Source organism: Porites lutea, chromosome 7 (assembly GCF_958299795.1).
Source record: "Porites lutea chromosome 7, jaPorLute2.1, whole genome shotgun sequence".
Lineage (NCBI taxonomy): Eukaryota > Metazoa > Cnidaria > Anthozoa > Scleractinia > Poritidae > Porites > Porites lutea.
In genome coordinates, this window is record NC_133207.1 from 2,862,348 (window position 1) to 2,934,436 (window position 72,089).

Genomic DNA, 72,089 nt, shown 5'->3' on the forward strand with positions numbered 1-72,089 from the left:
AATACCTTGGTTCGTGGATACAATCCGGTGAAAAGGACATGAATATAAGAATTGGACACGCTTGGAGTGCACTCAACAAAATGATGAAAGTGTGGAAATCAAACCTAAAAAATCATCTCAAAATAGGTTTCTTTCGGGCCACAGTTGAAAGTGTACTGCTTTATGGTGCTGAATGCTGGACGATGACTGGAAAGATGATGAATAGACTAGATGGTACGTACACAAGAATGCTCAGAGCAGTTCTTGGAGTTTTCTGGAAGGAGCATAAAACCAACAAAGAACTGTACGGCAATCTTCCTAAGATTACAGATACACTGATGATCAGGAGGCTGCGGTTTATAGGACATTGTTGGAGAAAAAAGGATGAGGTGATAAGTGATTTACTACTCTGGGAACCAAAGCACGGCGCAAGAAAGAGAGGAAGACCAGCATTAACATACATAGACCAGCTGCAAAATGATACTGGTTTGAGCATAGCTGAACTGAAGAACATCATGGAAAACCGGAAGGAATGGATGAAGCTAGTTAATGGAGTTCGAGTTCGCTCGAAATAAGCAAGCAAGCAAGCAAGCAACCCATGGTAGTGGTCCAAAAATGGCCTTTTTTCCAACTTTTTGTTTAGGCAACATAGGCCAGAAAAATGTCTTTTACGATATTCTAGAACAAAAAAATCCCTTTCTAGGCTATAAAAACAAGAAGTTTAAAAAGTGGAAAAATTGACTATTTTCCAAAGGGGTTAACGCATGGTTTTGGTCCAAAAATGGCCATTTTTCCAACTTTTTTTTTAGGCAATATAGGCCTTTAAAATGTCTTTTACGATATTCTAGAACGAAAAAATGGCTTTCTAGGCTATAAAAACAAGAAGTTTAAAGAGTCGAAAAATTGACTATTTTCCAAAGGGGTTAACCCATGGTTTTGGTCCAAAAATGGCCATTTTTCCAACTTTTTTTTCCAGGCAATATAGGGCAGGAAAAGGTCTTTTACGATATTCTAGAACAAATAAATGGCTTTCTAGGCTATAAAAACAAGAAGTTTAAAAAGTCGAAAAATTGACTATTTTCCAAAGGGGTTAACCCATGGTTTTTGTCCAAAAATGGCCATTTTTACAACTTTTTTTTTTAGGCAATATAGGCCTTTAAAATGTCTTTTACGATACTCTACAACGAAAAAACGCCTTTCTAGGCTATAAAAACAAGAAGTTCAAAAAGTCGAAAAATTAACTATTTTCCAAAGGGGTTAACCCATGCTTTTGGTCCAAAAATGGCCATTTTGCCAACTTTTTCTTTTAGGCAATATTGGCCAGGAAAATGTGTTTTACGATAGTGTAGAACGAAAAAACGCCTTTCTCGGCTATAAAAACAAGAAGTTGAAAAAGTCACAAAATTGAGATTTTCCAAGGGGGTTTAACCCTGGTTTTGGTCAAAAAATGACCCGTTTGGCTTTTTGAACTTCTTTTTTTTATAACCTAAAAAGGCGCTTTGTCTTCATTTTGTCCCTAAAATGAAGCGATGGAAATATTGCTAATTTTTGACCAATTACCATGGACTAACCCCTTTGGAAAAATCCCAATTTTTCCACTTTTTTAACTTGGTGTTTTTTATCCTAGAAAGGCGTTGTTTCTTTCCAGAATGTCGTAAAACACATTTTCCGTCCGTACTTTGCCTAAAATAAAAAGATGAAATAATTGCCTATTTTTGATTAAAACCATGGAGTAACCCCTTTCCAAAAACCTCAATTTTTCCACGTTTTTAACTTCTTGTTTTTATAGTCTTAAAAGGTGTTTTTCCTTACTTAAATATCTTGACACACTTTCCTTGCCTATTTTTCGTAAATTAAAAAGATTGAAAAATTGCAATTTTCGACTAAAACTATGGAGTAACCCGTTTTGAAAAATCGGTTTTTTTTAATTTTTGAAGTTGTTGTTTTTAGAGCCTAGAGAGGCGTCTTTCTGTTTCTAATTTATCGATGAACACATTTTTTTTTACCTATTTTCCCTTAAAAAAAAGATGGAGAAATTACTAATTTTTAACCAAAACCATGGACTAACCCCTTTGGGAAAAATTCCATTTTTCGACTTTTTAAACTTATTGTTTTTATAGCCTAGAAAGGTGTTTTTGTTTTTTAGAATTAAGTTAATCACATTTACCTATGCTAATTTGCTAAAATGAAGAGTTGGAAAAATTGCCAATTTTTGACCTAAACCATGGACTAATCTCTTTGGAAAAATCCCAATTTTCCTAATTGTCAAAGTGCTTGTTTTTATAGTCTAGACATTTAAAAGTTTTGACTTTGTTCTATGGCGGTTTTCAAAGTTTATAAAGGCTTGTTGTCTATGAAGAATGTTTTTTTTTGGATCGGCCACAAATACTTTTTCTTGGCCTTTTTTTGACGAAAAGAGTGAATGAAAAAATTTAGAATTTTCGACGAACCCATCGACTAACCCCTTTGATAAAATGCCGAATTTTGCGACTTTCTTAATTGTATGTTTTGATTGCCAATAAAAGCCTTTTTTTTCTTGGTAGTTTTCTTCTTTTTTTTTTTACAAAAAAAGGAGTTGATAACTGTAACTCTTCGGAAAAATATGCAAATTTTGACACTTTCCAAAGGCGATGTTTTTATTGCCAAAAAGGCCATTCTTCTATGAAGAATGTCTCCAAGCACCTTCTTTGTGCTCTTTTGACGAAAAAAACGATGAATTATCTTTTCAATTTTTGACCAAACACATGGTCTAACCCCTTTGGCTTAAAAGAACGTGTGGAGATAAGCTTCCCCCATTTCCCCGATTATACATAATACTTCAACCTTGACAAACAACAGCCACACTTACGTAAAAGTTAACGCAAACTTCTGTCTTTTATTAACTGAGATCATTTTAATTTGCATGCAGTTCACACTAATTCCTGTTGTGGATTAAGATCTAAAAAATTCATTACAATTATTTACAATTAAGTAAAAATAAAATAAACTGTAGACAATGGATTTTTTTTTTCTGCATTTAAAGACTAATACATTTTGAGATAAAACTTCTCTGACAAATTTGGTTTGAACTTAAGAATGTAACTTGCTCTTAAAATCTCAGTGCAATAACAAAGATTGTAGTAAACTGAACATCAATAAAATAAGAGACAAAAATGTAACGCAAATAAGCTATTTATTCCTACACTACTGGCGTTACCATAAATACGTCACGCAAAACATTAAGCAGTCAATATCCGATGGTCCTAAAAATAAAAAGGGACTGCCCAGGATCTCCCATTAAAAAAAAAATGATACCAGGCGAGAGAAGTACTGAAGAATTTTCATTTAAATGGTCACACCACAAGGTGTGACCAAGCCCACCGGCTCAAAAGAAAGAACCACCTGATACAGCGTGAACAATACCATTTCGAAGTAGTGCTCGGTACCTGTCAGTTGAATGGTCACACTTTAGGGGGACGAGGATGAGGTTAGCTTGTAGGAACCATCATTTTAAAATGTCACGATTTAATTCCCTGATTAAATCATAACTGGTAAAAACCTTACCTCATGCAAAATCAAACACAGCTAAAATAAAATTTCCACTTTTGAAATGGAATGAGCGTATTTAGAAAACTAATTTAAGAACATTAAACTTAGGTCTCTGTATTGCCTATCTTAAATAACTAGAAATTCTACCTGCGCAACCCTAAAGATAGTTGCCATTTTTTGTTTGTTTTGTTTTTAACTTTACGAGTTTCCAGACTGAACACTTTGTTACCACATAATATTGAAAAACAAATATTTCTCTTTTCTTATTCCGAACATTTCGTGTGTCAGTATTAGAGAGAAGTTGTAAAAATAGGAAGAGTACTCTACACTGACTTAAAATAAAAATTTTGGAATTAGGTATCACAGCTACTACACCCCGTTTCCTTGCCCTTCGCACAAAACTAAACGTTTAATCAATTTTTCAAAAATTTATTTAATATTCTTCCTCCACCTCAGCAAAGTCTATATAAAAAACGAATAAAATAATAAGAATCAAAGATGTAAGCTGTAAACTAATTAGCTCTACGAATGTTGCTCTTACATAAACAGAGTTTTTTGAAAAAATGTCTGTCAAATCGAAGCCTACCCACGAACACCCTATCCCATGCATTGTTAAATTAGAATCTTCCACCCCATATATTGACTTTTTGCACGTTTAATTCAGTTTAAATGCGCAGTTTTTTAAAATGTAAAGGTTCCCACACAAAGCGACTGCACAAAATCGCGGTAGGTCTTTCAAAACCTGGCTGGCTAAGCCTCGTGAAAAACCACCTGTAACGACATCGAGTACTTACGAAGCTATGACAACTTGGCGAATACTGTGTTTTTAATCAAAGACTGCAAATCAAATTGCAATCGTGTTAGGATGAATCTAAGTGACGATGCGTACGTTGATAATGATTTATGCCCCAGTAAAGACAATTCATTAAAAACAATTACTGTTGGTTTCGACGATTTTGTCTAGTTCACTTCTTTGACGCGACACGTCCAAATTTCGAAATTTATTATACGCATGCGCATATCCCTGGTGATTCCCACATGGTCACTGACACCACAGCTGACTCAAAGCGGGCGATTTTTCGTCTGATTAATCCATCCTAGGGAAGCTACATCCCAAACTATAAGCGTAAAGCGTAAAAGGGAAAATCAAGCAAAACCCTAAGAAAATACATTTCAAATATTAGCTGGGATGGAAGCTGCCCCTGAAGGAACAACGGTGACGATTCCCAGGCTGAACGTGAATTTCCAATCCCAATTTCGTGATTCCTCTAAATGCCTTCGTGACTGTTCATGTCCTTGCGCAAAAGAAATCACATGCAAATCACGTGCCACGGGAAAGGCATTACAGGCAACCCTCAGTTTACATTTTGATTTGTAATTATCATTAACTAGTTCAACCAGAATGAACACAGGTTCGGATCTACAATACTTTGAGAAAAACACGTTCAGCAAGACCACAGCGTACAAGAAGATGGACTCGGTTAAACATGGCTGTCCACGCTTATTCCAGACACGTCATCCAAAACTTCTTGGAAGGACGGTCGAGCGAGCGGGTTGCCTTCCCAACATTTCTCCATTACCTCCAACACGGTGTCCGGGCAGTTGTCGGGCTTGTTAAGACGAAGGTCATTCTTAACGCATTTCAGAACCTCTTCATTGGACCGATCGTGGAAGGGCATCTGACCGAACGTGTAAATCTCCCAAACCAGCACACCGTATGACCAGACATCGCTCTTTTCTGTGAAATCATCGTCAAAGATCGCTTCTGGGGGCATCCAACGCAGGGGAATCAGCACGTTGTTGAAGCGGAAGTACTCGGCATTGTAGAGATCGTAGCTCAAACTCAAGAAACCGATTTTGACTTTGAGGTCCTTGCCAACCATGCAGTTTCTCGCGGCGAGGTCTTTGTGCACAAATTCTTGCGAACTGAGGTAACTCATTCCAGAGGCCAACTGCTCGCAGATGGAGAGTTTTTGACTTGAGTTCAAAGTGCTGCGGCCATTATCGTAACATGAGAGCAGAAACTGCTTCAAGTCGCCCTAAAAAGGAAGAGAAAAAAGATAACGTAAATTGTACGGGAAACAGAACTGTCTTCTGGCAAGATTAGACAAGACTTGCGCATTTTGACACAGAACTCTCTCACCCTTTCCGGGGTATCCATCGCAAACTCTTTGACTCCAAAAAAAAGATAACTCCCTACAGTAAGGGATCTCTCAACCGACTTGCGTTGGTCTTTCTAGCCTACGAATAAACTTTTTCCTCGTCTCTTCGCCACCGGGTACGTTTCGCGAGAGAGACGTCTGCGATTCGGCCTCAAAAATACCATACTGATGACGTGAATCACTGTTTACATAATTAATCTGGTACTCATGGAAACCCACATGTAAATTTGTTCGAGTTTTGTTTATTTTCTCCTGGTCTATTATCGTTAAGTTTTGAGTTCTGCGAATAAGCGGCGGCAATCTCCAGTGCTTCTTGTAACGAAGAATATATTCCCTGAATAATGACTGTTTCTTCTTAGTAGATTCATGACGTTTAGTAAATTTGATCATTGTGACCTTTTGCTTTTTATCTGTCAATCACAAACAACTAAAAGAATAGAACTACGTCGACCAACCAGCGCACGATGACCTGATTTTAGAAAAACCACAGTCATCAGTATGGAATTCTGGGGGTAGAATCGCAAACGTCTCTCCCGCAAAACGTGTTTCGTCCCCAACGGAAAAGAGTCATGCGAGACGAATGCATTCGCAGGCTATGGTTGAATATATACTAAAAAAGCAAGTTAAGAATTACATGTACAAACCTTTTCAGCTGATTCAAATATCATGTAAATTGGTTCCTCTTCCCTGCACATCCCAAGAAGAGCAACAACACTGTCGTGCTGCAGTCCACACAACGCGTCCATTTCTTTCGTGAACTCTTCGCGCACCTGGTCATCACTACTAGCCAACGCCTTAACAACTACCATGGTCTCCTTCTCGCCGTCGCGAATGCCACTGGCTCGTGCCAGGAACGATCGGCCATACCCGCCGTTACCCAGGCTCCTTAGTGCTTCTAAGTCGTGCCTGGGAAACTCCATTTTGTCGTAGCTGGGCTGGGATTTGTAGACCGGGTTCATGGTCATGTCGTTAGGATCTCCGCCTTGGTGTTCGATGTCACCATTGTTTACTGTCATTGAGAAAAAAGGGGGTAGGAGTTACTCCTAAAACGACAGTAGGATGATTACGCAAAGACGTTTTTCAGCAACGCACGGCAACCGGAAGTGGACCCCATCTTATCACTTTTGGGCAAATACGTAATTTTCGCGATCCCATCTTAGTCACTTTCTATTTTTATGAATAGACCCATTTTCCAGATTGAATGAAGCACACATTACTTTACATCTGCAGTACAAACATTCTGGTACGTTTGCTAACCATAAATATGAAGATCTGTCTTACGCCCCAAAATCCGAAAATGTGCGACCCCATTCTAGTGACTCTATTGAAAATGCGACCCCATTATAATCAATCCAGTCGTGAAAATGCGACCCCATCCAGCGGCACATCCCTATTAGCCTCGACCCCCCCCCCCGGTCAAAAACGTATTTGCCTAAGCTCCAGAGTAACTACTTAAACGGGCGTCATCTGAGCTAAGCAGGGCCATGTTTGAAAAGCAACTTAAAATTAGGTGGGAGTTTTTCAAAACGTTCCGTGTGTGTTTTGCTTCATACACTTGTCAATTACCCAAGTATGAGTTGTCTGAGATACCATGCAAAAAAATCCTCTGCTAGAAACGGAATGGTTGCGGAAAATTCCCACCTATTCTTAAGTTGCTTGACGCAGCCAGACCCACCAATAATAAACGAGCAAGAACGAGCATTCTTAAATGGGAAACAAATTGAGCCTTTCTTTTTTTCTTGTCTTCTCTGTCGAGTAGGGAAAATCTTCCCCGTTTAACAAAAATCGTTATGTTTGCTTGGGTTTCGTGAACGACCTTTTGTTAACGCTGACGTTTATAAAAGACACATGGGTAAGAACGGCTAACATGCGCTCATTACAATGCAGGCCCGAACTTGTGGAAAGAGTAAGAAAACTGGTGAGAAAACTCGTAAAAGAGGCCAGTTCGTTGAAGTGGGAAGCCACTCGCTTCAAGGTATTTTGATCACTAATAATCTTGATGATGATGATGATAATAAAAATAACAATAACAATTACAATAATTAGATCTTAAGTTGGAATTCAATTTGTCCTAATATTTTGACTTCTCGCTGCAGTTTTGCTTTCGAGTAGCTAGAAAAAGGCAAGGCATCTCACTCGAAGTTGAACGTACAAAACGAGTAGCAAAAACTTAGCAAATGGGCAAAGATAAACACTTACAGTTCTCGCACTCGGGAGCCATGATTTCTTCTTTCTTGCTCTGTCTTGCTCTTCTTCCTTTGCAGTAGATCATTAAACCGACGACAAGAACGATATACGCTGCTGCACAACCCACAGCAATACCTATAGTTCTTCCCATGGACTCCACAGAGGAAGACTTGCCTTTCCCAGGGTTATTTTTTTCATTATATAAAGCTTCTCCATCTGTACCACGATCTACACGAGAGCGGGCAAACGGTGAGTTAGTTATGTTAGCAAGACAAACATTTCCAAGAGTTTGCAATTCTAATTGGAGTAAAAAACTAAGCCACTTTGTACAGAACAATTAGAGCGGTTTTCACTTGACTGTCGAAAGGGATTGGTTTTGGTTTTGGTTTTGGTTTTACTACGCCCTTTGGTTGGCTAGTGTATTTACTTTGGTTTTGGTTTTACGACAGTCAAGTGAAAACCGCTCTAACAGTATAGTGGGAATGTATAAGGTGCTGTATATGGTGTCTAGGTCTCACTTTTGAGTCTGTGGATAAAAATCCTAAAGTGTTGCGACTCAAATGAAAGCCATTGAACAGTAACTTCATGTGGTACTGACCATTACAATACACTGTACAAGGTGGTTCTAACTTTTGAGTCGGTAGATGAAATCCGTAAACTTTGGGTTACCGTTCAAATTGAAGCCACTGAAAAGTACTTTTCAGTGGTACTATTTATTATTTCATAACATCACAGCTTAACTGACAGACGACCAATAACATCGCGACATAATTGACCAATCAGACCAATAACCAGAGTATAATACCATCAACTGACGTGATACAACTCACTTTGACTCGGAAGATGACTACCGCACAGGTTGTCGAAACGTCAGTCACTGTCAACAACAACAGTCCTATTCAGGACTACGTTCACCCGGACGATCAAACTCAAGCTATTTTTGAAATGAATCCTGGGTTCAAACCTTTCAACCTATTTATTATGCTGTACAAAGTGGTTCTAATTTTTGAGTCTGTGGATGAAATCCTGAATTGTTACCATTCAAATGAAGACTACTGAACCGTACTTTGCTGCGGTACCGTTTATTTTGCTGTACAAGGTTGGCCTTGCATTGGAGTGTCACCATTCAAATGGAGACTACTAAGACGCAGACTGAGAGCATCAGGAGCTGTAGGGCAAGTGCATTACGTGAGCACGCGTGACAATACTTTGTCTCTTCTAACAATGGCCACTTTCAGGAGTGGAAGGCTACGAAGCTTAAGGGAGTTTAAGGGAGTCTAATTCAAAAAATAAATTCTCCTTACCCTGGACCACAAGGCTGAACTTGCTTTGTTTCATTTCAGCATGGTTAGCAGCGATGCAGTAGTAGCGTCCTCGGTCCGACATACGCACTTCCTTAATGTGGAGTGTTCCATTCGGGTGTTGAATGAATCTATTAGGGTCTAGTTTGTCTCCTCCCTCCACGTCTTTACTCCAGCTTATTTTGGGCTTAGGGTCACCTGAAGCATTGCAGTGAAGCCAGATGTGGTCGTCGACATAAGCTGTTGTATTCTTTGGCCGTGTCAAAAATCTAGGATACACTGTTAACAGAGACAGTGACATCAATACTAAATCCTTCCCTATAAACGTTTTAGGTCACCTAAAGTAGTTGGATGTAACTGAGGGAAAGCTAACTGGGAGAAGGCCAGCAGTTGTCCCAGCCCCTCCCCCCCTTCCACCCCAGGTCAGCAGGGTGTGAGCAGGGGGGAACACCTGAGACTCAAGGTGGTTATGGGTAGCTACTTAAAATTCACGTTGGTTTCTTTTTTCAATTATTGTAGATCATTATATTTTGCAACCATAATATTACTACACATTCAAAGCTCAAGACAACTTTTGGATTTGTATCTCAAAGGTAAATAGAGGGTTAGCCCACGAGCACACTCCCCAGGCGAGCGAACGCGCGTCTCCTTTCACGTCCTACTCTTTCAAGACTTCTTGCCAAAATGGAGAGCTTGCTCGCAGGCATATACGAGGGTGTATTCACACTCCATTAAAACTCTTTGTCAAGGCTGCCATAAATTAAAAAATTCAGAATATTTTCTCAGTTTTCAAAGTGCTCTAAATAATTTGTAATTCAAATTTCCTTTGCCCTCCTTTGCGGACCACTCTATAGATGTACATGTATGTTGACTTCAATTTCTTCTCTTAGTGTTTTTCAAGAGATCTGGATTCTTTGGAGGGAATACATCAACTTAAGCTAAATTTTCCCCAATGTGAATTGCTGATCTGTGGAAATCAGCCTCGCTACATGCTTCCATGATCATCATTAATTTGTAGATGAGATCAAAATGTCATAACACTGCTCCCTCATGCACAACTACTATTTTCCTGTTGAGTGCCCTCCCCTACTTGAACTGCTCCACCTTATTTAATATTCAAGTCTGTAGCCATGATCATACTTAAATGAAGTCTACACGAGGACCTATTTGTCTTTTTACCAGCCTCTCCAATCTGGAGACTGTTTATGAAAACACGTTCGCCTCCATTCAAGTTTGAACAGAAGCCATAATCAAAGAAAGTTATACATTCACAAACTGTCTCTGTAAACATAGATGTACTTGTGTGGACGTAACTCAAGCTAAATACTAATCAAGAAGTCACATCTCAATAATCTTACCAAAAACAGTGATGTTAACGTAGCTTGTAAAGCTGCTAAATTCATTTCTACCAGTACACCAGTACGTTCCAGCATCTTCTTTTTCGACGCCGCTGAAAGTCAACACATTACTTGATTGGTTAATGCGTGGATTGTCTTCAATTTGGATTCCACTTTTCTTTAACCATGTGATAGTGATTGGCGGGTATCCTTCAAAGTCACACTCGATCTTCTGAGGCACGTGGAGGTTGGCATTTACAGACATGAATGGAATGCCCTTGAGCTTAACCTTACCTGAAAGCAAAGAAAATGCAGTTTATACCGAGATAAAGCATGTTAGTTTGAATTCAACAGCATAAGCAGCCATTTTACATCAGAGCAGCAGTGGCAATCAGAACATAAAAGAGAAAACAGATTTTATACAATGTACTTTTACGCCAAACCCATGCATCTCCCTCAAATGCATGAATGCAATGCAAAATTTCTCAAGTTACTTTTTACGGAGGATTTTACAGTCAAAGCGGCAAAACCCTGAACATTTGAAATATTTCTGGAATGTTTACTGTGTCATTACCCTAAAACTATGGATCAGGAGGTCCATGGTTCGAACATCACCCATTGCATTGTTTCCTTAGACAAGGAACTTTACTTAAAGGATATTATTTATTCCACCGAAGAACCTGTCCTAAAACAAACTTCACTTACCTTTAACTACGAGTATGGCTTGTGCTTGGTCAGCCCAGCCTCCCGGGTGATCAGCCAAGCATTCGTAAGTACCATTGTCTGAGGGCTTGACCTTTGGAATCACCAGTCTTTTTCCAAGTCCACCATCAACTTCCTCAAAGATATGTTCACTGTCTTCCTGCACCTCTTTACGATCTTTCCACCAGGAGATTTTGGCTGGAGGGACAGACTTCACTGTGCAGTTTAAGACAGCCTTCTTGTCTTCCTTTAATGTCTGGTCATCAGGTTTCTGAGTAATTTGGGGTTGTTCTAGACAGCAGCAAATGAGAACATACATGTACTTTGCATGCAGTCAAAACTGTAAAATGTATTCTGTTGTGTTTATGTACCCATTAGTGCATGTGTGAACAGTGATTAAAACCCTCACTAACTCGAACTCCCGAGAGATAAGACAAGTTTGTCTAACAAGAGGTTTAATTCAGAGGGGTTAAAATTAATTCACTAAAAACTGAGCCAAGGGAATTAAGTTTTCGGATCAATAAACATGCCTAAACTTTTGAAACTTTCCATTGCAGCACATTGGAATCAATTGGTAGTAACAATATTGATCGCATAATGCATGAATATAAACATTTTGTTAATCTGAAAAATTTACCAAAATATCTGTGATAAAATAGCTCTTACAGTTCTACTAAAACATTACGAAGCTTTCTAAACAAGGTTAAAAGAAGGAAGGTTAAGAATGTGACAAAATTTTACACATGCAGCTGTATGTTGTTGTCTGAAGTAAAATTTTCCAATTTGGAAATATCAGAGAGCGTTTCTTTTGAAGAAACGCTGTACCTTAGACCCGAAAAAATACACTGTACTGATTATGTTCAACGATTAAACGTAGTATAAATAAGTAGCATTATCAAGCTTACCAGACACAACTATCTGAATAGTCTTGGATTTGGTTACATAACCATTTGTTGCCACACAGGTAAAGTTTCCAGTATCAGTTAGTTTTGTTCTGTTTTTCTCAAGCGTACAACAGCCCTGCTTGATGAATTTTTTTGTTGGGAGTGCCTGGCCACCTTTAAGCCAATTGATGGACGGAACAGGTGATCCTTTAGGCTTCTTACACAGCACTTCTGTTTTGTCATTTTTTAGGATGTAGAGAGTAGATGTAGGGAATGTCACATCATCTAAATCTGCATGTTTAAAGATAAGTTTTGTTACTTAAAGTGTTCAGAATACACATGAAAGGAATGTGAAACATTTGTTGCCAGATTTTCCTACATTATCATGAAAGGAAACCAGAATAGTGATATTAAATGCCAGTTCTCGATAACGACGAAAAACCATAGGCCCCCTCTCACAACTCTTTCACTGTTCTGATTCGTGTGGGACATAAAAGTAACCACACTGCTGTTTATAAAGAGTAGGGGGTGTAAACCCCGGTGGTATGGTACAACCTTTCACGGGCTGGGTGGGTAATGAAGGGGTTGATATCAATTGGGATGCAAGTCCTGTTTCATCCCCTGTCACTGTGTTGAGTCGCTATGGTTAATTCAATAAAGTATTAATTAAAAGTGATGTAAAAAATTCTAAAATTCTAGTACTTATTACCACATAAACTTTCATAAGGTAAACATGGCTAAATAAAAGTAAGGCTACATGAAAGTCAAACTCGTGACATTGCTCCCACGTTGTTCGAGATCAACAAGGGTGTTCAAATAGCTTCACATGTAAGAAAAAGCTTCTCTGTCTCGGTCTGGCCGTTATGCTCCAGGTACTACGGCCTATAGTCTATCAGGAAAAGTGACTGTTACAGCCCATGAAAATGGGCTTAAGAACTTTGCTGTTGCCTTGTCAACAGTAGGCAAAACAAAGACAAAAGAAATGATAATAAATTTATTATTATTATTGTTATCTTTTTAATTTTTGATACTGATCACTATTGATGTGGGTTACTTACAAGCTAGCTCTAAAGTGCTATCCTTGGCGATTTTGTTCACTAAGTTAGTAGCAGTACACTTGTAAGTAATGGCATCTTGGCTGTCAGCATTTTTAATCTCAAGGGACCCATCAGCATTAATACTGTATTTGGAACTGTTCTGCAATGGGTTGACATCACCACCAGCATACCAGTTAATTATGGGTGTTGGATTGCCAATTGTTTTACAGGGAATCTTTGCCGATTTCCCTTCTATAACCCAAGATGTTGCTGGAGGCGGTTGCAGGAACTGAGGATGCTGCCCAACTGGAACAAGACAAGAACATGAATTAAAATTTGATTCAGGGTAAAATACAGATCTGGCCAATTCTGAAATTCCAATAATTTATATGTACTGATCCACTGATGCTAACATCTAGAGATGTAAAATCTGGGAACTGTCTCCTTTGTGGTACACATCACCCTTCTCCCATACCCATATCTGGGAGATTTTTATAAAATGTTTTTCCACGAGAGTTGGCACATACATGTATTACTATATTCACCTAATACAGCCTTACAACATGACCAAATTTCTATGGCTTATTCACTGGTAACAATATTGATAGGATTCAGCTTTACTTTTACATGGTACCATTAATCCTGCTTTTTTCAAAACCCTTCCTTTTTACCTGGTACACTGAACTGTAAAGCAGAGAATGACGGGATGCTTTGTCCTTCTACATTATACATAAATCTTTGGATGAAATCCTATGATGTTACCATTCAAATGTAGCCTATCTGGCAGAACTTTGGCATAGGGCTGTTTTTTTTTTATCAGGATTTTACAAAACGATAACATGAAAAGACGGTGAATTTTAAGCTTGGTGAACAAATGTGAAGATGAAATAATCAGCATGTCATGAGCGTGGGACAAAGAAAAAACTCTGAGTCTCCGACTCAGGAATTTATGTGAATTTTTTCCTTTGACTGCTATTCAGAGTGAGAACAGTAATTTACAAAATAAAAATGGGGATTTTTTGAACATACCAATGACAGAGATGGATAATGGTGAATCTGGCGTTTTGGTAACAGATGATGGTGAAGATGCTGTGCATGTGTAACTCCCGCTATCCTCAGTAGTTGCATTTTTAATGAGGACCTTGTTACGATCCACTGTGATGTGTCCACCTGAATTTAGGGTAGCACCATCTTTTAAAAATGTGTATGTTCCAGATGGGTTCATATAGCACTTGCATCGTATTTGTATATCACTTCCAGTTAGGAATAAACTACTGCCAGATTTAACAATTATCTGTGCTGTTGGACAGACCCCTGTAAAACAAATAATAATAAAACTGCAGGTCCATTTATGGCTCATCAGGGCTTTAACTAACATAATTATGTACTTGAATAAGCACCATGACACTTATAAAATTCTCCATGCCTCAAATGAGACACTTACTCGAGGGAGCAGCTTATTTGAGAGTGGCATTTGGTATTATCATATTCGGTTTTAAAATATAAGAATCAACGTCCTTTGATTTTGATTATATCAGGGCCGTGTAGCTTATTCGGATTTGGGGCAGTGCTTATTAACTTTTCTGTCCCAGATGGGGCCCTTAATCAGGGATGGCCCTTATTTGAAAAAATACATGTATTAAAACTGGCATCAATGCATCTTTTCTGTACTAGAAACCAAATCCTGCAAATTACACTGCCACATTAGTCAGCAGGATAAATCATCACATTGTATTATTGAAATGAAGACCTTGTAAATTTATGACATTCAAATAAGATAAACCTGTGGTAGCAATGGGCATTCAGTCAGTCAATCCTTGACTGAGAAGGGCTCGAAAAAGTTGAATTACAGCAGAAGCAGCTCTAACATTTTGCTTGATCAGGACCACTTCTTACTCATCTTAGTTAATGATTTTGTTAGAGGATGACTTGCCTAGACCTCACACATTGGGCAAGTAAGCTCTAAAAGTAACTTGCGCGATGAAAATAATATTAGCAGACACAACCCACACAATGTCATTAACTGTTCATCTTATGGTGCAAAGATGGTATTTGCAGAACAGCTGTACGTAATTAAGTTTTGACTTTAAAACAGGCTTTTGCCAGATTTATCATAATTATACACAATGACTGCACTAACTGGTGAATTTTCTCAGCTTTAAACAAGAGGATTAAATTTCAGAGACCTTAATCCAAGATTAGTTCTAATCCACTTTTATCCCACCCACCCAGACTAAAAATATCATTATTCAGAGATAAGTTTGCAGAGGAACCAATATGCCTCTATACAAAGCCTAAAAATGATCCAGATAAGAACATACTATACTTCTGTCTGTTTAAACAACAATGTTTACAAGAATTTCACAGAGCAGGATGTGTACATGTATTTTACCTCTAGATTTTCAACTGACTGCTTTGTAACACAATCTCCTCTCAATCTAAATCACAGAAATACTATATTGGAAACATCTGAATTGTAAACTTTTCTTGGCTATTGTTTGCAACTCAACTAATGGGTTTGAATTCTTTCAACACCACGAAATATCCTCACAAATGAGGTAAAAATACATCTTATTTTGTAAACTGTTTTTCTTTTTCTTGACATTTGCGAGAAAATGGAAACATTCTTGAGTGGAAAAACTATTTTGCCATATAACAAAGAATGCTAGAGGTCCTAGGACTATCATTACATAATATTTTATATGTTTCACACATTAGCACCTGGCAATAATATTGCTATTATGGGTAACCTTCATGTATCATACATGATTAAGCCCTAAGAGTGATCAGCATGAAATTTCTCCTTATAATATCAATGCTGTAAAAAACTGAGTGGTCATGAGAATTGAGTACATGATCCTGGAAGATGAATGTAATAATTATTTTACTGATATTTCAACAAATTCTCCCCACTACTTCTATTGAAAAAGTATAGGGACATTAAATGAGCATTTCAATTTTGATATTAGGGTTTCACCTTTTAAACCCCAACATCAACATACATCTTCTCCACACTGTTCTTCATACATTCCTTATGGTACTGCTTGAGAGAATATGCGCTAACATCACAACATTTCATCTTTGGTGATCATTTCATTAATTCCCATTACCTGTCTGTTTGATCAGGCAGTGTTATTGTTGGGAGAAATTAGACGCTGGTCATTATTGGGGCTTAAAGAGTTAAGAGGTTAAGCAGGGGGAAATAGGTGCCAGTGTCGGTGGTTTCACATTATTCTAAAGGCATCAAATAAACTTAAAAAAAGACACACTACACAGCTGTCACACAAAAAAAGTGGCGTGACAGCCTAGCTGTTTCCTCAGCGGCAAGATAATGGCAGAAGATTTCACATGTTGTGCAATGACAGAATAGCCAGACTGCGGCCTCAAAAATCTAGCAAAAATGACATAAATACCACTTGACAGATGACAACTGAGCAAATCTGCTAGAACAACCTAAACTGCCAAAAAACAGGCAAATGCTTTGAAGATAAGAACTTAACATAGAGGTTAGCACGTTTGGAGCAAAGGTTATTTTCTAGACCAAAACAGTGGAATTGAAAATTATACTATTGGCAGAACTTTTTGATGCATACCAAATAGCTATTACATATACATTTTTTTCATGAAGATTTTTACATTTGAATGGTATTTTTTTAGTATTTCATCTTTGTACCTGAACCACGATGCAAATAACTGGTTTTTCTTTAAGTCTTATTTAACTGCGTCAACTTGAGACCTTGATTGAATATACACTGAAACAATCAATTTTACTTTTTTTTCTTCAAAGGACATGTCTTGTCTGTTCACAGAACCTCTATTTTCTCTTCATAGATCATTGCGAGATATCATATTATGTGGTGTTCCAACGTAATCAAGGACGCATTCAGCCTCTCTACTAAAAATTACTGTGCATGAAGAAAAGTGTGACTGGCAGGTAGATTGAATACTACACTGTATCCTGTATTCATTGCAATAATGTTATTTTGTTGATACAACAATTCACTGAGCACACCCAAGGTAGATTATTCTACTCTTTAATTTGGTGTATTAATTTTGTCCAGACATTATGTCCGACCACATTTAAGATTTCGTCAAACATGGGCCAATTCCCAATAACTGCCTGTTATTTGCAGCTTAGCTGTAACCCTCCAATTCACATTATCTCCTATGGTGGCACATTACGAACTTATGTGGTAACAATTTAAATGAAACCTTCCTATAATGTACATTACAGCTGGGGCATGTTTGATAAACAGTATTTCTGAATAAAAATTTACAGAATAAGCTCTGGAAAAATTAATCATTTGCTTGAGGATTCATTGCATTGGAATATCTAGAAATCAATTTGATATAAAAATTCCAATGAATGTAGTGTAAAAATGGTATAAAAAATATCATGGCACAAGAGATTTGTACCTAGAATTTTTCGGTGTTCTTATTCCGGAAAACAATCAATGATATGCGGCCAAAATTTCATATGGCAGTATTTTTTTGTCTTTAATTGAAGACTTATCTAAAATTTTGACGATGGGAATGATTAATCTCTGAGGTGGAAAAAAGTTCAAGAAATTAGAAAAATGAACAAGCTGAAGGTCAAAAAATAATTAAATTTGATAGTTATAAAATCACTGTAAAAATTTGCATTTAACTAAATTTAATGACAGAAAAAATTTTCTTGCACACAAAGAATAAGGATTGCAATGGGGTCGTCACTAAAAGAAAACAATCATTTAAAAAGATCTCACAACTAAATTCAACAACATCAATTTCATTTTACAACTCCGACGATCGAGTGGTGTTGATCATTAGTTCTTGAATACGGTTCTCTTTATCGGAACGCATATTAAAGTCCTTCTAATGAGGATGACTTATCTCACATAATGGAAAAAAAATTCCTTTCACAATAAGTTTTTTTGAGCATGCACTGAAGTCTAAAAGTGTGCCAAGTCTCAGTGACTTCTTTTTGTCATCACATTTTTCTTCAAGCCCTCAAAGCAATCTCCCAAATCAAATAATAATTTATTTACACTGGCAAACCTCCCGGCGCTTTTGAGAGATCTCAAGAACAGCTGTCAAACTGCAAACATGGGAGTTGTTTCTCGCATAATGCATAAAGTCACTAATACAGATAAATTATTCAAAAGTTAAAAGGGACAGTGATTTCGGTTAAAAGAACAAGTAACCCTTTAAGACGTGATGCAGGAAATAAGTTTACAAAATAATAATTATTGACAACTCACTCAAGGAGACAACCAATACAGCTTCAATTGTGAAAATGGTTGATTAGACGGGAACACTCAGACAGCGCGGCATTGTAGATCTTATCTTCAATCAAACATAATAAGCTTTAAAGACGAAGTAGTTTTTGTGGCACTTACAAAAAACCCCCTCAAGAGAGAAAAATATATCAAAGATGCGCAAAAATACCTACTGAAACTACCTCAGCAGAATTCTTTGTATCATTCCAAACGAAAACTTGATCCGAAGAGGAAAAGCTATAAGATTACCATTTTACCGCAAAGTATGTCAAATTTCTGCCCTTGCATTACTACACATCAATCGCATTTAGAGAATTTTCCGTCAACATGACGAACCTTAAACTTTCAATTGGATTTATACCCAAACCAACATTAAAATGTCCATTGTCTGGGCCAAGTGGAAAATATTACATCAACTAGAACTTTAAACAGAAGTGCCAACAAACACCACAAATCGGCACAATGGAGTAAACAACGAATAGAACCACCACTTGCCATCGATCGCGTAACTTCACTCAAATTTGAACAATACCGCAATTCAAAGACAGAGGTCTGAACTTAAAAACGGATATAAGCACACATAATGGACTTGAGGCGGACACATAAAAGCAACTTGTTGATTTCTGTTCGATGTTAAGTACTTTGATACCATGATAAATACACAGGGCGCAAATGAAAGTGTAATTTGCAGCAGCCACAAGAAGATTTTTTTACGGAGCTCTGCAAGACACTGATATCATTAAACTGTTTATTACAGAAACATGCGGAGCTTTAGAATAATTTCACCACGCGTTCTGTCTTCACAACTGTTTTATTCAATGCCCCAGGCAGAGAAATTGAAAACATCCTCGCAGAGATTTCGGAAATGTACAAGGAGATGAAAGCCGCGGGGAAAATTTTAACGCCCTGAAAGACTCTCGTGATTGAAGCTTTGTTAGTCTTGATGTAATCTTACCTTTGACATCTAGCGTTGCTGTATTGCTTTTTCCGAGGATTTTAGTTCTACCTGGCCTCGTGACATAACACTGATAGGTGCCTCGATCGTCGAGCTGTGTGTCCGTTATTTCTAAAGTGCCGTCAGCTGATTTTATAGTAAACCTAGAGTTTGTCTGAATAGTTTTATTGTCGTGGGACCAGTTATACTCTATTTTTTTATTTTTAGTAACAGTCGCTGCGCATCGAAATGTCAAAGTAGCACCCACGTTTACAGTTTGTGAAGATGGCTGTTCATCCCATGTAATAGTCAACTGTGAATCCGTAAGCGATGAACCTAACAATAAAACACAACGTTAAAAATTAAGTTTGCGCTATGCACGTTGCACCAAGTTTTACAAAACCCTTAATGTTGAGGAGAAAGATAAGTTTAAGTTGAATGCAAGTTTCTGAACAGCAGAAGCGACCCTTGCCACTAAGATTTTTTTCTGAAAAATTATAAACACACACTGCACTTTGAAATTAGGATGATTAGAAAAGCGTCCATTTAATTATTTTTTTCCAATCCGATTTGAAAAGAATAAAAATGAAGATAAGAGACAAAGAGAAAGCCGACGAAGTACATTGCTTTCCTCCATATTATGAACGGGCGACAACTAACTGCCCTAATCTTGGAATTCGTTGCCTGCATATCACCTTCAAGAGCTTGTTAAACATATAATTTAAATACCAGCATCCTAGAGTTATTTTTCCACTCAAGAAATGGCAGAATTACTGCCGTGAACGAGACGATTTCCAAATAGCCATGCCCGGATGGAGTTCAATGGCTTTGAGGTATAATTTAGGAAGTATGCTTACCTAACAAGACAAAATAAAGCCAGGCCCAAAAACACGAAAATCGAACAAGGTGCCTCTTAGATTTGAAAAGCAGATCCATTACGTCGTTATCTCGCCAAAGAGAACTTCATACAAAGCATAAACGCTCGACGACACAAATCATTCGCGGCAACAGAAGAAATCTTTGCCGAAATTCGACCGCTTTTTGGGCTTGAACGCTAGATTGACATATATCACGTGGTAGTCATTCTTTATTGTCCCTTGCGGCCGGAAGTGAGACTAAACCAATCACAGCACTGCATTTAGCGACACTCTGGACCTGCAGCGGAAATGTATTTCCACGAGTTTTGTGTGAATCAGACAAAAAAGAGATATTCGCTCTCTTTTGTTCGCCTTTTGTAATCTCCACACCCTCGCATGACTCATACCTTATCCTTACCGCATTTGCTTAAATATTTTCAACTTCTCTAATTAAAAGCGACAATAAGTTAAGCCGCAAACGATTTTACCGACTATATAAGGCCTAATTTGACCCTGGGAGAGAGAATGATTTCGAGTAAAATTATTGCTTGCGGTGAATTTAAATTGCGATAGTCATCCGAATATTTTTGTCTTCTTGATCTCAAGCAAGTTTATTCGTGTCTGGTTATTCGACAACCTCGTCTCCAGAGTTCTCCGAAACATCTGATCTCAGACGTAATTTCCTGTAGAAAACTACTTCTCAATTTTCAAACCAACAAACATTGTATAAGATGTCTTCAGGTTGCCACACGTATATTTTTCATGTATTTTTTTATGAGCCGAAGGAAGTATCATTTCACTCCATTTAAAACAGTGCGGTTTGTTACCCTTAAGATAAGCAAGCACCTATCATTAAAATCCAGTACTGTAAACAAGATTGCAGTAGTATTGTTCGTTGGCGACTGAGAATATTAATAAAAGTGTTTTCGGTTTCCTCTTGACTAATAAGATGATCAACCGCCAACGGCTTCCGCTTTTTTATTTTTCAAATTCTCGAAGTTCTTCCATAGACATAAAGTTCTTCTCAAAATTTCTGTACGGGAAATTATATAGAAAGTTTACGTGTACAAACAGGGAAAGTAAGCTGCGGCTAAATCCGGCGATTGTTGCACATTGCAATGCTCGTGCTCGAGGTCGGAAAGAGGATTACACGAAATCTTCCAAACAACCATGAAGTGCACACGTGAACTAACTCATCCATATATCGACATATCACGTTTTGAGAAAATGCGTATGAAATTCGACATTTGTAGAAAACAATACAATCACTTCTAGTTCAAAGCGATGGTTCGCTTTCTAACGCAGGCAGAACATTTCAGATTTTGACCTCTCATTCTTTAGATGTTTTATGAAACCTTATAGAGGGTCAAGTTTCAATGGAAAGAAAAATCGAAAAGGTCAAATGTTTTCGCAGGATCATGAACAAACCCGAGGCGAGGCGTTACCCAATGCCTACGTCACAGTCACCCCACCACCATTTCCGGCATAACGTCAAGTACCGTAATTTCCCCTTGATATCATATGATGTAAAAACTGGACAAACGAGAATACGTAGTTACAGCCATTTCATAGGTGATCGTTTCAAAAGAAAAGCAACTAAAAGCTGTTTATTTGCTTGATTGCACGTTATCTTTCTTCAGTTTCCTTTGTGCGGTCTTGTTTGCTTGAGTGTATATTGCATTTATCGAAACCCGGTTCCTCATGGACTTGGGCATTGGGCACAAGAACTTGGGAAATGCAAGCAAAACAAGACACAACAAAACGCATCATGCGACCGATGAAAAAACAAACAAACGAACAAGAGCATGCGGAAGTCCTCACTATTTGTTTAAATACTAAGTCCCGTTGCTACTTGTTTTCATGAACCTTGATCTAACAAGCAGCATAGAGAAAAAAAATATATATCACTGATTCTTACGTAACTTCCTTTTGCCGAAAGTCAAGGAAGAACGGACCAGGTCAACCCCGCCCAAATCACTATTAAGGTGAGGAAAAGCGCATAAGCGTTTTTTGAGACAAAGGCGGGAAAGGCTAGGCTCATAATCAGAGGCATATGATGCCTCTGTCATAATTCAATTTTGGAAGCAAGGACCAACGTTACAAAAAAGACAGACCGGATTCCAAGAAAGGATCTAATCCGCTTTAAGTTGAAATGTCGAACAAAAGAAGCAAGCGGGGAAGCAAGGCTGATTTCAGTTACAGTCGGGAATATATATTTTTTGTTACCAATATTTCAGAAGGCACGGCCTTCCTTCTTCAGGATCTTACATAGAATGATAAGGTTAAGCTAAAATGTTTTTTAAAACATTTTATAGCGTGCAAAATGATACTACAATAACACGTGAAAAATTAAATAAGGAAAAAGTGAACGTTAAAAGTATATCAAAACAAAAACAGTTGCATGAAGCAGTGAGGGAAATATCTCTACTTAGACGGTTTTTGTTTTCAGTATGCTTTCAACGTTCACTTTTGTATGATATTACAATAACACGTGAAAATTTAAATAAGGAAAAAGAGAACGTTGAAAGCATACTGAAAAGAAAAATTGTTGATATGCCCATAATGAAAGTTTACAGTGGGGCCGGCTAGGCTAACCTGTGATCAGGGGATCTTTATCAGTTTTTTGTTTGTTTGTTTGTTTCTTCTGTTTTTCGGGTAGAAAAAGGAAACAAGGACCGCCCCAAAGATCGGCCCTTTGCACGAGTTGATCACAAGATCAACTTTCGGTTCAGCTATATAAATGTTTAGCGATTGCAACGACCGCCGAAAATTAGAGGGATTTGTATGGGAAAAACAACTCTTGTCACCCAGTCACGTTTAAATGGTTTTCCATACAAATCCTTGTAAATTCTAAAATTTTTAATACAAAATGTCGTTAAATCTTTTCCTTACGCATGCTCAAATTGCCTGTTATGAATTAAAAGGAGATTTGAGCCCCGTAGTATTTCATGACAGTTTTGAAAATTTCGAAATTTACAAGGATTTGTATGGAAAACCATGCAAGCGTGATAGGCCATTTGCACTAAGAGGTCATGTGGGAGGGTCATGTCTTAAACAAAATAATAGTGATTTGGTTTTTCAAACCCGCACCAGGTAAATGGTCACGTGACCAAAATGTGATTTTTATGAATTACCTCTTTCTGAACACAAATTTTGCACTTAAACTTCAGGGAAAATGTTGAAAAGATGATGTGGTAACGTTTACAGCACATCTGAGCGTAACTATCAAACATTTAACACTAAGTAAAAAGTGGTTTTGGCCGCCATGTTGGAGGGCAAGAGTATGCTCTCCAACATGGCGGCCAATACAAATCATACTACTTTGTTGAAAAATCAAAGTGCCATAAAATATCTCCCTTAAATGCATTTCCTTCCAAATTTCGGGTGTAAGATAATTTTTATGTGCTCTGTCAATTTTTGGCATCAGTGTCGGGAAAGAAATAGGTGATGCTTAACTTTATTATTTTGTGGTTAAATATTATTTGTAGCGCAAAGATTTCGTGACATTAGATTTCACAATAATGTAGACAAAGTCCGAGTATATTTACGATATAAAATGATGTAACTGCATGCATTTTCGTAGGCTAAATAAGGTGAAAGAACGTGCGATTTTGTAATAGTCACTTAATTTAGATACATTACAATGAGAACTTTTACTGTACATGTGATTAATGTAAAAATACTACCTTACGCAATGATAGAAGAAAAACCACTGTATACTTAGAATGTTTAAGTTGACATTTTATCGTTTAGTTACGTTGATAGTTGATCGTTGTGTTACGACCGTTGAATATGTGGGAATTATACATCGCAGTAGATTGTTGGATCGCATTAAATCGCGTTGTTACATCGAAAGATACAGTCCTCTTGATTTGTTTGAACCAGTGGAGCGGGGTTAAAAGAATAGGCCATTTGCACTAAGAGGCATGTGACATCGTTTTTATGAAAATGAAAGTTACATGATTTTGCCTTCGAAAAACGATTAGTGGGTCATATCGTAAACAAAATAATAGTCATTTGGTTTTCCAAACCCGCACCATTTTCTCAAAATGAATAAGTTCGTAAATGGTCACGTGACCAAAATGTGATTTTTAAAATTATGAATTACCTCTCTCTGAACACAAGTTTTGCACTTAAACTTCAAGGAAAATGTTGAAAAGATGATGTGATAACGTTTACAGCACATCTGAGCGTAACTATGAAACGTTGAACAAGATATAAGCAAGACGTAGTTTTGGCCGCCATGTTGGAGGGCAAAAGCATGCCCTCCAACATGGCGGCCAATACAAATCATACTACTTTGCTGAAAAATCAAAGTGCCATAAAATATCTCCCTTAAGTGCGTTTCCTCTCAAATTTCGGGTTTAAGATCATGTTTGTGTGCTCTAACAATTTTTGGCACCAGTAAGATTCCAACTCATTGTTTAAAGGCAGCATTGGTCACGTGACCTCTTAGTGCAAGTGGCAACAATCAGTAAGATTCCAACTCATTGTTTAAAGGAAGCATTGGTCACGTTACCTCTTAGTGCAAGTGGCCTATTGGGTGACGAAAATTTTTTTTCTCATACAAATGCTTTGAACTTTCGGCGGCCGTTGCAATTGCTACTTTTGAGACATGTATACGGCTGAAATTCAAAATTCTTAGGTTAACTCTTTTAGCTTGTGCTAACAAAATTTTTCAAAAGTGAACTGTTTTCGTGTTTACCGAAAGGGACCGTAGCCTGTGTAGCAAGCGGTTCCAATCGAATTATTGAGCGAAAGTTAGAGCGGGGAACCCAATTAGGCCCTCAGTAAGAGAAAGATCCACTTATCAGTCCAGACCCTGAAAGAAGTGTGGGACTGGGCTAGAAATAATGGTGCTGTCGTTTATGAAGTGATTCACCAGTCCTTGTAAGTTTTTTTAACAGTCTAGACGAGATCCAGCACCTAATTATAACCTTGGAGTTCCTTTTTTTGCCTGATGGAAGGGACCAAACGACTCTCCTATTTGAAAGGGCGGGCCAAGTATTTTGGTATCAGTGGTGTGGCCGAAACCAGACAACGAGATTACATAAGTGCAACTGTCCACTTTTTGCACTATTTTTCAAAAACTAGTGTTTAAGAAACTGGAGCCTATCACTTTCGAGAATTTTGTTCTTATTTTGAGAAAAAATCTCGCGCCACCTGTGGTGGTCTAGGCTGTGTCTAAGGCGCAAAAAGGCGATGGTAGGGGAGGGGGAAAAAGCAAAAGGGAAATCCCCCTCCCTTTAATATTTTCCCCTCCTTCTCTACCCATGCGGCAATCAGGTTACACAAGGCCGAACAATTTGAGCCACAGTGCAAATATGGAGACGAAGATGGAAAAAGATAACGACGAAGCCCGATCTTGAAAGAGAAATCTCGGATACGTTTCTGGGAAACTGCCCACCTACCCCTCCCCTAAGCCAACGTTTTGCCCTGAGTGAGAAGCGCGTGAGTAAGTATTAGATAAGGGGAGGGAGATGTCAATGCTTTGGAAGCTGGGAATCGGGTATATATAAAGAGTCTTTTAGAGTAAATGAAGTTGATCACTACTGCTTAGGCTGCCCTGGTTACCTTTAGATATGTAGTTGCCTTGCGTATTATGTTTTTTTTTCGTTGTGCGCCTTGGTTAACCTCTCCGCTTGTACGCCGGTCATCCCATCATAAAATGACCGTTCAGTGGTCTGCTACATTAAGATATACGCGTTAGTCATCAGTCCGCTAAAACTAGGTCAGGGCTTAAATCATTTCCTGATTGTTACGCCATACTGATCTAGAATAATAGCAAAACAGCTGTCTTTGGCTACAATCCCGCTCTGTTTTGAGTTCTTTCGGTGTCGTGTTGATGTCTTGCAAAGTTAGTCTTCAGGTAATTTTCAGTATTCTGCATGCAGCTAGAATTTAATGTCTACTTGTTATTTTTACTGATCAGGTCTTAATAGATCCTACCTTCTGCGGCATATTTGTCTGCGGTCCTTTGCAGTCCTTTGTGGTTAATGTTCGTACTAAATAAAATGGACTCGATTTCCAAAAATACACCACAAGCCTCGAAAAAAATCGAGACTCGAGGAGGACCACACAAAGAGGTCAAAGGTCCCGGGGGGGGGGTACTCCCATACATTACCTATGCGGGTATGTGCCGCCCAACGGGGTCGTAATTTTGAAGCTCCTGGTTTAGAACGGGGTATCCATTTCAGACGCGTTTTCTAGAACGGGGTATAATATTTCGAACGTACGAAAACTCCAGTTTTGTAAGCAGCCATTTGAAATTATTCAAGAACAGATTGCTTTCAAAAATACGGTTCAATGCGTTAACAAGCAAACTGTTATACTCTTGTTGCACCCTAGAACGGAGTATAAAAAATTGGCCCATTTCTAGAACGGGGTATCAATTTTAGGGGAAATTTTTTTTAGAACGGGGTGCCAATTTGGAGTCCCGGGCGGCACATACCCACCCAAGAAATACCCAAGTGTTCCCCCCCCGGGTCAAAGGTATACGAAAGGGGTCCCTTTTGTCAAAAGTGGTATATAAAAGGGTAAGGGGTTGGGGCAAAATCTCGGGTGCGTTTGATGCTGACAACTGTCACAACTTTTAGAACACAACTCTCGGCTCCGAAGTCTCCTAACTCCCTTGTGCTAACAACTCCCACAAATGTCATCTTTTGAATTACTCTCTGGGTGGATAACTTCTTCTCCAATTTTTTCTTCTATGAAAACCAAACTCTGTGAATGATACATGACGATCATATTGACTAATTGATTACCGCTGACTACGCTGAGCTAATTGTTTGAGTACCTGGGGTTCTCCACCACTCAGATGCGCAGATTAATTGCGGCAAGACCGACTAAAATCCTGCGTTCTAAGGTGCTACTGATTAACTTTAGCTCTAGCTTTGGTTTTTTCTCGTGTTTGATGAAAATGGATAGACTAGAAATCACTGGAATGAGAGTTGAGCCTTGTGTGAACTCACGCTTCATTCAGCCTTCCAGAGTTGTCTTCAATCAGGTCAGTACTGTCAAATAAAGATTTCAAAATGCCTTTCGAAAATAATAAACACACTGGATAAACTTCGGAATACCCGGCCAATTATTTGCACCTCGCTAATTAACAATACTGTCCAACTGTGTTATGGGGGTAACGCTTCGCTCTTTGAGGGCCCCTGTTGAGGGCCATTCCAATCTTGTACCAAGAGTCCTCTGGCTTTGGTACGAGATTGGGGCTATTCTATTTATATCCCCCTCCCACAATGGATGACATTTTCTGAGAGGGTCTTCTTAAGTTTTTTTTCTGATGGGGGGGGGGGGGGGGGGGGCTGTGCCAGTACTTTTGACCTTTTTTCTTGGGGGGACTGTGTCAGTACTTTTGACCTTTTTTCTTGGGGGGAAGTGGGGTGGGGTTGGGGACAGGGTTGGGGAGGTGGCTATTAAGTAAATGGCCCTGAAGCATTTCATAAGGTGACAGAGTATTCTGAAGTTGCTTCACAAAAAAATTATTGTCTAAGGTTTTTTTATGGAACAGATTATACAGAAGAGTAGCAAACTTTTTGTAGAGTAATGGGTTGTAAGTGTGGGTGGATGGGATGTAGAAGTGTTTGTCATTTTTAGGGTGTAGGACAACACACCCATATCACACCACCCTGGCAAAATGTTTATTGAGTACTCCTTCCCTTCCCTTCTCAGGCAATTGTTTCTGAAGCCTACATTCTGGCTCAGACCCTTTACTGTAGCACAAAATTATTCGCGTACAAAGTACAGAAGCCATGTGATGCCTTGACCCTGAAGTCAAGCTATAGAAATTTGGCAAAGCTTAGCAAAATACTTTAAAGTTAAGGTTGTGACTTTCACTGTTCAAAGTTTAATATATTACCAATCCCAATTTCTTACAAAAATCCTGTCAGGGGTAGAGAAGACCTTACATAGTATTACTTACCAGTAGTGTTGTTTTTACGATTCCAACTTATAAACACATCTGTAGGACAGTTTTAACATTAATTAAGACTTTCTTTCTATTTTTGACAAAGAATGGTCTTTCCAGAGAATGGGACTATATCAAAGAACATGATGAGTATGTCTTTTGATGAATAATCACATAATATAAGTTTACCTCTTAAACTGTTCATATTATATGCATTATTCTGAAATTACTAGAACCCTTGGAGAGTTGAGGCAAGCTTCATATAACTGGCTAGAGCACTGACAACTAAGGGCCAAAAATGTAAACATTTTAAGAATATATATTTAACAATTAATGAATGAGGCTGAGTATCTTAAAAAGAATTATGGAGACCAAGGAGGTTGTTATCCGTCTAGGCCATAGGCTGAGCCAGATAACACCCTTCGAGATCTCCATAATTCTTCATATGACATGAAAGCTGAATTCAATAATTGTTTTATTATTCATTCAAAATAATTCCTAGTTTACAAACATGGCTAACACATGCTTACCTCCAGCGATCCATCTATGTTAAGTTCATCTACGATAGTGCACGTTTAGGGTTGTTCAGCTCCGCAAATATTCTCCAAATAGCATATGTTGCCCTTTGAGTTGTCTTCTTGCTGTTCTTGCCATGTTTTTAGTTATTTTTTGGCCTAGGTCTTACTCTTGAAACGAGTGAAATGTTCGCCATTTTTCAAGTTCACAACCAAAACAACTCAACCTGGTCCCCAGGTCTTCTTGTTTAACGGTGCATCAACCTGCAAGTACGCTGCATTTTTGATGTCATTTCCTCGCTAAACACAAAATGTTTCCAAATTTGGTCATCAGTAACTGGTTATGGTGAATTAAACGTGTGCTTTTAGCCAATCAGAATTGGGGAAATATTTTGAATGAATAATAAGTTGTACTTAATTTTTTATCTCACCAGGTAATTTTTCTTTTTCTTTTGTTTTCGGATATGTTAATGTATGCTGAAGGTGTTGAAACAAAAGAAAAATGAAATTTACCTGAGATGAAAATCAACTACAACATATACTTAAAAATACTATACCGCCAAACTGGGTCTTCTTTCTTACTCCTTTCTACACTCTCTCAATGACTTAAGGTCAAAATAAGGACAATGTCTAGAAAATCTGGACAATTTCACTGAATTATTTTATTTTGTTAACTATTAGAATGGTCGGGAAAGAAAATGGGACTATCTAAAAGTTCATGATAGGTATGTGAAAGTTTAATAACATGTAAACTGGCAAATGATGGAAAAGTTTAACTTATGAGTCACCCAGTCAAAATCTTCATTACCATGTACACTATTACTAGTCTTGTAGTGCTTGGAATAATATTATACCCAGAGATTCCAAGTGATTACATGATATCCTGCAATAATAAAATGAAATGAGATTCATGTTAGAATACTGGTAATGTTATCAAAGATGTATCTTTAGTTTACTATACGTTTTGTACATGTTACATAGGTGCAATCATATAAATTTCAAGTGCGTTGAAACAACTACTCATTATCATGCAGTACTATCAATAATAATATCATACCAATAAAACACAGCATCACAGATCAACAGTGTATTATATATGCCATAGTGAACCTTGTCTCCAGGGTCTTCTGTTTTCTGAGATAGTGGTGACACTGCTAGACCCTGGGGACAATGTTGTGCCATTGTTACCCCTGTTGAAAAGAAAACACAACTTTTACACGTTAAGATCTCATTCTGTTAATAGTGATTATAAAGGTTTAGCAGTTCCTAGACAATGTTTGCAAGAAAAATTCATGGTGTAAAAAACCTGATGACTGTGTGTTTCCTTCTTACAGCGTGTGTGCACTGCTATTCAACACAACAAGGCAAGCTTTTATACTGGTGAAGCAATTTAGACCAGGTAAGTTGACAATGTGACAGCTGGGTTAGATTACTGCACCTTTCAATAACTCACAAACTGTGACCTTCAGAACCCAACCAATGTTTTTGTTCTTTGCTGCTGTCAATCATCTTAGCCGACCTCTCAGGAAACAGAACTTTTTCTTCAACAAGTTTAGCTTTTTATGGTTTTTGATTTGGGACTGGTGGATTTTGATCAATTTTGTGTTTCTGTGTTTCAGGGTCCATTGCTTGGGATAGTAATATGATTAACAGCAGAAAAAACACAATTGTAAGCTGGCTATTGAATTTCAGAGTTCGTGTGTTATTAAAAAGCACAGTAATTTACAAGTTGCCAAGTAAATAATAAATAAAAAAATGTAAGATGCCCACAATACACCTTGATTAGTCCCCCAAATTTTGTGTAACCAATTACAGTCATGCCAAGAGAAAATGCAAAACCAAAATGCACATAGTTTTGCAAAATTTTGGAAGGTAATGTATTATGGGCAATTTGAAAATGATGAATGGTGGTGTAATCATTTTATTATCATGTTCCCATAGAACAATCTCATTACTATTGCTAACATTCACTAGTTCACTGACTTGTCAGGGGCACCCAATGAGAATATAGTTCAAAACCACTTAAACATAGCATTGTTAAACGTATTTTAGGATTTAAACGGTAGTTATGGGCTTATTTTTATGCCCTAAAAATTTTTTCATCTGTTCAGATTTCCTAGCTGAAAGTCTAATGATCCGGAAATTTTGGGGATCAAAACTTACCTTTTCGAAAATTTCAGCCAGAAAAAAGGCTCACGAAAAAGCTAGGTGACCTTTTTAGGATAAAAATCTGTTAAAAATGGGGAATTATACCAATTTTTAGATGTTTGAAAATCCTAGGAGAAGCAGGCAAGCAAGAAATTTTACAACATATGGTCTGAAAATTCTAGATCTCAAACCATCTTCCAAACAGGTAATTTTCTGGAAATTGACGTTGGGTGCCCCTGACTTGTTGGACCACCTGTTTACATAAAAAAAATACATTGATAATGGCTTGAAATTTATGTAAATGGAAACCTTACGGGTAATTTTGATTTCCCTCCTAGCTGTTTACATGCATGTCAACAGATGTCTCCACAAGAAAACACTGAATGATGGTAGTGCCATTTCCATGACAACTGAAGATGCATCGGTCCCTATTACCGCCCCATTCACAGAAGGAGTAACTTATGAATTATGTGCTGGAATCATTGATAAAAATATGAGCTTACCAAGCCTAATGAAGCTAGAAATTCTTGAGGAATGTGGCTATGATGTCCCTGAAGAGAACTTGCAAGAAGTTGCTTCATTCCGTGGGGGTGTAGGAAGCACTGGTGCATTGCAGACTCTGTTCTTTGCTGAAGTGACAGATGATATGTGTGTGACCAAAGGAGGTGGAAATACTCAGGAAGGGGAAATGATAGATGTGTTTTATTTACCTCTAGACAAAAGCCGCGAATTTCTGTTTGATGCCTCCAAGCATAAACCAGCCGGATTGATGTTTGCATTTATGTGGTATTTCAACAAATTTAAGGTTTAAAAAGACTATTTGTAATAAGAAACTCATGTGTAAACATAATTTTCATGACAATTAGTGTTAACTTAGCCTGAGTATCAGGCATTTCTGGGGGAAAAGGGGAAAGATTGAAGCGAAAAAGAGAGAGAGCAAAATCTCCTCTCCCCCAGCCCCTTAGGAAGGCTTGATACTCAGGCTAGCATTTACTAACAACAACATTACATAATATGGTGACTGTAAACTTCTCAATAGTCTCAAAATTCCATTCAAATTAACAGCAAACTGACTGCAAATATTATTAATTCCCTGAGTGTATCATAAAGCCTGTTATTAGTATTGTTGAACAATGAGACTGACAATGAATTATTAGTATAACATTATGTACAGTTTTATTGCTCCTCTTGATAACAATGACTGTTCTTGAATGTAAATTCTATGGACAAAATTAATTTTTGGCAGCAAATAACAGACGAAAATTGCTAATTCTCACACACAACTGGGAGCCATGTCAAGCCGACTGTGCAGCCCTGACCTTTAGTACATCAGCACGACAAATCATTAGTGTTACAGCCCAAAAAGAGAGCTAAAATGGCTGAAACTGAGCCTAGATACAAGATTAACATACAAGAATAACCTGAACTAAGGCACTACTTGAAATCCTACAAAAACCCATAAAACACATGGAAGATGGGTGGGCGGGGCAGGTCAGGCAATGGCAGAAGGTGACAAAAACAACTGAACTCTGAAACACCATGTGACCTGAAGATCCCCCGCACACCCGAACCCAAACTCCCAGTTGTGTGGCGGAAAAAAGTTTTCTGTTTCTTTGGTTCCTCAGCCAGTGGAAAACAACACTTAAGTTACAGCTCTAGTCAGAAATAATTAGAGAAGGCCTCTAACAAAAATATGATGGTGCTTCATTTATGTTAAAAGATATGTTTTGAGCAGGGTCCTGTTAGTGGTGTGTACAAAAAGTTAAAATAGATGGTTTGTCCTGTTAGAGTCTTCAGGTAAAATACTAACAGAATCTGCTGCTGTACCACATAGAAGGCAAGTCATCATGTACTCCTGTAAAATAAAGAAAACATTACTAATTAGGAGGAAATTTCCATTAAAAAATATCTACCCCACTCCCGTCATTGAGGACCATGACTTACGCAAATTAAGAAAAAAAAGATCAAAGCGAAACGCATTCCCCTCTTCAAAAAATGATGGAAATGGACCATTAACAGACTGGTGCCAGTTGTTCAAACAAATATTATTTATTGCCCTATCCATCAAATAAATTATTTTCCAGCAGATAGCAATAATTTACTTTGAACAACTAAGACCTTGTAGATAGAAGGTCTCCGTACTTTTAACATTAACACATTAGGTAAGACATCAATATACAGCTTATATGTTAATGTAAGTATCCTGATTAAGATCCAGTGAGGCATCTTGTATTTTAATAAAGTTTCTTTTTTGTACTGTAAAATTCAGCAATAAATTCTCCAAGGTTTGTAGTCATTGTAACTGCTCCTCCTGCATAAAGTTCTGTCACTACCATTAGAAAATGGTGATGATGATATAGAGTAGGGCGACTAAGATGACTGGCTTCACTGAGGTGACTAAGCTAACTGGCAAGGTGAGGATGACAAGGATGACTGGGAATGACTGTGATGAATGGGATGACTTAGAATAACTACCCAGGATGAGGATGAGGATGAAGATGACTGAGGATGAGTGGCCTGAATATGATGACTGGGGTGACTGGCATGACAAGGATGACTGGGATGACTAGAATGACTGGAATGACTAAGATAACTAGATGACGAGGATGACTAAGGTGACCGAGATATAACTTGGATGACTGGGAGGACTAAGATGACTGGGATGACCAGGATTACTGGGGAATGACTTAGATATGACTGGTTAGGATAACTTTGATAAGTAAGGATGACTGGATGACTAGCATGACTATCATGACAGGGATGACTGGGTTTACTGGATTGGGATGACTAGGATGACTGGGAATGACTGAGGATGACTGAGATGACAGGGATGGCTGGGGTGACAGGGATGACTAGGATGACTGAGGATGACTGGGATGACTGAGAATGAATGGTATTACTGGGGTGACTGGCATGGCTAGGATGACTGAGGATGACTGAGATGGTAGGGATGGCTGGGGTGACAGGGATGACTAGGATGACTGAGGATGACTGGTATGACTGAGATGACTGGCATGGCTAGGATGAGTGGGATGACTGAGGATGACTGGCATGGCTAAGACGACTAGGATGACTGAGGATGATCGAGGATGACTGGGATGACCGGAATGTCTGGGATGACTAGGATGACTTAGAGGTGGGGTGATCAGGATGACAGGGATGAGTAGAAGGTTTGGGATGACTGGGTTGACTTGGATGACTGAGATGACTATGATGAGTAGGCTGACTAGGACAGCTAAGATGACTGGGATGACTGGGTTGACTGAGATGACTACTAGGTTGACTAGGAAGACTGGGATGACTGGTATGACAGGGATGAATGGGAAGAATGAAATGACTTGGATGACTGTGGGATATAATTTGCTCCTGCTTGGATAACTGGGATAAGTAAGATGACTTTCAATGACTTGGAATACTAATAATATTATTTAATTCTGGAAATACCTGGTATTGTCCCTCAACTCTGAATGTGTATTCATGAGAAGCAACAATGTGATCACAGCTTGGACAGACATCTGCAAAAAAATTGTAAAGCTCCAACAGTTATTATGAAAATAAAATTCAAAATACACATAGAATCAAAATCTACAAGGGTTTTTTAAAATAGATATACACATTTTTTCATCATTTTGTTCACTCGGTCCTTTCTTTCTGTCAGGATCAATAAAAACCCCCCACATCTTCAAATATTGAGAATTGACAGGGAAGGGATAATAGATGACATCTGAATGCACCAAACATGAAGTCATTTGTGCACAAAAACATGCAAAAAAGATGTTGGAATTGCAACATTTGGACCTGATTGGTTTACTTTCCACTGAGCACATTATTGCTTATATTACAATGATATACCGGGGTTTATGAGGAAACATTCAGACTGTGTTAAAAGTTTAAAGCTCAAACAATGCAAAATATTTGAAATTTCATTGACAGAAAGTCAAATCTACAAGAAATAGCAAACTTCGGGAATTATCTGGGAGATTTCAGACTCTAATCTGGAGACCACGAGAAACGGCTCAAAATCAGGAGTCTCCTGGATTATCCAGGAGAGTTGACAGCACTGTTGTGATTTAATATTTTGTATACAAGCTGTATGTCGTATCTAAGTGAAATACAAACATACGCTTGTAAGTTATGAGTTCCTCGCCATCTTCATCCTCCTCAGTTGACTTGTCTGTAATCTTGAGAGGTTCTTTTCTACCACAAGCTATACAGGACGCAAAGTTCATCAGATATGAACCACTCTCCAAACAGATGGTGCCCTAAAATATACAGACATGTACTGGTCTGAACACTAGGTAGTTAACCAGATCAAGAGAAAGCAGTGATTTACCTGCCAAGTGTCATGCCTGAGGTGTGACACTTGATCCAAAACTTCGATCCCACGTCTACTCACACCTGTGTTCCAATTTCTCATTTTTGGTAGACATGTTTGAGGCATTACAACATTAACTGACCAACGAGAGAAAAGAAAAGTCTACATGAGCATGACTGACTTTCTCCGAATTCTCTTAGTTTAGTAGGGAAAGCCATTGGAGAGTTGTGTTCAGGACTATGTGTTCTTGTATTCATGTTAGACGGAACTGTTCAGAACATTTTGCAAGTTTTCAGAATGTCTTCAGTCATCTTTGGATATCAGACCCCTACGAAAAAGTCACACTATGAATTTAAAAAAGTTGGCCGGTACACAGCGATCACCATTTTAACAATCTATTCCTCAAGGCCGAATTGGCTCTGAGTCAATAGCCCATGAGGCTGAAGGCTGAATGGGCTATTGACTCGGAGGCCATGAGGGCAAGAGGAATATTGTTTTAGTAAAATCCAACTAGTTGGTCAAAAATATCGAGACAAAACAACTTTAGCTCTAAGCAAAACGAGATTCAGCTGCCATTGTTTTGGTTTATCAAAGCCGGTGCTTTTCGCTACTAGTGGGCTATAACATATAGCCTAATAGTAGCTCAACCAATCAGAACGCAGCTTTGATAGTAGACCACTAGTTGGATTTTACTAAAAGGCAATATACCAAGGTATATAATAATAAATTGCTGAAATATGGTAAGCACTAGCTGGTTATGAGGGATTAGCTGCGGAATTGAAGCCGATCAGAAACAGCAACATATTTTGAATGAACAAGAATAACACCCAATATAAATTCTGACTGGCTGGAGGTGATGTGCACCCTCCATTTATTCTTAGAACCACTCAGCAATAAGACCACGAGACCAAAAGAAAATTGACAGTCTCTGGGGACTAGAATCAGGGCACCCTTGGAATAGACCTCTTTATTTTCCCAATACGGGTTATTTGATAACACCTAGAGAACTGTTTCAAATTTCATCTTATTCATGTGTATACATATGCATATTAAATATATGAAAAGACAAAGGGTCAATTTCGTTTATTCGGGACCGCTTCATTGGGAAAACAAAGCATACAAGCTATAGAGGTCTATTGAATAAGTATTGATTTGTATCATCAGTCCGAAATCTCCAGTCCCTGCTGAAAACATTCAATGAAGAGAAATAAGTCTTACATTTTTAAAGATAAATATTAAAGATTCAGTGAGCTTAAATCCTAAATATGTTAAGCTTATAATTAATAAGATTTTTGATGGCAGCACGTAGGATCTTTTTTATATAAAACATGTTAAGCAATTTTTAATAAGCAAACCTACGGTAAATTGTTTTTCGGACTATTTACCCTCTGAGGATGTCTTTCTTTCACGCAATCCTGGCACATCTTTTATGCAGGTGCATAACTAACGAATATCCTTGTAAACCCGTGTGAAACCACAGCTATAAGTTTGAGACGTATAGCGTTTCTTACATGAGGAACTCAGTGACAGAACTCTTACTTGGGACAGTATAATGTGGATTACATAACGTACTGAAAAACTTGTCTTTTGCCTTGGAAACTTACAAACCTTCGAAAGAATTTTTTTGAGTGTTTCTGTACTAAATCTCTCAAGATGTTGACACTTACATTGGAATACAATCGCTGTTTAAAGCTATTTTTATATGCAAATGGTTCTGTGCATATTCATCGCAAACTCTGGCCGAAATTTCCTGTTCCCACAAATTATGAGAACACAACATGAATACCCAGCTGATGAACAACACCGACCATGGAGTTTTTCATCGATGGCTTTCATCAAGTAAGCCCTATATCGGGTAAGTTATTTCATCTATTTATTGAATTTTTGATTATCTATAGTAGCCATTTTTGTCAAATTTCATTCATCTGACTTGTCGTTTACCGTTTGGTTTTGTACTAAACTTTCCACTTCTAATGTAGAGTATTAGTCATCTGTTTAACGTACTTATCAAATGGCAACTTTGTGTGACTGGAAACAAATATAAACATCACTGATCCTTAAAAAGGCTTAAAGCAATTTTCCAGTCTCCATCTTATGAGAAAGCTATTTTAATTACTTTAATTCCGCCTCGCTATTGTGTGTTCTTAGTTCTTTTTCTTCTGCATCGCTTACTTGTACCAATAAACGTTGCTTAGGTAAATCTCTATAATTTGTTATCTTCACGGTTTTGTTTTCTTTTGTAAGTTGACTCATCTTATTAGAGGAGCAGTTTTTAAAAGGCAGAAACAAATGAAAAGGGCAAGCTTTCAACAATCGAACAGTGTACATGTAAGCCTACATTTAGAAAATGGAAGGTAAATACCCTGCCAAAAGTACCTATATATATATTGAACCTGTCCATAATGGCCACCATGGGGACAGAAGAAAGTGATCGTTGTAGAGAGGTGGCCATTGTTGAGAGGTTTAAGCAAGAGTAAGTGTATGACTTGTCTGCCCAAAAAAGGCCATTGTAGAGATGTGACTGTTAGTGGAGTTTCAACTGTACGAAAAACATGTTTCAAGAGTATTGCAGGCATACTGTAGTAAATTTATTTCTTGTTTTCACTGAAAATACTCAGCTTATTGTCTTCATTCTACACCAAATTTAGATACAATTTTTTATTTATGAGGAATTGATTGCACCAGTATTAGAATCAATCTTTTATAATTTTTCTGTGGGTTAAACCATATTACAATAAGCCAAAAATTCAGCCACAAAATATGGATGAATCTGACAGGAAGTTAAAGGCCACTGTGTATTCCTTTCATCTCTTGATTCATTTATAGGTTGGTTTGAAGACAAACTTCTGATAAACAACCTCATTTATACAAATTTTAGTTTAAATTTTTTGATCTGGGAAGAAACTGTTTTCGCAGAAGAGCAGTCTGTGTTGACTCAAATAAAAGCTGTTTTCTGATCTTTTAAATTACTATAATAATTATTCTTGTTTGCTGTAGGTACAGTCACCCAGTAGGTGTATTAGTCTTGTCAGTGCTTGGCCTTGTTGTATGGATTCTAGGGTATCGACTCATTAAGGTAGAAATGAATTTAATTATTAAATTGTAGGTTAGATCATACATGAAGCCCTGTTAATTAGGGTAAAATTCAAACAAACGACATGGCCTTGAAACAGCAGCATAGACTAGATGAAATGGTGACAACTGACATAAAGATGGGTTAAATACAAACAAGGACGTGGAAATTCAGACTAGGGACATACGTACCTCCCAGTCCTAAGAGAGTCTCATAGATCTGCAGATGACCTTTAGAAGGCAGAGTTCAGTAAAGCCATCATTCAGTAGATTCATGCAAAACTAAAAATTATTGTGTGGTTCCAGACAATATCTAATGTACCAACCCCACGGGTAGATGGAAACTTTAGCTAACGATTTAAAACTGGCCGAGTTCTTTTCAGACTACTTAATTATCAGTCAAATATGATTGTCAAATAAATTCCATTAACTCACAATAGGCTTCTTTCTTTAAGTTGTGTCATTTTATATGGAGTACTGTCTACTCAGTGACATTCGAGAGAAGTAAATTGAGTCCTTTTTAACCTTGCAAAAAAAGAGACTTTGTGGTGGCTTTGTGAAAACTCACGACTGCAACACTAACAGTGAAAACAAATAAACATACAAGATAGTGAGGCACTTTAAATTTGACTATAATTTTGTAAGACTTACATGTGGAAAGAACATTTGCCATCTCCATGTTTGTCAGTGAAAACAAAAATTAAAAGACATTGCTGATTTACAGAAAAATACTAATATATGTGTTGTGAGCTGCCTGAGAAGTAAGAATGTACAATATTTTTATAACTTACTTAATTTTGTTTGTTTCTATAGCCGATAGTTATTGTCGCAGCCTTTGCTTTTGCTGGGTTTGGGTTTTATTTCCTCAGTCCTGATGTATTAGACACAGAATTCTGCTGTGATGGAAACCACAATTTAGAAGGTAAATGTTACAGATCAAATTATTTGCAGGTTATATTTTTTTAACCTAGGTTGATTCTCCTTTTCTGTTCTCTCCTTGCCCTAATTCAAGAATAATTAGTGCAAGGGGACAATGGAAATTAAGAATCAAACAAGGTCAGAAAATTTTAACCTGAATTTAATTTTGCCCAGTAACATACACATCCACATGACTGTGCTTGTAATTTTACTGTTTATGTTTTGTGAAGGAGCAATGCTTACCTATATTTTTCTCTTGTCAGTACGAGTCTCCATCAGTATTATTTGTGGACTTCTTGCTGGTGCATTGGCCTGCTATGTTTACAAGATTGGTGTTTTCTGTATGGGCTGCATTATTGGATGGGTAAGTAATATCCTACAAATACAGTCAATTCCCTTCATAGTGGATACTGTAGAGACCTCCGAGTTAGTACGGCCTCTTTAACGAGAGTCACTAATAGCAGGACTTCATTTCAGTCAAACATCTGTGATTTTTTTTTGCCGAGGATTTAGCTACTTTCTGTTTTATCGGGGTGTCCATTACAGCGAGGTGTCAGCTAGGCAAGAGTTGACTGTATTGTGTCATTTCCAGACATCTCTCTCTCCATGTAAATAGATGATTTCGATATATTAAAATTTGAGCTCTCTCCAAGACATGGGCGAGTAAAATAAAGAAATGTGTTATTCATCACTCAGAGCCTCAAGATCATCATCATACATCAGGCGTCTGACATCAGACAACATGTTTGTTCTCTGATGTCAGAATTGTCCCATATCAGATGTCTGATGTTTGTTGTCTGATGTCAGACATCTGATGTCAGACGTCTGATATTTGTTGTCTGATTTCTAGTTAGACTTCTGTTTGTTGTCTGTCATCACACGTCTGACATAAGACGTCTGACATCAGACAAGAATCTTCAGACATCTGACATGAGACATCAGATGTCTCACATCTGTATGAAACATCAGATGTCTAACATGAGACATCAGATGTCTGATATCAGATGCCTGACATCATACAGAGGACGTGTGACATAAGACATCAGACGTCTGATATCAGACCTTTGAAATCAGACATCTAAAATCAGATGTCTGACATCAGACATCTACCATACCTTGGTACAGACAGGTAAACTGCCCTCACCTGCTGACGAGCAAAATTACTCAGTCTACACTGTGAAAATCATGGAGCACTTGCTGCTGATGTGGATATTTATTTTAACATTTACACCTGATTGCAATAACGTCTTAGAAAAGTGAAAACAAGGAAAAAGCCAAATAGGAATTAATTAGGCTAAGAAACCTAATGAATTCATTTGCAGCATCTGCACATGGACATCATATTTGCCTGTTGGAATTTGCTATTGTTTTAAAGGTGAAAGACAATAAAACTAAAAATTCTATCGGGGAAATGCAAAGTCTGCAAATGAATCCACCATGAGAATGTGGCTAAGTTAGCCGAATTAATTCCTATTTGGCCTTTTTCCTTTTTTCATTTTTCTATGACAACGGTTTTGCAGTGGGTGTATATAGCAAGCCATTTTACTGTTCTGACAAACACTAATCCAGAGTTTCCTGTTGTTATCTACACCTACAGGCTCTTTCTGTTGTAGTGGTCACTCTCGCGATATCAAAACACTTGTCAAGGTAGGCTTGCAGATATGACATAACAACATAACAGAATAAAGAAAATAATTTTCACCTCACTTGTCCGTGTTAACACTGTACTTTCTAATAGTATGATTCTATTTTCAGTGACCTGGCATTTTATGGTATATATGCTGGCATTAGTCTTGCATTTGGAGTGGTTGCTGTTTGGCTTGAGAAGGTGTTTGTTGTTATTGCCACCTCGTTTACTGGATCACTGATGTTTCTTCTTGGTTAGTAATGACATTGTGTTGCTTCATAAAAAATTCATACTCTCTTGAAGAGAGAGACTTATTGCTTTGACCCCTTCTCCCTCTTCCCGCCCCAGCCACCAGCCCTCTCAGTGGAAATTAGAGTTTAGATTCAGTCTTTCCCTGGCATATTTTGGCCTTCAAGATGCCCTCCAATGACCCTTCTTAAGGTGTTTTTTTTCTTTGGGATTTCCCTTGGTTATCTGGGATGCACTAAAAAATTGGGTTTAATGACTCTCTTAGGTCTGGATCACTATTGCAGGACTGCTTTTACCCATTTGATCCAACAAATTCTGTTCAAAACGAAGGATGCACTCAGTCAGGCAGCCATCACACCCTCTAGAGTTAAACTGGAGTTTCATGAGGCTCGTGAAGAGTTTACTGATCAAGGTAAGACAAGACCCGACCACTCCCAAGAATATGTTCGTTAAGCTCGCAGGGTCAGAAGTTAAGTCCAAGGCTTTTCACACTTAGTCGTAATTTGTATTCACACATGCAAGTTTTCCTCTCAGTATGCATTATTATTGTGTACTGTATAATATATTCCTTGTTTTACTATCTCTTTATTGTGAGTTAGGCCCGATTACCAACCGTTGGTTAGGAAATGACCCCCACTCCTCCCCTGAGCCTAGAAATTAAGGCCGTTTCCGAGGAGTCGTAAGCCTACATTTTGAAAGAGGGCTGTGTACCCGGGGGGAAGGGGGGGGGTACTGCCATATATGGGCTATATAGGTATGTGCCGCTGTGAAGGGTATGGTTTTCAAGCAGTTTACTCTAGGATAGGGTATATAAATCAGAGCGTCTGGCTCTAGAATAGGGTATCATTTTTCAGGAAACTGATCAGTTGGTTGAAGATTTTATCTAGACTAGGTACACAGCTACTCTAGGATAGGGGGATTTGGGGAGTTTACTCTAGTATAGGGTAGCAAAATTCAGCTGAACTAGCTCTGGTAAAGGTTAAGGGTTCCAGACTCCCAGCGGCACATCCCCACCCAGAAATTCCTAAAGTGCCCCCCCCCCCGGGGCTGCGTACAAAGTGTTGTTTATGAAAATGACCTATTCACGTACAGTTAAACCTCATGTACAAAAGAGAGGTGTTGCATTTGGCTCGATCCATTTTGAAAGTGAGGGTTTTAAGAGCATTATCACAACCTTTTTCCAGCATTAGCAATGTTCCTTGGATGGTTATTAATGTCAGCAGTCGGCGCCATGTTACAGTTCATGTACACAGCGCAGGAGATCGACACAGATCTGTTCATTAAAAGCTGTGCATGTGGTTCAAGAGACGATAATGTTCCCGACGATAAAGGAGTCAGATATGTTGTCCTGCCACCACCTAAACTGAAGGCCATGTTACTGCATCAGACAAGTAGAAGAGAACTAATGATGGACTCCTGGGATGATAATTTGACGGGATAGTTACGTTTCTATTTAGTCACTGACTTTTGTGACTACAGCCCGGGGAGGGGGGGGGGGCGCTCAGCATATGAAAGGGGTGGGGTTGCTCGTCGTCTCGCTTAGGGGCGAAATGTCGGATTTTGGTCTCACTTAGGGTGTTCTGGGCAAAACGCCATCATATTTAGCCGTGAAGGTCTCGTTTACGGTTGCACGCGAAAAAATATAATAATATGTATATTGTCTGTGTTTTAACATGGTTACTTTTAGGGGTCAAAAAAAGCTTGGGCCACGCCCAGATCGGTCTCCTTTAGGGGTTTAATTCAAAATTTCCGACGAGCATCCCCACCCCTTTCATATGCGGAGTCTCCCCCCCACTACAGACTGCATAAAAGCTGCATCAATAGGTTACTCTATGCTCTATGGTACAGGGCACTGGAGTCAGGGTTTGATGCCTCATGGGTTCAAAAGAAGACACACCTTGTCCCTCATAACAGATTTCTAAAAGTGCCGTGGTATGTGGATTTGATTAGCTGTTTGGTGAGGGGCTGTTAAAACTTTTTCCAAGCTGCAATCCTTTTGACAGCCAGTACTCTAAAAAGCTAGTGAGTGAGTCTTTCACTAATACTTATAAATACTGAAATATCCTGAAATATGGTTACAAGTCAGAACTAATGAAATGACGGACTGAGAATTAGCGTCAATTTACGTAGATGGTTCATAAAATACCATTTTTTGCACTGAAAAGTTATTGTATCTGTATTTTTTAAAATGTTCTTTGGCTTATTATGTGATAAAAATAAAATGTTTAGAAGATATTGTATCGGAAGGTATTTTATTATATACATACTGAGAAATACTCACCAAAAAGCTATGTCGTAAATTTTCGTACGCAAATTAGTTCTAGCCAATCAGAGGAGCGAACGATGGTTTTCACACGTGAAAAAAGTGATACGTCCAATCAGAATCGCGAACGATGTTTTTTCACGTGTGAGAAAAATGATACGTCCAATCAGAAGCCACAGAGGTGTGTGAGTTTCGCGCCAAAATTCCCGCCTTTTATTGCAGCTTGCAGCGCCGCTTCGTACACATTCAACGAGAAAAGTTTTACTCAAAGAGTTTTTCTCGCTAAAAAAGTGAAAAACATTTCGGAAATGGAGTGGAATAGTCTTGTTTGTTTCACTGTCGATAAAGAAAACGGTAGAGGGCCAGCGAAACAACAGCGGAAAGGGAAAAACAAAACAAGACGTAAGCTTTTGTTGTGCTTTTTGTCGGAGCTACTTTGCCTTTCATTTAAGCTTAAGCTTATATTGAAACCGGACATTTTACTTAAATTTCACTCATTTTCAATTGTGCATTGAGAACAAACAGTTAAGATTACTTATAGTTCTTGGATTACCTCATATCCTTACTGTAATTTATGTTTTTAACAAACGTTTTTACTAAAAAGCTGATACTTCGTTTTCGTTGTCATTTTGCGGTAAGTGTGTAGCGGCAAATTTTAGCATTTTTGAAAGATTTAAAATAAAAAGGCCGCCAAAATGATGAATGTCTCAGTATGTATATAATAAACACAATACCACATGGAAAGTACTTTGTACGGTATTTATGCACTCGTTGTTTTTGTATCAGAAATCTTACTCGTTCGCTGCGCTCACTCGTTCGATTTCTGATACGTCAACAACTCGTGCGTAAATACCGTACGCCAGCACTTTCCATGAAGTATTCTCTATGCATGTTACTGATTATTATATTTCTTTTGCATACCTTTTGTCACCCTATAAAAAACATGGGCACCCAACGACCAAAATGTTTCCAAATACGCCAGAAGTGTCTCAGATGGTTTTCTCTATGCTTTAGAAGCCTGTTTGGTTACTTTGGAGTTGCCCGAAAAACTTTTTATCTGTTCGGATGCCTTAGGGGAACTTTGGTCGTCACGAAAGTTTTAGGTGGCTTTTTCGTCGCATCCGAAAGTGTTAGCTACCCTTATGGGTCTGGTCGAAAGTTTGAGGACATGAAGTAGCCTTGCTTTCGTTAGAAAATTATAGGGGACGTTTTGTCTTTAGACCGAAAGTTTTAGGAGACCTTTTTTAACAATAATCGCAATACTTTAGTATTAAAATGTGAATAACACAACCTCCCAAAATTAAGCTATTACAAAACCTCCGAATATTTTAGACGTATGGAACGAATATCCAGAAATTTTTAGCTTTTCTCAAGCTTTAGAAATTTCTAGGCAATATTTGCTCCTTCGAACATTTATTTTACAGAAAAAAATCGCTAGGTGCCCCTTAAAAAAACATACACATTCCAAGACCACTAGAAGAATTCTAAAAAACATTAAGTGTGTTGTATATGTTACCTATCGTACCAGTTGTCTTTAAGCTATAAATTCTTCACCCCAGCTCCAAGAAAAGGAATTTCCGTAAAAACTCTAGGAGAGTGTCTTTTATTATTTACCGAAAAACTTTCCGGTAATTTGTCAAAAAATTTGTCCGCAAAATTCTCTTGGACGTTGGTTCAAAACTTTGTCGAAAGATTCGTGCGCACAACAGGGACAGACGGATACCCAGAAAAACAGGACCAACAAAACACAACAGAGAAACAGGAACAACAGAGACAACTGTAGAAACAGTAACAAAAGCGACAACGGTGACAACAGCGACAACAGTAACAACACTCACAACACTGTCAACCGCGGGAACAGCAAAAACAGTGACAACAGCAACAACAGTGCCATAACAGCGATAACAGTAACAACAGCAACAACGGTGACAAGGGTGACAACAGCAAGAACGGTGAAAAGAGCGACAACAGTGACAACGGTGCCAACAGCGACAACAACAACAACAACAGTGAAACTGCAACAACAGCGACAATGGTGACAACAGTAACAACGGTGACAACAGTGACAACAGTGACAATGGTGACAACAGTGACAACGGTGACAACAGTGAAAAAGTGGCAACAGTGACAACAGTGACAACAATGACAACAGTGACACCAGTAAAACAGCGACAACGGCGACAACAGTGTGACAACGGAGACAACAGTGACAACAGCGAATACGGTGACAAGAGTAACAACAATGACAAAAGTGACAACAGAGACAACAGTGACACCAGTAAAACAGCGACAACGGTGACAACGTCGAAAACAGTGACAACAGTGACAACAACGACAACAGTAACATTAGTGACAACAGTGACAACAGTAAAAAGAGCAACAACAGTGACAACAGCAACAACGGTGACAGTGACAACAGTGACAACGGTGACAACAGTGACAAAGGTGACCATAGTGACAACCGTGACAATCCGTGACACCAGTGACAACAGTGACAACAGTGACAACAGTGACAACGGGGACAACGATGACAACGGTGACAACGATGACAACAGTGACAATGGTGACAACCGTGACAACCGTGAAAACAGTGACAACAGTGACAACGGTGACATGGGCGACAACCGTGACAACAGTGACAAAAGAAACAATGGTGACAACAGTGACAACGGTAACAACAGTGACAGCAGTGACAACCATGACAACTGTGTCAACAGTGACAATGGTGACAACAGTGACAACAGTGAAAACGGTAACAACAGTGACACCACTGACAACGGTGACAACCGTGACAAGAGTGTTAACAGTGACAACGGTCAACCGTGACAACTGTGACAACAGTGACAATGGTGACAACAGTGACAACACTGACAACGGTGACAACAGTGACAACAGTGACAAAAGTGACAACAGTGACAACAGTGACAACCGTGACAATGGTGACAACAGGGACAACGGCGACAACAGCAACAACAGTGAAAACATCGCCAACCGCAACAACAGTGACAATGGTGACAACGATGACAACAGTGACAACAGCGACAACAGTGACAACAGTGACAACGGTGACAACAGTGACAATGGTGACAACAGTGACAACAGTGACAACGGTGACAACAGTGACAAGGGTGATAACGGTGACAACGGTGACAACAGTGACTACAGTGACAACGGTGACAACAGTGACAAATGTGACAACGGAGAAAATGGTGACATTACTTAAAACGGTGACAAAAGACAATCGTCGCAACAGTGACAATGGTGACAATAGTGACAAACATGAAAATCCGTGACACCAGTGACAACAGTGACAACGGTGACAATGGTGACAACAGTGAAAACGGTGACAATGGTGACAACAGTGACAACGGGGACATCGATGACAACGGTGACAATGGTGACAACGATGACAACAGTGACAAAGGTGACAACAGTGACAACCGTGACAACAGTGACAACCGTGACAACCGTGAGAACCGTGACAACAATGACAACAGTGACAATGGTGACAACAGTCACAACTGTGACAACGGTGACAACTGTGACAACCGTGACAATGGTGACAACAGTGACAACAATGAAACCAGTGACAACAGTTAAACCGGTTGCAACAGTGACAACCGTGACTATGGTGACAACAGTGACAACGGCAAAAACAGCGACAACAGTGACAACAGTGACAACGGTGACAACAGTGACAATGGTGACAACAGTGACAAGGGTGACAATAGTGACAACGGTGACAACAGTGACAATGGTGACAACAGTGACAGCTGTGACAACGGTGCAAACGGTGACGTTAGTGACAACGGTGACAACAGTGACAAAGGTGACAACAGTGACAACCGTGACAATGGTGACAACAGTGACAACGGCGAAAACCGCGACAACAGTGACAACAGTCACAACGGTGACAACGGTGACAACAGTGACAAGGGTGACAACAGTGACAAGAGTGATAACGGTGACAACGGTATCAACAGTGACTACAGCGACAACGGTGACAACAGTGACAACGGTGAAAACGGTGACATTAGTGACAACGGTAACAATAGTGACAACCGTGACAACAGTGAAAACAGTGACAAAGGTGAAAACAGTGACAACAGTGACAACGGTGACAACAGTGACAACAGTGACAACGGTGACAACCGTGACAACCGTAAAAAGAGCAACAACAGTGACAACAGCAACAACGGTGACAGTGACAACCGTGACAACAGTGACAACAGTGACAAAGGTGACCACAGTGACAACCGTGACAATCCGTGACACCAGTGACAACAGTGACAACAGTGACAATGGTGACAACAGTGACAACGGGGACAACGATGACAACGGTGACAACGATGACAACAGTGACAATGGTGACAACCGTGACAACCGTGAAAACAGTGACAACAGTGACAACGGTGACATGGGCGACAACCGTGACAACAGTGACAAAAGAAACAATGGTGACAACAGTGACAAAAGAAACAATGGTGACAACAGTGATAACGGTAACAACAGTGACAGCAGTGACAACCATGACAACTGTGTCAACAGTGACAATGGTGACAACAGTGAAAACGGTAACAACTGTGACAACAGTGACAATGGTGACAACAGTGACAACACTGACAACGGTGGCAACAGTGACAAAAGTGACAAAAGTGACAACAGTGACAACAGTGACAACCGTGACAATGGTGACAACAGGGACAACGGCGACAACAGCAACAACAGTGAAAACATCGCCAACCGCGACAACAGTGACAATGGTGACAACGATGACAACAGTGACAACAGCGACAACAGTGACAACAGTGACAACGGTGACAACAGTGACAATGGTGACAACAGTGACAACAGTGACAACGGTGACAACAGTGACAAGGGTGATAACGGTGACAACAGTGACAACAGTGACTACAGTGACAACGGTGACAACAGTGACAAATGTGACAACGGAGAAAATGGTGACATTACTTAAAACGGTGACAAAAGACAATCGTCGCAACAGTGACAATGGTGACAATAGTGACAAACATGAAAATCCGTGACACCAGTGACAACAGTGACAACGGTGACAATGGTGACAACAGTGAAAACGGTGACAATGGTGACAACAGTGACAACGGGGACATCGATGACAACGGTGACAATGGTGACAACGATGACAACAGTGACAAAGGTGACAACAGTGACAACCGTGACAACAGTGACAACCGTGACAACCGTGACAACAATGACAACAGTGACAATGGTGACAACAGTCACAACTGTGACAACGGTGACAACCGTGACAATGGTGACAACAGTGACAACAATGAAACCAGTGACAACAGTTAAACCGGTTGCAACAGTGACAACCGTGACTATGGTGACAACAGTGACAACGGCAAAAACAGCGACAACAGTAACAACAGTGACAACGGTGACAACAGTGACAATGGTGACAACAGTGACAAGGGTGACAATAGTGACAACGGTGACAACAGTGACAATGGTGACAACAGTGACAGCTGTGACAACGGTGCAAACGGTCACGTTAGTGACAACGGTGACAACAGTGACAAAGGTGACAACAGTGACAACCGTGACAATGGTGACAACAGTGACAACGGCGAAAACCGCGACAACAGTGACAACAGTCACAACGGTGACAACGGTGACAACAGTGACAAGGGTGACAACAGTGGCAAGAGTGATAATGGTGACAACGGTATCAACAGTGACTACAGCGACAACGGTGACAACAGTGACAGCTGTGACAACGGTGAAAACGGTGACATTAGTGACAACGGTAACAATAGTGACAACCGTGACAACAGTGAAAACAGTGACAAAGGTGAAAACAGTGACAACAGTGACAACGGTGACAACAGTGACAACGGTGACAACCGTGACAACCGTAACAACAGTGAAAAAAGGGACAATGGTGACAATAGTGACAACGGTGACAATGGTGACAACGGTGACAACAGTGACAAAAGTGATAACAATGACAACAGTGACAACGTTTAAACCGGTGACAATACTGTAACCGTGACAATGGTGACAACAGTGACAACGGCGAAAACAGCGACAACAGTGACAAGAGTGAGAATAGTGACAAAGTTGAAAACAGTGACAACGGTGACAACAGTGACAACCGTTGCAACAGTGACAACAGTGACAATGGTGACAACAGTGACAACGGTGACAATAGTGACAAATATGAAAATCCGTGACAACGGTGACAATGGTGACAACAGTGAAAACGGTGACAATGGTGACAACAGTGACAACGGGGACAACGATGACAACGGTGACAATGGTGACAACGATGACAACAGTCACAACGGTGACAACAGTGACAAAGGTGACAACAGTGACAACCGTGACAACAGTGACAACAGTGGCAATGGTGACAACAGTGACAAGGGTGACAAGGGCGACAAAAGTGACAACAGTGACAACGGTGACAACAGTGACAACACTGACAACCGTGACAACCGTGAGAACCGTGACAACAATGACAACAGTGACAATGGTGACAACAGTCACAACTGTGACAACGGTGACAACTGTGACAACCGTGACAACAGTGACAATGGTGACAACAGTGACAACAGTGACAACAATGAAACCAGTGACAACAGTTAAACCGGTTGCAACAGTGACAACCGTGACAATGGTGACAACAGTGACAACGGCAAAAACAGCGACAACAGTGACAACCGTGACAACCGTGACAACAGTGACAGCTGTGACAACGGTGAAAACGGTGACATTAGTGACAACGGTAACAATAGTGACAACTGTGACAACAGTGAAAACAGTGACAAAGTTGAAAACAGTGACAACGGTGACAACAGTGACAACGGTGACACCCGTGACAACCGTAACAACAGTGAAAAAAGGGACAATGGTGACAATAGTGACAACGGTGACAATGGTGACAACGGTGACAAAAGTGACAACAATGACAACAGTGACAACGTTTAAACCGGTGACAACACTGTAACCGTGACCATGGTGACAACAGTGACAACGGCGAAAACAGCGACAACAGTGACAAGAGTGAGAATAGTGACAAAGTTGAAAACAGTGACAATCGTTGCAACAGTGACAACAGTGACAATGGTGACAACAGTGACAACGGTGACAATAGTGACAAACATGAAAATCCGTGACACCAGTGACAACGGTGACAATGGTGACAACAGTGAAAACGGTGACAATGGTGACAACAGTGACAACGGGGACAACGATGACAACGGTGACAATGGTGACAACGATGACAACAGTCACAAAGGTGACAACAGTGACAAAGGTGACAACAGTGACAACCGTGACAACAGTGACAACAGTGGCAATGGTGACAACAGTGACAAGGGTGACAAGGGCGACAAAAGTGACAACAGTGACAACAGTGACAACACTGACAACCGTGAGAACCGTGACAACAATGACAACAGTGACAATGGTGACAACAGTCACAACTGTAACAACGGTGACAACTATGACAACCGTGACAACAGTGACAATGGTGACAACAGTGACAACAATGAAACCAGTGACAACTGTTAAACCGGTTGCAACAGTGACAACCGTGACAATGGTGACAACAGTGACAACGGCAAAAACAGCGACAACAGTGACAACAGTGACAACCGTGACAACAGTGACATCGGTGACAACAGTGACAATGGTGACAACAGTGACAAGAGTGACAATAGTGACAACAGTGACAATGGTGACAACAGTGACAGCTGTGACAACGGTGCAAACGGTGACGTTAGTGACAACGGTGACAACAGTGACAATGGTGACAACAGTGACAACCGTGACAATGGTGACAACAGTGACAATGGCGAACACCGCGACAACAGTGACAACAGTCACGGTGACAACGGTGACAACAGTGACAAGGGTGACAATAGTGACAACAGTGACAACGGTGACAACCGTAACAACAGTGAAAAAAGGGACAATGGTGACAATAGTGACAACGGTGACAATGGTGACAACGGTGACAACAGTGACAAAAGTGACAACAATGACAACAGTGACAACGGTTAAGCCGGTGAAAACACTGTAACCGTGACAATGGTGACAACAGTGACAACGGCGAAAACAGCGACAACAGTGACAACAGTGAGAATAGTGACAAAGTTGAAAACAGTGACAACGGTGACAACAGTGACGAGTGTGATAATGGTGACAATGGTGACAACAGTGACAACGCTGACAGCAGTGACAACAGTGAGAACAGTGACAACAGTGACAACTGTGACAACAGTGACAACGGTGAAAAAAGTGAATGGTGACAACGATGACAACGGTGACAACGGTGACAACAGTGACAACAGTGACAACGATGACAACGGTGACAACAGTGACAATCGTTGCAACTGTGACAATGGTGACAACAGTGACAACGGTGACAATAGTGAGAAACATGAAAATCCGTGACACCAGTGACAACGGTGACAATGGTGACAACAGTGAAAATGGTGACAATGGTGACAACAGTGACAACGTTTTTGACAACGGTGACAATGGTGACAACGATGACAACAGTCACAACGGTGACAACAGTGACAAAGGTGACAACAGTGACAACCGTGACAACCGTGACAACAGTGACAACAGTGGCAATGGTGACAACAGTGACAAGGGTGACAATGGCGACAAAAGTGACAACAGTGACAACACTGACAACCGTGACAACCGTGACAACCGTGACAATGGTGACAACAGTGACAATGGCGAACACCGCGACAACAGTGACAACAGTCACGGTGACAACGGTGACAACAGTGACAAGGGTGACAATAGTGACAACAGTGACAACGGTGACAACCGTAACAACAGTGAAAAAAGGGACAATGGTGACAATAGTGACAACGGTGACAATGGTGACAACGGTGACAACAGTGACAAAAGTGACAACAATGACAACAGTGACAACGGTTAAGCCGGTGAAAACACTGTAACCGTGACAATGGTGACAACAGTGACAACGGCGAAAACAGCGACAACAGTGACAACAGTGAGAATAGTGACAAAGTTGAAAACAGTGACAACGGTGACAACAGTGACGAGTGTGATAATGGTGACAATGGTGACAACAGTGACAACGCTGACAGCAGTGACAACAGTGAGAACAGTGACAACAGTGACAACTGTGACAACAGTGACAACGGTGAAAAAAGTGAATGGTGACAACGATGACAACGGTGACAACGGTGACAACAGTGACAACAGTGACAACGATGACAACGGTGACAACAGTGACAATCGTTGCAACTGTGACAATGGTGACAACAGTGACAACGGTGACAATAGTGAGAAACATGAAAATCCGTGACACCAGTGACAACGGTGACAATGGTGACAACAGTGAAAATGGTGACAATGGTGACAACAGTGACAACGTTTTTGACAACGGTGACAATGGTGACAACGATGACAACAGTCACAACGGTGACAACAGTGACAAAGGTGACAACAGTGACAACCGTGACAACCGTGACAACAGTGACAACAGTGGCAATGGTGACAACAGTGACAAGGGTGACAATGGCGACAAAAGTGACAACAGTGACAACACTGACAACCGTGACAACCGTGAGAACCGTGACAACAATGACAACAGTGACAATGGTGACAACAGTCACAACTGTAACAACGGTGACAACTATGACAACCGTGACAACGGTGACAATGGTGACAACGATGACAACAGTGACAAAGGTGACAACAGTGACAAAGGTGACAACAGTGACAACCGTGACAACAGTGACAACAGTGGCAATGGTGACAACAGTGACAAGGGTGACAATAGTGACAACGGTGACAACAGTGACAATGGTGACAACAGTGACAGCTGTGACAACGGTGCAAACGGTGACGTTAGTGACAACGGTGACAACAGTGACAATGGTGACAACAGTGACAACCGTGACAATGGTGACAACAGTGACAATGGCGAACACCGCGACAACAGTGACAACAGTCACGGTGACAACGGTGACAACAGTGACAAGGGTGACAATAGTGACAACAGTGACAACGGTGACAACCGTAACAACAGTGAAAAAAGGGACAATGGTGACAATAGTGACAACGGTGACAATGGTGACAACGGTGACAACAGTGACAAAAGTGACAACAATGACAACAGTGACAATGGTTAAGCCGGTGACAACACTGTAACCGTGACAATGGTGACAACAGTGACAACGGCGAAAACAGCGACAACAGTGACAAGAGTGAGAATAGTGACAAAGTTGAAAACAGTGACAACGGTGACAACAGTGACGAGTGTGATAATGGTGACAATGGTGACAACAGTGACAACGCTGACAGCAGTGACAACAGTGAGAACAGTGACAACAGTGACAACTGTGACAACAGTGACAACGGTGAAAAAAGTGAATGGTGACAACGATGACAACGGTGACAACAGTGACAACAGTGACAACGATGACAACGGTGACAACAGTGACAATCGTTGCAACTGTGACAATGGTGACAACAGTTACAACGGTGACAATAGTGAGAAACATGAAAATCCGTGACACCAGTGACAACGGTGACAATGGTGACAACAGTGAAAATGGTGACAATGGTGACAACAGTGACAACGGGGACAACGATGACAACGGTGACAATGGTGACAACGATGACAACAGTGACAAAGGTGACAACAGTGACAAAGGTGACAACAGTGACAACCGTGACAACAGTGACAACAGTGGCAATGGTGACAACAGTGACAAGGGTGACAAGGGCGACAAAAGTGACAACAGTGACAACGGTGACAACACTGACAACACTGACAACCGTGACAACGGTGAGAACCGTGACAACAATGACAACAGTGACAATGGTGACAACAGTCACAACTGTGACAACGGTGACAACTGTGACAACCGTGACAACAGTGACAATGGTGACAACAGTGACAACGGAGAAAAAAGTGAATGGTGACAACGATGACAACGGTGACAACGGTGACAACAGTGACAACAGTGACAACGGTGACAACGATGACAACGGTGACAACAGTGACAATCGTTGCAACAGTGACAATGGTGACAACAGTGACAACGGTGACAATAGTGAGAAACATGAAAATCCGTGACACCAGTGACAACGGTGACAATGGTGACAACAGTGAAAATGGTGACAATGGTGACAACAGTGACAACGGGGACAACGATGACAACGGTGACAATGGTGACAACGGTGACAATGGTGACAACGATGACAACAGTGACAAAGGTGACAACAGTGACAAAGGTGACAACAGTGACAACCGTGACAACAGTGACAACAGTGGCAATGGTGACAACAGTGACAAGGGTGACAAGGGCGACAAAAGTGACAACAGTGACAACGGTGACAACACTGACAACACTGACAACCGTGACAACCGTGAGAACCGTGACAACAATGACAACAGTGACAATGGTGACAACAGTCACAACTGTGACAACGGTGACAACTGTGACAACCGTGACAACAGTGACAATGGTGACAACAGTGACAACAGTGACAACAATGAAACCAGTGACAACAGTTAAACCGGTTGCAACAGTGACAACCGTGACAATGGTGACAACAGTGACAACGGCAAAAACAGCGACAACAGTGACAACAGTGACAACCGTGACAAAAGTGAATGGTGACAACAGTGACAACGGTGATAACTGTGACAACCAACACAACCGTGACAACAGTGACAAAGGTGACAAGGGCGACAACAGTGATAACAGTGACAACGGTGACAACTGTGACACCACTGACAACAGTGACAACACTGTTAACAGTGACAACAGTGACAACGGTGACAACAGTGACAACGGTGACCACGGTGAGAACGGTGACAACACTGACAACGGTGACAACAGTGACAACGGTGACAATGGTGACAAGAGTGACAAAAGTGATAACAGTGACAACGGTTACAACGGTGACAACAGTGAAAACCGTCACAATGGTGACATCAGGGACAACAGCGAGAACAGTGACAACAGCGCCAACCGCGACAACAGTGACAAAGGTGACAACAGCGACAACAGCGACAACAGTGACAACAGCGACAACAGTGACAACGGTGACGACAGTGACAAGGGTGACAACGGTGACAACAGTGACAACGGTGACAACGGTGACAACAGTGACAAATGTGACAACGGAGAAAATGGTGACATTAGTTAAAACGGTGACAAGTGACAAATAATCGTTGCAACAGTGACAACAGTGACAACGGTGACAACAGTGACAACGGTGACAATAGTGACAACTGTGAAAATCGATGACACCAGTGACAACAGTGACAACGGTGACAATGGTGACAACAGTGACAAAAGTGACAACAGGGACAACGATGACAACGGTGACAATGGTGACAACGATGACAACGGTGACATTGGTGATAACAGTGACAACCGTGACAACGGTGACAACAGTGATAACAATGACAAAGGTGACAACAGTGACAAGGGTGAGAAGGGCGACAACAGTGACAACAGTGACAACGGTGACAACAGTGACAATACTGACAACGGTGACAACAGTGACAACCTTGACAATAATGACAGCAGTTACAATGGTGACAACAGTGACAACGGTGATAACCGTGACAACCCTGACAACAGTGACAATGGTGACAACAGTGAAAACAGTGACAACGGTGACAACAGTAACAAAAGTGACAACAATAACAACAGTGACAACGGTTAAACCGGTTGCAACAGTGACAACCGTGACAATGGTGACAACAGTGACAACGGCGAAAACAGTGACAACAGCGACAACAGTGACAACAGTGACAACGGTGACAACAGTGACAACTCTGACAATGGTGACAACCGTGACAACAATGACAACAGTGACAATGGTGACAACAGTGACAACTGTGACAACAGTGACAACGGTGACAACGGTGACGACCGTGACAACAGTGACAATGGTGACAAGAGTGACAAGAGTGACCACGGTGACAACAGTGAGAAAAGTGACAACAATAACAACAGTGTCAACGGTTAAACCGGTTGCAACTGTTACAACCGTGACAACAGTGACAACGGCGAAAACAGCGACAACAGTGACAACAGTGACAACGGTGACAACAGTGACAAGGGTGATAACAGTGACAACAGTGACTACAGTGACAACGGTGACAACAGTGACAGCTGTGACAACGGTGAAAACGGTGACAACAGTGACAGCTGTGACAACGGTGAAAACGGTGACATTAGTGACAACGGTGACAACCGTGACAACAGTGACAACGGTAACAACAGTGACAATGGTGGCAACCGTGACAACAGTGACTACAGTGACAACGGTGACAACAGTGACAACAGTGACAAAGGTGACAACAGTGACAAGGGTGACAACAGTGACAACCGTGACAATGGTGACAACAGTGACAACGGCGAAAACAGCGACAACAGCGGCAACAATTACAACAGTGACAAGGGTGACAACAGTGACAAGGGTGATAACGTTGACAACAGTGACTACAGTGACAACAGTGACAACAGTGACAACGGTGACAACAGTGACAACAGTGAGAGTTGTGACAACGGTGAAAACGGTGACATTACTGACAACGGTAAAAACAGTGATAACAGTTACAACGGTGACAACAGTGACAACGGTGACAACGGTGACAACCGTGACAACAGTGACAACAGTGACAACAGTGACAGCTGTGACAACGGTGAAAACGGAGACATTAGTGACAACGGTGACAACCGTGACAACAGTGACAACGGTGACAACAGTGACAATGGTGACAACAGTGACAAGGGTGACCACAGTGACAACCGTGACAATGGTGACAACAGTGACAACGGCGAAAACAGTGACAACAGCGACAACAGTGGCAACGGTGACAACAATGACAACAGTGACAAGGGTGACAATAGTGACAAGGGTGATAACGGTGACAACGGTGACAACAGTGACTACAGTGACAACGGTGACAACAGTGACAGTTGTGAGAACGGTGAAAACGGTGACATTAGTGACAACGGTAAAAACAGTGATAACAGTGACAACGGTGACAACAGTGACAACGGTGACAACGGTGACAACCGTGACAACAGTGACTACAGTGACAATGGTGACAACAGTGACAACAGTGACAACGGTGACAACAGTGACAGCTGTGACAACGGTGAAAACGGTGACATTAGTGAGAACGGTGAATACAGTGACAACGGTGACAACAGTGACAACGGTAATGACGGCGACAACAGTGACGAGGGTGAAAATGGTGACAACAGCGACAACAGCGACAACGGTGACAACAGTGACAACAGCGACAACGGTGACAACAGTGACAACAAGTGACAACAGTGACAACAGTGACAACGGTGACAACAGTGCAACGGTGACAACGGTGACAACAGTGACAATGGTGACAACAGTGACAACGGGGAAAGCAGTGACAACAGCGAGAACAGTGACAACAGTGACAACGGTGAGAACAGTGACAACGGGGAAAGCAGTGACAACAGCGAGAACAGTGACAACGGTGAGAACAGCGACAATGGTGACATTAGTGACAACAGCGACAATGGTGACAGCAGTGACAAGAGCGACAACGGTGACAACAGTGAGAACGGGGACGACAGCGACAACAGTGACAACTATGACAACGGTGACAACAGCGAAAGGGGTGGTAACAGTGATAACAGCGACATCGGTGACAACAGGAACAACAGTGACAACCAGGATAAAAAGGACAAGTGGGACAACCAGGGCAACTGGGATAACCAGGAGAACCAGGATAACATGGATAGATAACATGATAGAAACAGTAACAAAAGCGACAACGGTGACAACAGCGACAACAGTAACAACACTCACAACACTGTCAACCGCGGGAACAGCAAAAACAGTGACAACAGCAACAACAGTGCCATAACAGCGATAACAGTAACAACAGCAACAATGGTGACAAGGGTGACAACAGCAAGAACGGTGAAAAGAGCGACAACAGTGACAACGGTGCCAACAGCGACAACAACAACAACAGTGACAACAGAGACAACAACAACAACAGTGAAACTGCAACAACAGCGACAATGGTGACAACAGTAACAACAGTAACAACGGTGACAACAGTGACAACAGTGACAATGGTGACAACAGCGACAACGGTGACAACCGTGACAATCCGTGACACCAGTGACAACAGTGACAACAGTGAATATGGTGACAACAGTGACAACAGTGACAACGGGGACAACGATGACAACGGTGACAACGATGACAACAGTGACAATGGTGACAACCGTGACAACCGTGAAAACAGTGACAACAGTGACAACGGTGACAATGGTGACAAGGGCGACAACCGTGACAACAGTGACAAAAGAAACAATGGTGAAAACAGTGACAACGGTAACAACAGTGACAGCAGTGACAACCATGACAACTGTGTCAACAGTGACAACAGTCAAAACGGTAACTACAGTGACACCACTGACAACGGTGACAACCGTGACAAGAGTGGTAACAGTGACAACGGTCAACCGTGACAACTGTGACAACAGTGACAATGGTGACAACAGTGACAACACTGACAACGGTGACAACAGTGACAACAGTGACAACGGCGAAAACAGCGACAACAGTGACAAGAGTGAGAATAGTGAGAAAGTTGAAAACAGTGACAACGGTGACAACAGTGACAATCGTTGCAACAGTGACAACAGTGAGAATGGTGACAACAGTGACAACGGTGACAATAGTGACAAACATGAAAATCCGTGACACCAGTGACAACGGTGACAATAGTGACAACAGTGAAAACGGTGACAATGGTGACAACAGTGACAACGGGGACAACGATGACAACGGTGACAATGGTGACAACGATGACAACAGTCACAAAGGTGACAACAGTGACAAAGGTGACAACAGTGACAACCGTGACAACAGTGACAACAGTGGCAATGGTGACAACAGTGACAAGGGTGACAAGGGCGACAAAAGTGACAACAGTGACAACGGTGACAACAGTGACAACACTGACAACCGTGACAACCGTGAGAACCGTGACAACAATGACAACAGTGACAATGGTGACAACAGTCACAACTGTGACAACGGTGACAACTGTGACAACCGTGACAACAGTGACAATGGTGACAACAGTGACAACAGTGACAACAGTTAAACCGGTTGCAACAGTGACAACCGTGACAATGGTGACAACAGTGACAACGGCAAAAACAGCGACAACAGTGACAACAGTGACAACCGTGACAACAGTGACAACGGTGACAACAGTGACAATGGTGACAACAGTGACAAGGGTGACAATAGTGACAACGGTGACAACAGTGACAATGGTGACAACAGTGACAGCTGTGACAACGGTGCAAACGGTGACGTTAGTGACAACGGTGACAATGGTGACAACAGTGACAACCGTGACAATGGTGAAACCAGTGACAATGGCGAAAACCGCGACAACAGTGACAACAGTCACGGTGACAACGGTGACAACAGTGACAAGGGTGACAATAGTGACAACAGTGACAACGGTGACAACCGTAACAACAGTGAAAAAAGGGACAATGGTGAAATTAGTGACAACGGTGACAATGGTGACAATGGTGACAACAGTGACAAAAGTGACAACAATGACAACAGTGACAACGGTTAAACCGGTGACAGCACTGTAACCGTGACAATGGTGACAACAGTGACAACGGCGAAAACAGCGACAACAGTGACAAGAGTGAGAATAGTGACAAAGTTGAAAACAGTGACAACGGTGACAACAGTGACGAGTGTGATAATGGTGACAATGGTGACAACAGTGACAACGCTGACAGCAGTGACAACAGTGACAACAGTGACAACAGTGACAACGGTGACAAGGGCGAGAACCGTGACAACAGTGACAAAAGAAACAATGGTGACAACAGTGACAACGGTAACAACAGTGACAGCCGTGACAACCATGACAACTGTGTCAACAGTGACAATGGTGACAACATTGACAACAGTGAAAACGGTAACTACAGTGACACCACTGACAACGGTGACAACCGTGACAAGAGTGTTAACAGTGACAACGGTCAACCGTGACAACTGTGACAACAGTGACAATGGTGACAACAGTGACAACACTGACAACGGTGACAACAGTGACAACAGTGACAACGGCGAAAACAGCGACAACAGTGACAAGAGTGAGAATAGTGAGAAAGTTGAAAACAGTTACAACGGTGACAACAGTGACAATCGTTGCAACAGTGACAACAGTGACAATGGTGACAACAGTGACAACGGTGACTATAGTGACAAACATGAAAATCCGTGACACCAGTGACAATGGTGACAATAGTGACAACAGTGAAAACGGTGAAAATGGTGACAACAGTAACAACGGGGACAACGATGACAAAGGTGACAATGGTGACAACGATGACAACAGTCACAAAGGTGACAACAGTGACAAAGGTGACAACAGTGACAACCGTGACAACAGTGACAACAGTGGCAATGGTGACAACAGTGACAAGGGTGACAAGGGCGACAAAAGTGACAACAGTGACAACGGTGACAACAGTGACAACACTGACAACCGTGAGAACCGTGACAACAATGACAACTGTGACAACGGTGACAACTGTGACAACCGTGACAACAGTGACAATGGTGACAACAGTGACAACAGTGACAACAATGAAACCAGTGACAACAGTTAAACCGGTTGCAACAGTGACAACCGTGACAATGGTGACAACAGTGACAACGGCAAAAACAGCGACAACAGTGACAACAGTGACAACCGTGACAACAGTGACAACGGTGACAACAGTGACAATGGTGACAACAGTGACAAGGGTGACAATAGTGACAACGGTGACAACAGTGACAATGGTGACAACAGTGACAGCTGTGACAACGGTGCAAACGGTGACGTTAGTGACAACGGTGACAACAGTGACAATGGTGACAACAGTGACAACCGTGACAATGGTGACAACAGTGAGAATGGCGAAAACCGCGACAACAGTGACAACAGTCACGGTGACAACGGTGACAACAGTGACAAGGGTGACAATAGTGACAACAGTGACAACGGTGACAACCGTAACAACAGTGAAAAAAGGGACAATGATGACAATAGTGACAACGGTGACAATGGTGACAACGGTGACAACAGTGACAAAAGTGACAACAATGACAACAGTGACAACGGTTAAACCGGTGACAACACTGTAACCGTGACAATGGTGACAACAGTGACAACGGCGAAAACAGCGACAACAGTGAATAGAGTGAGAAAAGTGACAAAGTTGAAAACAGTGACAACGGTGACAACAGTGACGAGTGTGATAATGGTGACAATGGTGACAACAGTGACAACGCTGACAGCAGTGACAACAGTGACAACAGTGAGAACTGTGACAACAGTGACAACGGTGAAAAAAGTGAATGGTGACAACGATGAGAACGGTGACAACGGTGACAACAGTGACAACAGTGACAACAGTGACAACGATGACAACGGTGACAATAGTGATAATCGTTGCAACAGTGACAATGGTGACAACAGTGACAACGGTGACAATAGTGACAAACATGAAAATCCGTGACACCAGTGACAACGAAGACAATGGTGAGAACAGTGAAAATGGTGACAATGGTGACAACAGTGACAACGGGGACAACGATGACAACGGTGACAATGGTGACAACGATGACAACAGTGACAAAGGTGACAACAGTGACAACCGTGACAACAGTGACAACAGTGGCAATGGTGACAACAGTGACAAGGGTGACAAGGGCGACAAAAGTGACAACAGTGACAACGGTGACAACACTGACAACACTGACAACCGTGACAACCGTGAGAACCGTGAGAACAATGACAACAGTGACAATGGTGACAACAGTCACAACTGTGACAACCGTGACAACTGTGACAACCGTGACAACAGTGACAATGGTGACAACAGTGACAACAGTGACAACAATGAAACCAGTGACAACAGTTAAACCGGTTCCAACAGTGACAATGGTGACAACAGTGACAACGGCAAAAACAGCGACAACAGTGACAACCGTGACGACAGTGACAACGGTGACAACAGTGACAATGGTGACAACAGTGACAAGGGTGACAATAGTGACAACGGTGACAACAGTGACAATGGTGACAACAGTGACAGCTGTGACAACGGTGCAAACGGTGACGTTAGTGACAACGGTGACAACAGTGACAATGGTGACAACAGTGACAACCGTGACAATGGTGACAACAGTGAGAACGGCGAAAACCGCGAGAACAGTGACAACAGTCACAACGGTGACAACGGTGACAACAGTGACAAGGGTGACAACAGTGACAACAGTGACAACGGTGACAACCGTAACAACAGTGAAAAAAGGGACAATGGTGACAATAGTGACAACGGTGACAATGGTGACAACGGTGACAACAGTGACAAAAGTGACAACAATGACAACAGTGACAACGGTTAAACCGGTGACAACACTGTAACCGTGACAATGGTGACAACAGTGACAACGACGAAAACAGCGACAACAGTGACAAGAGTGAGAATAGTGACAAAGTTGAAAACAGTGACAACGGTGACAACAGTGACGAGCGTGATAATGGTGACAATGGTGACAACACTGACAACGCTGACAGCAGTGACAACAGTGAGAACAGTGACAACAGTGACAACAGTGACAACTGTGACAACAGTGACAACGGTGACAAGAGTGTCAACGGTGACAAAAGTGAATGGTGACAACAGTGACAATAATGACAACGGTGACAACGGTGACAACAGTGACAACAGTGACAACGGTGACAACGATGACAACGGTGATAACAGTGACAACAGTGATAACTATGACAACCAACACAACCGTGACAACAGTGACAAAGGTGACAAGGGCGACAACAGTGACAACAGTGACAACGGTGACAACTGTGACACCACTGACAACAGTGACAACACTGTTAACAGTGACAACAGTGACAACGGTGACAACAGTGACAACGGTGACCACGGTGACAACACTGACAACGGTGACAACGGTGACAATGGTGACAAGAGTGACAAAAGTGATAACAGTGACAACGGTGACAACAGTGAAAACCGTCACAATGGTGACAACAGGGACAACAGCAACAACAGTGACAACAGCGACAACAGTGAGAACAGCGCCAACCGCAACAACGGTGACAACGGTGACAACAGCGACAACAGCGACAACAGTGACAACAGCGACAACAGTGACAACGGTGACGACAGTGACAAGGGTGACAACGGTGACAACAGTGACAACGGTGACAACGGTGACAACAGTGACAAATGTGACAACGGAGAAAATGGTGACATTAGTTAAAACGGTGACAAGTGACAAATAATCGGTGGAACAGTGACAACAGTGACAACGGTGACAACAGTGACAACGGTGACAATAGTGACAACTGTGAAAATCGATGACACCAGTGACAACAGTGACAACGGTGACAATGGTGACAACAGTGACAAAAGTGACAACAGGGACAACGATGACAACGGTGACAATGGTGACAACAATGACAACGGTGACATTGGTGATAACAGTGACAACCGTGACAACGGTGACAACAGTGATAACAATGACAATGGTGACAACAGTGACAAGGGTGACAAGGGCGACAACAGTGACAACAGTGACAACGGTGACAACAGTGACAATACTGACAACGGTGACAACAGTGACAACCTTGACAACAATGACAGCAGTTACAATGGTGACAACAGTGACAACTGTGACAACGGTGATAACCGTGACAACCCTGACAACAGTGAAAACAGTGACAACGGTGACAACAGTGACAAAAGTGACAACAATAACAACAGTGACAACGGTTAAACCGGTTGCAACAGTGACAACCGTGACAACGGCGAAAACAGTGACAACAGCGACAACAGTGACAACAGTGACAACGGTGACAACAGTGACAACTCTGACAACGGTGACAACCGTGACAACAATGACAACAGTGACAATGGTGACAACAGTGACAACTGTGACAACAGTGACAACGGTGACAACGGTGACGACCGTGACAACGGTGACGACCGTGACTACAGTGACAATGGTGACAAGAGTGACAACGGTGACAACGGTGACAACAGTGAGAAAAGTGACAACAATGACAACAGTGACAACGGTTAAACCGGTTGCAACAGTTACAACCGTGACAATGGTGACAACAGTGACAACGGCGAAAACAGCGACAACAGTGACAACGGTGACAACAGTGACAAGGGTGATAACAGTGACAACAGTGACAACGGTGACAACAGTGACAGCTGTGACAACGGTGAAAACGGTGACATTAGTGACAACGGTGACAACCGTGACGACAGTGCAACAGTGACAACGGTAACAACAGTGACAATGGTGGCAACCGTGACAACAGTGACTACAGTGACAACGGTGACAACAGTGACAACAGTGACAAAGGTGACAACAGTGACAAAGGTGACAACAGTGACAACCTTGACAATGGTGACAACAGTGACAACGGGGAAAACAGCGACAACAGCGACAACAATTACAACAGTGACAAGGGTGACAACAGTGACAAGGGTGATAACGTTGACAACAGTGACTACAGTGACAACAGTGACAACAGTGACAACGGTGACAACAGTGACAGTTGTGACAACGGTGAAAACGGTGACATTAGTGACAACGGTAAAAACAGTGATAACAGTGACAACAGTGACAACAGTGACAACGGTGACAACCGTGACAACAGTGACTACAGTGACAACGGTGACAACAGTGACAACAGTGACAACAGTGACAGCTGTGACAACGGTGAAAACGGAGACATTAGTGACAACGGTGACAACCGTGACAACAGTGCAACAGTGACAACGGTAACAACAGTGACAACGGTGACAACCGTGACAACAGTGACTACAGTGACAACGGTGACAACAGTGACAATGGTGACAACAGTGACAAGGGTGACAACAGTGACAACCGTGACAATGGTGACAACAGTGACAACGGCGAAAACAGTGACAACAGCGACAACAGTGGCAACGGTGACAACAATGACAACAGTGACAAGGGTGACAATAGTGACAAGGGTGATAATAGTGACAACGGTGACAACAGTGACAAAAGTGACAACAATGACAACAGTGACAACGTTTAAACCGGTGACAACACTGTAACCGTGACAATGGTGACAACAGTGACAACGGCGAAAACAGCGACAACAGTGAGAAGAGTGAGAATAGTGACAAAGTTGAAAACAGTGACAACGGTGACAACAGTGACAATGGTGACAACAGTGACAACGGTGACAATAGTGACAAACATAAAAATCCGTGACACCAGTGACAACGGTGACAATGGTGACAACAGTGAAAACGGTGACAATGGTGACAACAGTGACAACGGGGACAACGATGACAACGGTGACAATGGTGACAACGATGACAACAGTCACAAAGGTGACAACAGTGACAAAGGTGACAACAGTGACAACCGTGACAACAGTGGCAATGGTGACAACAGTGACAAGGGTGACAAGGGCAACAAAAGTGACAACAGTGACAACGGTGACAACAGTGACAACACTGACAACCGTGACAACCGTGAGAACCGTGACAACAGTGACAATGGTGACAACAGTGACAACAGTGACAACGGTGACAACTGTGACAACCGTGACAACAGTGACAATGGTGACAACAGTGACAACAGTGACAACAATGAAACCAGTGACAACAGTTAAACCGGTTGCAACAGTGACAACCGTGACAATGGTGACAACAGTGACAACGGCAAAAACAGCGACAACAGTGACAACAGTGACAACCGTGACGACAGTGACAACGGTGACAACAGTGACAATGGTGACAACAGTGACAAGGGTGACAATAGTGACAACGGTGACAACAGTGACAATGGTGACAACAGTGACAGCTGTGACAACGGTGCAAACGGTGACGTTAGTGACAACGGTGACAACAGTGACAATGGTGACAACAGTGACAACCGTGACAATGGTGACAACAGTGAGAACGGCGAAAACCGCGAGAACAGTGACAACAGTCACAACGGTGACAACGGTGACAACAGTGACAAGGGTGACAACAGTGACAACAGTGACAACGGTGACAACCGTAACAACAGTGAAAAAAGGGACAATGGTGACAATAGTGACAACGGTGACAATGGTGACAACGGTGACAACAGTGACAAAAGTGACAACAATGACAACAGTGACAACGGTTAAACCGGTGACAACACTGTAACCGTGACAATGGTGACAACAGTGACAACGGCGAAAACAGCGACAACAGTGACAAGAGTGAGAATAGTGACAAAGTTGACAACAGTGACAACGGTGACAACAGTGACGAGCGTGATAATGGTGACAATGGTGACAACACTGACAACGCTGACAGCAGTGACAACAGTGACAACAGTGAGAAAAGTGACAACAGTGACAACTGTGACAACAGTGACAACGGTGACAAGAGTGACAACGGTGACAAAAGTGAATGGTGACAACAGTGACAACAATGACAACGGTGACAACGGTGACAACAGTGACAACAGTGACAACGGTGACAACGATGACAACGGTGATAACAGTGACAACCAACACAACCGTGACAACAGTGACAAAGGTGACAAGGGCGACAACAGTGACAACAGTGACAACAGTGACAACGGTGACAACTGTGACACCACTGACAACAGTGACAACACTGTTAACAGTGACAACAGTGACAACGGTGACAACAGTGACAACGGTGACCACGGTGACAACGGTGAGAACACTGACAACGGTGACAACAGTGACAACGGTGACAATGGTGACAAGAGTGACAAAAGTGATAACAGTGACAACGGTTACAACGGTGACAACAGTGAAAACCGTCACAATGGTGACAACAGGGACAACAGCAACAACAGTGACAACAGCGACAACAGTGAGAACAGCGCCAACCGCGACAACGGTGACAACGGTGACAACAGCGACAACAGCGACAACAGTGACAACAGCGACAACAGTGACAACGGTGACGACAGTGACAAGGGTGACAACGGTGACAACAGTGACAACGGTGACAACGGTGACAACAGTGACAAATGTGACAACGGAGAAAATGGTGACATTAGTTAAAACGGTGACAAGTGACAAATAATCGGTGCAACAGTGACAACAGTGACAACGGTGACAACAGTGACAACGGTGACAATAGTGACAACTGTGAAAATCGATGACACCAGTGACAACAGTGACAACGGTGACAATGGTGACAACAGTGACAAAAGTGACAACAGGGACAACGATGACAACGGTGACAATGGTGACAACAATGACAACGGTGACATTGGTGATAACAGTGACAACCGTGACAACGGTGACAACAGTGATAACAATGACAATGGTGACAACAGTGACAAGGGTGACAAGGGCGACAACAGTGACAACAGTGACAACGGTGACAACAGTGACAATACTGACAACGGTGACAACAGTGACAACCTTGACAACAATGACAGCAGTTACAATGGTGACAACAGTGACAACTGTGACAACGGTGATAACCGTGACAACCCTGACAACAGTGAAAACAGTGACAACGGTGACAACAGTGACAAAAGTGACAACAATAACAACAGTGACAACGGTTAAACCGGTTGCAACAGTGACAACCGTGACAATGGTGACAACAGTGACAACGGCGAAAACAGTGACAACAGCGACAACAGTGACAACGGTGACAACAGTGACAACTCTGACAACGGTGACAACTGTGACAACAATGACAACAGTGACAATGGTGACAACAGTGACAACTGTGACAACAGTGACAACGGTGACAACGGTGACGACCGTGACAACGGTGACGACCGTGACAACAGTGACAATGGTGACAAGAGTGACAACGGTGACAACGGTGACAACAGTGAGAAAAGTGACAACAATGACAACAGTGACAACGGTTAAACCGGTTGCAACAGTTACAACCGTGACAATGGTGACAACAGTGACAACGGCGAAAACAGCGACAACAGTGACAACGGTGACAACAGTGACAAGGGTGATAACAGTGACAACAGTGACAACGGTGACAACAGTGACAGCTGTGACAACGGTGAAAACGGTGACATTAGTGACAACGGTGACAACCGTGACAACAGTGCAACAGTGACAACGGTAACAACAGTGACAATGGTGGCAACCGTGACAACAGTGACTACAGTGACAACGGTGACAACAGTGACAACAGTGACAAAGGTGACAACAGTGACAAAGGTGACAACAGTGACAACCTTGACAATGGTGACAACAGTGACAACGGGGAAAACAGCGACAACAGCGACAACAATTACAACAGTGACAAGGGTGACAACAGTGACAAGGGTGATAACGTTGACAACAGTGACTACAGTGACAACAGTGACAACAGTGACAACGGTGACAACAGTGACAGTTGTGACAACGGTGAAAACGGTGACATTAGTGACAACGGTAAAAACAGTGATAACAGTGACAACAGTGACAACAGTGACAACAGGGACAACGATGACAACGGTGACAATGGTGACAACAATGACAACGGTGACATTGGTGATAACAGTGACAACCGTGACAACGGTGACAACAGTGATAACAATGACAATGGTGACAACAGTGACAAGGGTGACAAGGGCGACAACAGTGACAACAGTGACAACGGTGACAACAGTGACAATACTGACAACGGTGACAACAGTGACAACCTTGACAACAATGACAGCAGTTACAATGGTGACAACAGTGACAACTGTGACAACGGTGATAACCGTGACAACCCTGACAACAGTGAAAACAGTGACAACGGTGACAACAGTGACAAAAGTGACAACAATAACAACAGTGACAACGGTTAAACCGGTTGCAACAGTGACAACCGTGACAATGGTGACAACAGTGACAACGGCGAAAACAGTGACAACAGCGACAACAGTGACAACAGTGACAACGGTGACAACAGTGACAACTCTGACAACGGTGACAACCGTGACAACAATGACAACAGTGACAATGGTGACAACAGTGACAACTGTGACAACAGTGACAACGGTGACAACGGTGACGACCGTGACAACGGTGACGACCGTGACAACAGTGACAATGGTAACAAGAGTGACAACGGTGACAACGGTGACAACAGTGAGAAAAGTGACAACAATGACAACAGTGACAACGGTTAAACCGGTTGCAACAGTTACAACCGTGACAATGGTGACAACAGTGACAACGGCGAAAACAGCGACAACAGTGACAACGGTGACAACAGTGACAAGGGTGATAACAGTGACAACAGTGACAACGGTGACAACAGTGACAGCTGTGACAACGGTGAAAACGGTGACATTAGTGACAACGGTGACAACCGTGACAACAGTGCAACAGTGACAACGGTAACAACAGTGACAATGGTGGCAACCGTGACAACAGTGACTACAGTGACAACGGTGACAACAGTGACAACAGTGACAAAGGTGACAACAGTGACAAAGGTGACAACAGTGACAACCTTGACAATGGTGACAACAGTGACAACGGGGAAAACAGCGACAACAGCGACAACAATTACAACAGTGACAAGGGTGACAACAGTGACAAGGGTGATAACGTTGACAACAGTGACTACAGTGACAACAGTGACAACAGTGACAACGGTGACAACAGTGACAGTTGTGACAACGGTGAAAACGGTGACATTAGTGACAACGGTAAAAACAGTGATAACAGTGACAACAGTGACAACAGTGACAACGGTGACAACCGTGACAACAGTGACTACAGTGACAACGGTGACAACAGTGACAACAGTGACAACAGTGACAGCTGTGACAACGGTGAAAACGGAGACATTAGTGACAACGGTGACAACCGTGACAACAGTGCAACAGTGACAACGGTAACAACAGTGACAACGGTGACAACCGTGACAACAGTGACTACAGTGACAACGGTGACAACAGTGACAATGGTGACAACAGTGACAAGGGTGACAACAGTGACAACCGTGACAATGGTGACAACAGTGACAACGGCGAAAACAGTGACAACAGCGACAACAGTGGCAACGGTGACAACAATGACAACAGTGACAAGGGTGACAATAGTGACAAGGGTGATAACGGTGACTACAGTGACTACAGTGACAACGGTGACAACAGTGACAGTTGTGACAACGGTGAAAACGGTGACATTAGTGACAACGGTAAAAACAGTGATAACAGTGACAACGGTGACAACAGTGACAACAGTGACAACGGTGACAACGGTGACAACCGTGACAACAGTGACTACAGTGACAATGGTGACAACAGTGACAACGGTGACAACAGTGACAGCTGTGACAACGGTGAAAACGGTGACATTAGTGACAACGGTGACAACAGTGACAACGGTGACAACAGTGACAACAGTGACAACGGTAATGACGGCGACAACATTGACAAGAGTGACGAGGGTGAAAATGGTGACAACAGTGACAACGGTGACAACAGTGACAAGCGTGACAACAGCGACAACAGCGACAACGGTGACAACAGTGACAACAGCGACAACGGTGACAACAGTGACAACAAGTGACAACGGTGACAACAGTGACAACGGTGACAACAGTGACAACGGTGACAACAGTGACAATGGTGACAACAGTGACAACGGGGAAAGCAGTGACAACAGCGAGAACAGTGACAACAGTGACAACGGTGAGAACAGTGACAACGGGGAAAGCAGTGACAACAGCGAGAACAGTGACAACAGTGACAACGGTGAGAACAGCGACAATGGTGACATTAGTGACAACAGCGACAATGGTGACAGCAGTGACAATAGCGAAAACGGTGACAACAGTGAGAACGGGGACGACAGCGACAACAGTGACAACTATGACAACGGTGACAACAGCGAAAGGGGTGATAACAGTGACAACAGCGACATCGGTGACAACAGCAACAACAGTGACAACCAGGATAAAAAGGACAAGTGGGATAACCAGGAGAACCAGGATAACATGGAAGACCGGGAGTCCAGGAAATAGCCAGGAGAACTTGGATAATCGTGTTAAGAAAAACCTTCAGGTAATTTGTTCGAAAATTTGTGGGAAATTTTATTCGAAAAGTTTTTGTAAAAATTTTGTGCGGAAGTTTGCCGGAGCAAACTGAATCAATTTCTTGTCAGTTTTTTTCACGTTTTCGCCAAAAAATAAGATAAGTGACACTTCAAAAAGTTTAAGCATTAATGGTAAAAGGTGAAATGAATATAATTCTTTTCAAATACGCAAACAACAAAAAATACATGAATAGGTAAGAATACAGGCGGGGACACTCATATATACATCATCATTTTTAGTGGGGGATCCAGGGGACGGGCCCAGGGGCCCCGGCCCCCCGTTATTTTTAGACCAAACTGAGGCCCCCCCTCTCTAAAGGTCTGGATGACCTCCCCCACTCCCCCCGCATCTCAAGGTCTGGATCCGGCACTGATTTTTACTCTCTCGTTAAAACCATGTGATACCTACACCCGGGATACACTTCATCGTTCTATTATATATGGGGCAGCACTTTACTTTCAATATGGAACCTTACAGAACGGGAAGGGTGAAAGCCAGAAGTTGCAACTGTAGGATACTTAGGCCATCCCCCTTTTTTTACGTTTAGCATCGAATGCGTTTCCTGATGTTGGGTCGGTCGATAGGATTGAAAAAAAAACTAAAAAAACAAATCACAACAAGTCTCGGAATAGGAGGACCGGGTACCCCAGGATGACGCTAAAAGGTAACATTCACATATTTCGATTAACAAAATACACAATATACTGTAAA

The 72,089-nt window shown here is 41.3% G+C and overlaps 4 protein-coding genes across 7 annotated transcripts; 2 read left to right on the forward strand and 2 right to left on the reverse strand.

Annotated features, from left to right (window-relative positions):
* Nucleotides 1–2,828: 2,828 nt before the first annotated feature.
* On the reverse strand, nt 2,829–20,353 carry LOC140943865 (inactive tyrosine-protein kinase 7-like). Of its 2 annotated transcripts, XM_073392982.1 has the most exons (11): nt 20,167–20,353; nt 19,331–19,645; nt 14,147–14,431; nt 13,139–13,423; nt 12,102–12,371; nt 11,200–11,487; nt 10,516–10,788; nt 9,161–9,436; nt 7,869–8,084; nt 6,314–6,678; nt 2,829–5,546 (listed from the first exon to the last, which is right to left on the reverse strand). In XM_073392982.1, exons 1-11 carry the CDS (start codon nt 20,243–20,245, stop codon nt 4,989–4,991), a joined length of 3,210 nt encoding a protein of 1,069 aa, XP_073249083.1. In that variant the 5' UTR covers nt 20,246–20,353; the 3' UTR covers nt 2,829–4,988. The 2 variants fall into 2 exon arrangements, with proteins under 2 accessions (XP_073249083.1, XP_073249084.1); XM_073392983.1 differs by lacking the exon at nt 14,147–14,431 and having other exon boundaries at nt 20,167–20,352.
* Nucleotides 20,354–26,951: 6,598 nt separating this feature from the next.
* LOC140943633 (uridine diphosphate glucose pyrophosphatase NUDT14-like) lies at nt 26,952–33,008 on the forward strand. 2 transcript variants are annotated; one of them, XM_073392755.1, is made up of 4 exons: nt 26,952–27,172; nt 28,188–28,231; nt 29,931–29,995; nt 31,083–33,008. In XM_073392755.1, exons 1-4 carry the CDS (start codon nt 26,984–26,986, stop codon nt 31,553–31,555), a joined length of 771 nt encoding a protein of 256 aa, XP_073248856.1. In that variant the 5' UTR covers nt 26,952–26,983; the 3' UTR covers nt 31,556–33,008. The 2 variants fall into 2 exon arrangements, with proteins under 2 accessions (XP_073248856.1, XP_073248854.1); XM_073392753.1 differs by lacking the exon at nt 28,188–28,231 and adding an exon at nt 29,278–29,321.
* On the reverse strand, nt 31,897–36,578 carry LOC140943634 (protein Churchill-like). Its single transcript, XM_073392756.1, has 4 exons — nt 36,445–36,578; nt 34,868–35,006; nt 34,189–34,259; nt 31,897–32,599 (listed from the first exon to the last, which is right to left on the reverse strand). The coding sequence occupies exons 1-4, from the start codon at nt 36,481–36,483 to the stop codon at nt 32,507–32,509; spliced, it is 342 nt and encodes a 113-aa protein (XP_073248857.1). The 5' UTR covers nt 36,484–36,578; the 3' UTR covers nt 31,897–32,506.
* Nucleotides 36,579–36,644: 66 nt separating this feature from the next.
* On the forward strand, nt 36,645–42,439 carry LOC140942939 (uncharacterized). Of its 2 annotated transcripts, none has more exons than XM_073391959.1 (8): nt 36,645–36,914; nt 38,057–38,135; nt 38,945–39,053; nt 39,313–39,413; nt 40,647–40,696; nt 40,805–40,929; nt 41,191–41,337; nt 42,110–42,439. In XM_073391959.1, the coding sequence occupies exons 1-8, from the start codon at nt 36,838–36,840 to the stop codon at nt 42,364–42,366; spliced, it is 945 nt and encodes a 314-aa protein (XP_073248060.1). In that variant the 5' UTR covers nt 36,645–36,837; the 3' UTR covers nt 42,367–42,439. The 2 variants fall into 2 exon arrangements, with proteins under 2 accessions (XP_073248060.1, XP_073248061.1); XM_073391960.1 differs by lacking the exon at nt 36,645–36,914 and adding an exon at nt 37,138–37,413.
* Nucleotides 42,440–72,089: the final 29,650 nt, after the last annotated feature.

What these genes read in the sequence shown, in the direction of transcription:
- LOC140942939 (XM_073391959.1), top strand. Translation starts at nt 36,838, where the DNA reads ATGAATACCCAGCTGATGAACAACACCGACCATGGAGTTTTTCATCGA. An exon ending in TGGAAACCACAATTTAGAAG is followed by an intron (nt 39,054 to 39,312) that starts GTAAATGTTACA and finishes TTCTCTTGTCAG; the next exon opens with TACGAGTCTCCATCAGTATT. An exon ending in TGGGCTGCATTATTGGATGG is followed by an intron (nt 39,414 to 40,646) that starts GTAAGTAATATC and finishes CTACACCTACAG; the next exon opens with GCTCTTTCTGTTGTAGTGGT.
- LOC140943633 (XM_073392755.1), top strand. Translation starts at nt 26,984, where the DNA reads ATGCGCAGATTAATTGCGGCAAGACCGACTAAAATCCTGCGTTCTAAG. An exon ending in TATATCAAAGAACATGATGA is followed by an intron (nt 28,232 to 29,930) that starts GTATGTCTTTTG and finishes TCCTTCTTACAG; the next exon opens with CGTGTGTGCACTGCTATTCA. An exon ending in GGTGAAGCAATTTAGACCAG is followed by an intron (nt 29,996 to 31,082) that starts GTAAGTTGACAA and finishes TTTCCCTCCTAG; the next exon opens with CTGTTTACATGCATGTCAAC.
- LOC140943634 (XM_073392756.1), bottom strand. Translation starts at nt 36,483, where the DNA reads ATGTGCCAGGATTGCGTGAAAGAAAGACATCCTCAGAGG. An exon ending in GGAACTCATAACTTACAAGC is followed by an intron (nt 34,260 to 34,867) that starts GTATGTTTGTAT and finishes ATTTTTTTGCAG; the next exon opens with ATGTCTGTCCAAGCTGTGAT. An exon ending in GAGTTGAGGGACAATACCAG is followed by an intron (nt 32,600 to 34,188) that starts GTATTTCCAGAA and finishes TTTATTTTACAG; the next exon opens with GAGTACATGATGACTTGCCT.
- LOC140943865 (XM_073392982.1), bottom strand. Translation starts at nt 20,245, where the DNA reads ATGGATCTGCTTTTCAAATCTAAGAGGCACCTTGTTCGATTTTCGTGT. An exon ending in TATTCAGATAGTTGTGTCTG is followed by an intron (nt 11,488 to 12,101) that starts GTAAGCTTGATA and finishes GCTGCTGTCTAG; the next exon opens with AACAACCCCAAATTACTCAG. An exon ending in CGTTAACATCACTGTTTTTG is followed by an intron (nt 9,437 to 10,515) that starts GTAAGATTATTG and finishes CTCTGTTAACAG; the next exon opens with TGTATCCTAGATTTTTGACA.